This window comes from Pempheris klunzingeri, chromosome 16 (genome assembly GCF_042242105.1).
Source record: "Pempheris klunzingeri isolate RE-2024b chromosome 16, fPemKlu1.hap1, whole genome shotgun sequence".
Classification (NCBI taxonomy): domain Eukaryota; kingdom Metazoa; phylum Chordata; class Actinopteri; order Acropomatiformes; family Pempheridae; genus Pempheris; species Pempheris klunzingeri.
Window position 1 is genome coordinate 5,012,203 of NC_092027.1, and position 71,936 is coordinate 5,084,138.

Here is a 71,936-nt window from a genome sequence, read left to right on the forward strand (position 1 = left end):
TTCCATCAAAGCAGTTAGATAAGTTTTACGTCTTTAAGAAGTGTTACATGTGGCCTGCAGCAGATGTTTAACTCGCATCACGTCACAGCGTTTGCGTCTGGCTCAGAAAAGCCCTAAATGAATGTCGTGCTTTCTCACATAATGTCAAAGAGAATAACATCAGAGACATTCTTGTAGAATTATGCTGCACTTAAAGCAAGAAGAGACGAGGACAGAGACGGTGAGAAATATGATTCTCCACCGGTGAGTCAGCTTCTGTTTTCAAAGTTATTCACTCATTGCCTACAAAAATTGTCTTTGTTCCATTCAAAAGAGAAAAACAAAACAATTAACTACAATCTAAATCAATAATGCAACAAAGCCAATCATGCATATCCAATTCTAACAGCAGGCTTGCTTTATAAGCAACACAGTGAGGGATCAGAGAAGTAAACATTGTGTGGTTTCTGCAGCTCAGACTGAAAAACTCATGAAAGAGCTTTGAATAAGTGAGACAGGGTTAAAATGATTTAGCAGATAGATGATCAGTTACCGTGCTCACTGCAGCTGCAGAACAAACGACGAGGCTGGTGACTCTTCTGTGGAGTCGCCGATTCAGAGCTACGTCCTTTGTAATCAAACTGATGATGAGTTACATTACATATTTGCACATTTGTAGCCAAATATTTATCTGAGACTCAAATGAGAAAAGATAAAGACTGACTGGTTGAGAAGATCAGACACAAGTTATGATCCAGAGTAAATCCTATCTCATGACCAAAATGAAATAACATTTGTACAATGTGAACAAATCCTTTGTTTTCTATTCAGGGTTTACTTTAAGCCTCGGCAGCACCAGACAACCAACATGCAACACGTAAAACAAGCAACAGATCTGCCATCAAGTTTGTTATTTCATCCAACGCATAAAAAAACTTTCTCTCCAAGATTTGTTCCTTCCATCCTTCTTCTAAAAGAAATCATTTTCATAATAAAGAATTCTGTTATTTTTCAGTGAAATATCTAGTGGACAAAAACAAAGGATGGATAAAAACTCACTGGATGCCCCCCCCCCACACACACACACACACCGACACACACACACACACACACACACACACACACACACACACACACACACACACACACACACACACACACACACACACACACACACACACACACAGAACTAAAAACTCACTCTGAAACTATAAATAACCCCGCCACCGTCAGTGTGTCAGTGTTACCCAAGGATTGTGTGATCGACTGACATGTCCTTTCCACAAAGTCTAAAATGATGAAAACAGGAACACAAGCGAATATGTCGTCCTGCAGGTTCAGGCGGTGATGTAAGATGAGAGAGCATCAGTGGATCTGACTAACCTTCCTCTGAGCGATGATACAGGAAACACCAAAAACAAATCCTGGAAGGGAACATTGCATAACTGCAGCAGCATGAGCTCACGCCTGATGTGTTTGACCACAGCAACGGGACTCATTTTCTCCAGGAAATAATTCTTTATATATTTTTACTTTCTTGGGAAAATAAGTAAAAATATATAAATCGATAATATGTACAGTATTTATCAGCGAACCGATCAAATAGTGTAAAAATGAACCATTCTGCAAAAATATTTAGAGTATTTGCGTCCTCAGAATTTCTTTGTCTTCTTTTCTTTCTTACCCAAGAGCACAACCATGTATGAGTGGAAGACAATGACATATCTGTCATACCATCATACAGTCTCTTCTTTCTCACAGTCTCATCATGTTGTCTGACAATTCTTGCATTTTTTTGGTTTGAACAAGGGGACTGATTAAAGGCCCAACAGCTCTTCAGCAGTACTAAAGAAAAAGTCAGGACCTCCAATGACCAAAATAGGCATGACTTTATTTTTTTTTTTCCAAAACTGCTGCATAACAAACTAAAATCAATATGAAAACACACAATACAAAATAAAAATAACACTTCAGCATTGCTCACAATGAGAACAAACATCAGTTTGGATTTTAATTGTGGGTCTACAGAGAGTAAAAAAATGTCTAGACGGGAATCGTCTCATTCACAAGGTTGCGTGTTGAGCTAGAAAAGCTCTGATTCTCTGCAGGAGCTCTTTCTTCACACTGTCTGGTACGAGTGCTGCATGGGAGAGGAAAAAAAGTGTTGATATATCAGAACATACGCTGAGTGACTAGAAAAAGAGACACACCGTTTAAACTAAAATGTTTCAATTGTTGTCGCCACATTGATGTTGTGTTAATGGACAGGATTAAGGATTATGTGCAAAGTGGTTTTCGCCTGTCCGTATATACCTTCAGTATATTGTTATACAGGTACAGCCTCTGTATGTACAACAGAACTGAGTCAACACATGGACAACTAAAGCAGAACACTTTACATGAGATAACATCTATTGTAAAAACTATTTGTTGTGCATGTTTACAGAGTTCAGCAGCGTTCATAGCAGCAAAGCTCTTACTGACAGACACTGGCATGCCGTGGACAATTTCTCCGTCTTTGTTGTAATTGTACATTTTGCTGCAGCACTTTGTGGTTGATGTGATGAACTTTTATCTCCTGTTTAGAAGCCAGATGTTAACTAGATTAAATGTGGAACCATTTGCAGTTCACATCTGAGAAAAGAAACGATTGTTTTCAAATTAAGAATTTGACCTCTGCAATAAAAGAAAAAAAACAACGAATGGTAAAATAGAAGTGTCACTTTTAATGCTCTGAAAACCTTTAGTTCTGCCACATTTCCCCCCACTTATTAGATTTAACAATCCTCTAAGTCTGTCACAGTGTCACATACAGTAAATACTCCACATCACGTTTAGATGACATAATGAAAAATTCTCTGTTTATCAAATATTCTATGTGAGTATGGTATTTAGAACCTTTTATTTAGCCTTTTCTTAACATTTCATTTTGCATAAAGTCAATATTCATAATGTCTATAGTATTCTAATAAGTCTAGTATAGTATTTTAATCCCAGTGTCTCTGCATGGGATCTAAAGGGCTCATCACATCTCATGTTTTAGATGTCTTGAGCACTGTTTAACCCACATGTCCCCACATTCAGTCCGAATCACATCTGGTATCTTTAGAGACGGGAAGTTCAAGTTCTGCAGGTTTATCCAAAGTTTGACTGAGCAGCCAGAGATTTTACTGACTGACACGCAGATTTTATACACCCAGCCTGATCAAGTTAAGCACGGTAACAGCGACTTGATTGTTATTTCTGTACTTCTTCCACCCCCCGCTGCTGCTGCTGCTGTGTTTGCATATGTGGAACAGTACCTCTGCCTTTTGGTGTGACTTCTGTGACCAGGTCCTCCACTGTGACATGCTCCAGGCCCTTTTCTTTGATCACATCTGGACAAAATGTTATAGGCGTCAGAGACCCTGTTTCATGGAAGCACCGTGTGTACACACACACACACACACACACACACACAGACACATATACACACTACACACACACACACACACACACACACACATATACACACTACACACACACTATACCTTTGCAGTGTGCCTTCAGCTGATCCTTCCATCCACACTCCACCAGCTTTGCCCTGAGCAGCTCTTTCAACCTGCGACCCCACATGTAGTTGCCATTATTCACACGTCTGCTGCCTCTTCACCATTCATGACAAAAAAGAATAACTGAGGAGAGAAGCCTGCTTACCGCTCCCGTTCCCCCATTTCTATCAGCTTCTGGTTTATTGCAGCCCTCATCTGCGAGTCTTTGCTCATGATCTGTCCCACATTAACGAAGAACAGCGGCGGTGTCAGTTTGGACCCAACGATATCAGGGGGGTGAATAAAAATGTTGTATTTTGCTAAGCTATCAGGTATACGTTACCTTTTGTCGAGATGGATCAGCTGGGGCACATACAGTCCTTTGGCACAACCGTACCGTGTAAACAAACGGTGAAAGCTTATTGGTTCCGCTTCGGCGGCAGTTAATTTACCACAAACTGCTACGTCCTCGCTATAAACCTGATCGGATGGCTCATTTCATCTTCACATGTGTGTTAGAAAAACTGAATAAAAACACTGATTAAACCACACGAAACAATTGAAGAGATAACACACAGAACTCAACCTCCCATGAGCGCCAACTGGAGCCAGGTCCGCGGTAAAATGGCTCCGTGTGCGCCAAATCAGGAAACGTGTGTGTTTCTTGCTAGCTGACTTCTTCATCATCTCGCTTCACCGACTGTCACCAACTCGAGGATAAGACAGTCATCTTTAAAAGACATGGCTGCGTCAAATTATTCCCTGAAAGTCAACAGGGACCTGCTGGACCCCAGTTTTGAAAGTTACAGGCTTTCTCTGGACGCCATACCGACGTACAACATTGAGCTGGATGCTGGTGAGAGAAACTAACTTACAGTGCAGTTAGCTGCAGGAGTGCTAGCCTGTAAGAAAACACAAGTGACAGGCTGAGTTACTTGAATTTACGGGATGCTATTGACTGAAAACATCCTTTGTTTATGTCAAGCAAAAGCACAGAAGATGCTCTGGTTGTAGTTAATGTAGCACTTATATTTAGGGGGGTTCTGAGGATCCCTGAGGAAATGAGGAGTAGTTTGATATAATTTAAGTTTTATTCACTGCAGATTATCGGAATGACTGATTTTACTCATGCAAAGAAATGCACAACACATAAACATAATTTCGGCCTGCTAAATGCACACTTAGCTACTGAGTTCTTTATTTAAGCTGTATAACATAATTTCACAGTGAAGCTGTCGTTGGCCATGAAAAGCTTCCTCCAACTATGCCCAAACAATATGTATATAAAGAGGAGAAACATGCAGGTAAAAGAATTTAAGACAAAGGATAGAACATTTTGCAACACGTAAAATACAGTAATACACTCTAATATATGAGATGAAATCTATAGAACATAAAACACTGTAGTAAGAAGGTTGTGCAGTGCTGTATGTGCACAATGAGAGCTGGTAAGTTTAGGATGCAAATGTAGAATTTATTTTCTCCACAGTGGAGCTCACACCTTCAGCATAATGCAATACAAATACAGCCTCTAAATGTACCACAGAATTGAGTCAACACATAAACAACTGAAGCAGAAGTCAACATTTTACATAAGATAGTATCTTTTCTTATCTATTTGTCGTGCATGTTTACAGAGCTGAGCAGTGTTCACGGCAGTGCAGCTCTTACTGAAGGACATCGGCACGGCATTAAGCACTTTTTAATTAATGCACTCAACTCTTATTGGGTAAAAATCTTGCCCAATCTCATGTTCAGAAACCAGGTACAAACTAGCTAAATGTGGAACCGGTTGTTATATCTATGCTATTATGCTATAAAAACATGAAAAACAATATGGAAAAATTATCTTTGGCATTAGTAAAAGAAATCAAGACAAAAAAATGAACATGAAAAGCAACAGAATGAGGCATTAGGAGATTAGGCCTTAGATATTTTAATGGCATGTGGCAGGAGGGCCTTGCTGCACACAATAGTGGTGAATTTTGTGTTGCAAAACACACACAAGGAAAATAGCAAAGTGAGCAAATCTCAGTCAAACTTAAGTTAGATAAAAGTAGAGAGGACCTGAAAGTTGAGGTACAAGTAGACAGTGCTGGTAGGTTTTTCCTTCTATTTTAGCATTTGAGTCCTAATACAATGTAAGTATAAACAGGTTGAATGTGTCTGTCATGCTTTTAATTTAGCTTTTAAAGCCTTTTATCTGTTGCTAATCAGACATATTAAGTGACATCTAAAAATGTCAGTCCTACATCAGCCACCTAGAAGATGGAGACAGATACCAGTTGGATGTTGATGTGGAGGTTTGTCTGTTTAATGTAGTTATAGGAAGCTTTGTAAAGCTGAAGTAACTGTTGTCAAGTGCCGTCTCATTTTCATGTCATATTCTAACGTTTAGATTTTTCATCTCTCCTGCAGCTGTGGAGGAAGTTAAGTTAAAGGATACTCAGTACACCCTGGAACATGTGCGTGCTTTCGGCATGTACAATTACCTCCACTTGGACCCTTGGTATGAAGACAGTGTTTTGTTTGTGGACTGCAAAGGAAGGGTTCTCAGCCTCACCGTCACCCTGGTAAGATTTTAAATCCTCCTGGTTCTACTTGAAAGGTGCATGTTTGTATTGTTTTAAAATCTTGGCCTGTTTGTATGTATTGTTATCTAGTTATCAACATTAAAACCAATATCTATTAGGCATATTCCTGCATGCTAAGTCTTGCTGTTAGTCTGTGGGCTTTAATGCATCTGACACACCAGCAGGTGGTGACTAGACACTTGTGTAATGGCAGCATCGGCATCACAATGCGTTTCTGGCAGGTAATGTCAAAAGGAAACTATACTTGCAAAAATTATTAATTAATGGCTCATAGTGATTTCTCTGACCTTCTGTTCTTCTGCTAAAAATGCTAAATGGGAGTGAAAATCTCAGTATTTGGGGAAAAATACAACTTTGTCTTCCATCTTTTGTCCATCGTGTGAGTCAGCACAGACAGTAAAGTTTTGGATGAGCTCCTCTGTCTGTGGTGATGACGTTTTAGTCTCATCCAGGTTCGTTACCTCGCACCACGATGCCTAGAAAAGTAGCAAAATCAGCCCAGTGACCTTCTCAGATGACACGTCTTTTATGTGTAAGATATCATTGAACATGATTGGAGATAATTGGTACCTCATCTGTGGTTTTTAAGTCTAATCTGGCCTGAATGATAATCAGCAGTCTATGACCCTGTGAGAGTATCTGTGCCGTTCAGCGGCATCATTAAATGTCTCTTTATGAAAATGTGTAGCTCAAATTGTAATTACAATCTTCACATGATAATTGTCGTCGCTGGCAAACCTTTTGCTTACATTGGCAGGGTAGTGTCACTCTGCACATTGTACATAGGTGGTTCACACTCTGTTCAGGCCATTAATGGCACAGATGCTGGAGAAAATGATCTCAACAGTGCATCATACATCAGGTGGCGATATGATTCGCAGTGTCACGCTCCATGGCAACAACAGGGCAGCTGCTGCACAGTCCTTTTGAAACTCTGTTACTTCACCCAGTGAATAATTGATGCTCATGTGGCGGCATATCTGTCTATTACTAATAAGGCTCTAAGAGTGGTGAATCACATGTGAAGCCAAGTCACATGGGCGGCCACATGACAGCTGGTAGCTTTGACTCTCCTCGATGAGAACATGTTTCCTGTGATTCAGGTTTTACGTTTAAGCAGCATTTTAACATAAAGAGCTCTATAGAAGTAATGTTTCTTTGGGTGTTTCCGTATTAGATGTTGATTGTGTAACTTTCTTATGGGATCAGAGGTCCCCCTTTAATAAGAGAGCAGCGACCTTTCATTTCCTGTGTGGTTCAAAGCCCTCTCTTATTAAGTGTTGCTGTGAGTCATGAGTGGACCGGTTTAACAGTGTTATTTCCTCAGGTAGCCATTTTTTTCTTTATTTTTCACCATTTTATCAACTAAATAAGTGGTTTTAATTGACTTATCAAGAAAACAATTGTTAGTTTTCTCCCTATCCACCCACACAGTCAAATTTACTCTCTATGAAGATGAGTGAATCAAACATGTGTCTTGTATTGATGTAATACTAGTAATGATGATGAGAAGAAGAAGATTATGCAGCTCAAAGTGCTTCACAAAAAATATTTAAAAGAAGACACAATAATCAAAATGTACCAATAAACCAGATCAATAAAACAATAATAAACATAAAAACAATTTATTTAGTTGAACAATTTAAAAAAAGATTAGATTCATTAAAAGCAGGATCAGACAATGATGTTAAAAGAGGTCAAATTAATTAAGAGCAAGATCATTAGGATGATTCTTGAACTGTTTCTTAAAACTATGAAATAATAAAATAACAAATGTTGGTGTTTTAAAAAGGTCAAATTAATTAAAAGCAAGATCATAAATCTTGAGCTGCTTCTGAAAGCTTTCAACAGAAGTCTCCTGCCTGGTTGCTGGAGGGAGTTTGCTCTAACTTCGTCGTGCAGAAACAGATTCATCCTGTTTTCTGGACGCAGCACTGACTGATGCGTCGGTTGTGTTGTGAATCCAGGACACCGCTCTTGGGAAGCCGAGGGAGGTCTACCGTTTAACTGCTGACTCCAGCCAGAGTGAGGATCGTCTTTGTGCGTCCCTCAGCCTCACCTCAGCGACCTGGGCAGCTCTCTCTGACGGCGCCGGCCGACTCTTCCTTCTCCGCACCGGTAAGAGGGGAGACGGCACCCACATGAAGTGGGAGGTACGTATAACAGCTGGATTTACTGCTGTAGGTAACTCAAACACTTTTCCCAAACTATTCTGTGTGTTTTCCATAATTAAGACATAATTAAGAGTGTTTCAGTTGCAATGTGATCTGGTAGACAATGTGAAGGTAAAAGGGCATTAATTAATCAACAACCCTTTATAGACCTCTATTGGGGAAATGGAAATGGAGGAGCAGCAACACTCTACTTACAAGTCTCCACTAATAAGTCTAAGTTTAAAATGAGTCTAAAACTGATGTGAACAGTGTCACATAACAGGAGAGCAGCGAAGCAGAGATCCTACTTACTGAATCACACAGTGTTCAAGACGAGAGCAACTAAGCTAAACAAGTAAACACACATTTAACTTCTGCATAAACATTTTAACCTCTATGTACTATGTAAATATATCAAGTTGAATAAAAGTAAAGCTGTAAAAACTATGACAGTAGTGCAATGATGGTGGAGTAAATATAGGATGACAAATGACAGCTTCCCCTGTACACATAAGGAAGATAGATGTGACAGAATATGGATGTATACTTTATATACAGAGTGTTTGGATTTGTGTTTAACAGCAATGGTCTGTTAAACAAAAAATGTTTTCTAGATTGCAAACAATACCACAGTGTAACAGGTTTATTGCCACTATGTCAGATCTAATTGTTCTATAGTGTGAGTAGAAGATGTTCTTGTGTCTGGTTGTTTTTGGCACACAGTGATCTGTGTGGCGCCTGTGCCTGTATGTTGAAGAGGTAAATGTCACCGTGTCCCTCTGTAAATACAGTGCAGCTGTGTTGTCTGCTTTTTTGGCTTGACATCACAATTTCTTAGTATTTGTAACAGACACTTCGTGTAATGTCAGTCACTTTCTCATTGCTGTGTTCACCAGGATGGGGGGAGACAAGTGATGTTTTGAATGTCTGGAAAGTGAGTGTCCAAAGCCAGATATCTCAGCCACTGGTGATATAATCATTGAGTCACTAAATAACGCCGTCACAGAGGCAGAATTACTGGTCATTAGAAAAGGTGCTTAACTGTTACAGTGCCCAGTGAGCTTGTTCATGCCAGCACATGTTTACTGGTGGCAAACAAATGTTTGATATTTGCCTCATTTCTAAAAACATTCATTCTTCTTTACAATCCAATCAAAAACATTTAAAAATGAGCCCTACTGTCACACTAGCTGACGTGCTTGTTCATTATGATGGATGCAGGCACTGTCATGTGAGTTGTGTGAGCTGCTGCCATGAATACTGACCAAATCTGCAGCTGAAAGTAGTGCAAGTAACCAAAGTGCTATTTGCTCTTTAGCGACTAACGTTTGGCAAAAGTGACCAGTTGGTTTAGGAAATGAGGAGTCTGAACATTGTTGGTTTTAGTCCAAATATAGAATATTGGCAGCCTGGCATTTACTGTAGATGCAAGAACACACAGTAGTTGATCTACTGCATGTAAAATTTAAAGGACTGTATGCGCAGCTTATTTGACAGTAAACATATTTGAGGGTATCAGACTGAAGCAAACCAAGCAACCAAAGGTAATGTTTACAAATCTAGTGTGTATACAGTATTTAAAATGGCCCTCATTATTCTGCATAGAACCGTATCAAACCTTTCGAGCTGTTGTGCAAATTCAGGCTTTAAAACCAGATTCTTTGTCTAAAAGGCTTAGCCGGCCTTTGGGAATTGGCTTGTAGTAGTGAGGGATGGAGTCTTTGTGCACTTTATCCTGTTAACAGACGTGCGATTAGGATTAGCTCCAAGTTAGAGTTCACTGTCTGAACAGCACAGTTCAACAATGGAGTCTGTAATGAAGATTCAAGCCGTCGAGTCGGCAACTTCCAATGTTCTAATTTTAAGTTTGAGCACTCGGGATCCCGGCCAAGCCATACGGCGTCCTTCACTTTGGTTTGTGTTGTGAAGACACAGCTAATAAACTGACTCATAAACCCGTTACTGCGTCTCAGCACCACATTATCTTTATCAAGCAGACAATAGTAGACACTGATTTAGAAATACTAGTTTAAATAAGCATTTTATTGATGAAATAAAGACACATCTCCTTTCTAAAGCCCAGTATAGACCCTTTAAATCCCTTTGATGCCAACAGGTAATGCTGTGGCCTTTTATTAAAACATCTTTTACAGCTACATTAGCATTCATACAGCCCGTAATCTTTTTGACCATTAACTTTTTAGATTTTCTAAATGTAAAAGAATAACGCAAGCATAAATCCTCATTTTATATTACAGATACACTGACGCCTCCTTTAAACTCATCACAAAACTTTTTATATGCTACAGTGCGATTTATTACTCATTAAAGTCTAATAGATTATAGCCTTATGGAAATCAGAGGTGATCTTCAGGCTGTGCATCACATGAAACCTGAATAGTTTCGTTTGTTGGGGAAATATATTCTCGTATGCGTAGCTTGTTCGTCATATTTAGAGACAAACGTCAAGCCAGAATAACCCCAGTTTGACACCCACTGTTGAAAAGTCCCTTTAGAAAGACACTGGACACATCTGTGCTCATTTAGTTAAAGCAGCTTTCAATTAGAGTGTCTGCCGTGTAAAAGCAAATCTCTTTCTACATTTTGGCAGCATCTTTGCTCCCCATGACTCATTTCTGTTGCATTTTGGATGTTCTCTTAATTAGGAACCTTATTATCCACAATGTGTAACAATGTCTGGTGCGTCACCACACAGCATAAATTTAAAACATCACCAGACAGGACTTTAACCCTTTAATGATAAAGTGTATCATATTTGATACATACACCTCTGCATCATCAGTGTGATATTTTTGTATCTTATCTGTGTTTTATATGTTTTGTTTGTTTAAGATAAACAAACTGTGAGCAATAAATTGCACAAAAATGCCAGATGTAGCAAAAAAGATACAAATTAAACTCTTCATATTTGAATGTTATTTCTCACACCATTGCATCTTAGACTTTGCTTTAATTTTGCTTTTATATTTACTATTCTCTGTTAATGAGTTTAAGGTTCTGTAGTGCTCCTACAAGTGGCCACTCAGATCCTAAACTTGTACGACATTGATGGAGGGGGTCTTATTATTGTATTTGCTGATTCTTTGCCTGTAGCCACTGTTCAGTGAAGACATGGCGGAGCCTTTCACCATCCTCCACAGCGTCTCACATGTCCAGGAGGGAGCCCACACCATCGAGGCCCTGCTGCTCCGAATCCAGAAAGATCCGCAGGAAACCAAAGGAAGCGGATACTCAGTGTCTCTTGAGTGGATCACAGTCGCCAACACTGCAGGACATGGTGGGTGGTGGTGCACTGACCTATTGTAATTCTGGTAATTGAGCATGACAAGTGTGCCATACATAGTTAGGCCTGAAGGCTTTCATTTCATTTTTTTGTTCATTTTTATAGTATTGATCCCAGCAGGCGACAAAAAGCCTTGTTAATTAAACCCTATCAGGAAGTTAAGTCATAATCTGCCATAAATGTGGCTTAATTATTATGTTCCTGATGAGATTAATGTACTCTGAAGGAAACATTGGCAAGAGGCATTTTCATTATAGTTCTTGGCACTTGCTGAGAAAGAAACACGATTCAAAGGGTGGACAGACACAAAACACAGATGCAGCTTTTGGAGAGTCCTTTCCTCATTTAGTTGGATTTAAACATGCAGCCCTTCGATATCTGTGATCTTTAGAATAATCTTTTGTTAGTTAATAATAATAATCAGCTTTGCAAGGTCTTCACTTTTATTCTAGTTCTATGGTATTATCAGCCAACACCATTTGAATTTCACTCGAAACGAGAATTTGAGTCTCCAAAATGCATTTTGTTGTACAGTACGTTTTAACGCAGGGTATCACTAGGATCTATATTCTTAATTTGCCCATACAGAGTATTCTTAAAAGGGCTATTTAATCAATATTTGCATTCATGAGCAACAAAAAAAGCTTTTATCTGTGATCTTATCAAAGGCCTCTCCCACAGCGTTGCACTGAGCTGACGGAGTTCTCTGTGAATGTTTGTTTGAAGCATTATGTCCATGAAGTAGGTTTAAGCCTGAACTTGTGCTGCTCTGTCACTGTGTCCACTGGTCCGATCTGAGCAGCTGTCAAATTTGTCTCAACGGCAATATCAAAGGAGTCCTGCTCTAGGAGAGCTTGTCATGGAAAACAGTATTACTAGAAATGTGTCATTCACCATTTAAGTGCAGAAGATGCACTTAATGCCTCCATTTGGAAGGTTTTTTTTATTTTGTAGTTTTTTCCATATCCATATTTTGTTTTGTTGAATTTCAGACGAGCAGAAGAAATAGGAGCAACACAAAATCATTTGAAGCTGACAAACTCTAACAACAACAAATTGTGCTATTTATGTTATGTTTTTTAGGGACAGTATAACATCAGTCCATGATAAATAACATTTGGTGCACTTTGTCTATCTGTGGTTTATAAAAATTAAATGATGAGATTCAGCATAGCATCAATTTTAAGATACTAAAGCTAAAGACATGTCAAATACTACTAAGATAAATAGCTGATTTATTAGTAAATGGTGGTGATCTTTTTTCATATTTGATTGATCATTTTAGTAATTGTCAGGTACAAATAAACATTTGCTGGTTTCAGCTTCTTAAAATGTAACAGCCTTTAACTTGACTACCTGTGGAATTTGGATAAAACAAGTCATTCAAAGACATATTTAAACCAAAAGACGAATTAAAAGTAGTTATTAATGCTAAAACTTGGGAGATATTGTAATAATAATGGATGAGATGGTGGTTAGAAAGCACCATTTGGTTGACAAATGAACATTGAATACAGCATTTATTTAAACAATAGCTATAGCTAAAAAAAATGCACCTTACACATGTTGATGTCATCAGTGATAGACAAAAAAATGTAATCCAGCAATAACAACAAGAAAAGAAAACAGGAAACAGCCCCCTCACTCTCGCAGAAGCTTGCACACCAGTGACATTTTGTTTAAGAGCTGATGGATTAAAAGACTGGATCTTCCTCCAGGGAGATAAAACCTCTGTCCTGATGGAGCCCACTTGAACTCAATCTGTAGTGGGAGTCCTGTCAGTTAACCTGAGCGTTCCACATAGCTCCTACATGAAACATGTTGATGTTGTGATTCCTTGTGGTCTCTGTCGGAGTTTAATGGAAGATGAAATTGCTTTACACTCTTGTCACCGTACCCCACCGTATGGTTTCCACACACAGGTCAGGAGAAGAAGTATGAGGTGAAGAAGAGGAGGGTCCTCAGGGGGAAGTCAGTGCCTCATTACGCAGCAGTGGAGCCGCAGGGGAAGGGGTTGATGGTGGCCTCGGAGAAGCCGTTTGTCTTCACACATGTGGACGGTCGTCCTGTGGAGCAGCCTGACCCAGAGCCCATGGAGGTGGAGAAGACAGGTGGGTCAGACGTGCTGCTGAGAAATTACCGCAGTTAAGGATCCCTCTACTTTACATCACAACTCTAGTAGGTAGGCTTAAAAACATTGTTTAGACATGCCACTATGTGATGTTAGAAACCAAAGTGGAGGGTAAACGGCAATGTCGAACCATGATCTGCAAACAGAGGGTAAAAGTTCCCTAAAAACACTGAAGCTGAGCAGAACTTCTTTTTGGCAGATTGGGTGAGAGGATCTTTACAATAAGTTTAAATTATATTAAATTTTAATTGTAAAGAGGAAAAAACATTCTCTTATCCATCTCATAACGCAGCTGCATCTGCCTGTTTTCAGTATATTCACCTCTTCCGCTCATTACCTTTTTAAGACGCTCAAGCTGACAAGTCGGATTGTAGTCATAGGAACGCCTGAGTGAGCGGCAGAGTGTCCCCGATCAGACTGGGGTCTGGCAGATCTGGTAGTCTGTGTCTGAGTACGTGGATATTTTCCAGGCCATTTATTACTGCTCATTCTCTTGTCACATCTTGTGTCTGTGACATCTCCACAGCACAATCGTTCTTTCCTCACCAGCAGTAGATTAAAGTGTCTGTTTAGTGTAGACAGTGAAAGAGAGAGAATTGGGGATGTATATTTAGGTCTGCAATTGATAATTATCATTGATTTATCTACTTGTTAGATACTTGATACATTGATGACTTAAAATTGATGATTTTGTTTAAAAATGACAAAAAATAATGATAATTACCTGGTATTTACACCCAAAGGTGTGAAAAGAAGCACAATCACACATTTTAGAGACTGAGACAAAAAAAGTTTGGTATGTATGCATGCTTGTTAAATGACTTGTTAAACAATATCAAAATGCCGGTAATGTGTTTCCAGTCAATTAAAGATAAAGTTCGGCAATTTGGGAAGTACGTTTATTTGCATGTCTGTGTAATTAGATATGAAGTCGGAACAGTGGAATAACTATCCTGGCTCTGTCCGAAGGTTAAAAAACCTTCTAAGGCCACTAACCATTGTATTTTATCTTGTATAAAAACACAGAAAGTCAGTGCATCCGACCAAGAAATTGTCTGGCACAATTTAGTGTAATGTTTTTTTACATGTTTGGTTTTTGTAGATTAAGTGAATGAGATATTTAAGTATATACAAACAAGGACTTTGTTACCTTTTGAAATAACTCTAACTCCCTTGGAAATAACACGAACAAGCAAGTTCCCCAAAATGTTGAACTATTCCTTTTAACTGACTAAATCTTTCAGCTTTAATTATGACTTTTTTCAGACTTAGATTCTTTACTTTTGTGTTTCCTGTTCAGTGACTATAACCATATCGTTAGGGTGCTTTTCATCACAGCAGAACTTTTCTTAAATTCACAAAACATTGTGTGTCTGAACTGAACGTGAAGCCGGTTTTTACTTTCAACCTCCAAACACGCAGACCAACAGCCACCCTCATTTACAAAAGACATAAATATCCTCAAGTGACCCAGACTGGGCAAGGTGTGTGTGTGTGTTTATGTGTGTGTTGATAGTGCAGAGGCAGAATAATGGCAGCTTTTTAGCCAATCCTTTTAGCAGCGCTCTGCCTTATTCCTTTTGGAGAGAAGTGGTGGATTAGATGCCAAGAGGAGGCATCTTCAAAAAGGCTTGTAAGTTATGAGACAGGAAATGGAAATGGGACAGGAGAGATGGCGCTGACTTAATGTAAACTTAAACTTATCAAGAGGAGGTGCAGATATGCTTATAGTTTATATAGTTTATAGTGTAAAGATAGAGAAAGCATTCAAATGAATGTTTGGGAAAGTCTTTTTAGCTAATCACAGAAGTGACTATGGATCATTTATGTAAATGAATAGTTTTGAAATTTGCTGTGAATTCAGGTTTGGTATCGTGTGTGTCTGAGGAGCAGTTTGGCCAACAGAAGTTCAAATAGAGAGGAGCGAGAGATGAACATTGGAGAGGTAAGGAGAGGATTGGAAAATGAAATGAAAGATTTGGCAGCTCATCTCTCTCCTTCTCATTAGTTTCTTTGTTGATTCAGTCGACAACAAAAGGTGATAATGAACATGTCTCAGTTCCTCACATCCCTGCCAGATATGGAGCAAGTCCAGCGGTTTGGAGCATCATAATTGGACCAATCTCAGCGCTCGGGCTTTGCCAGTAATCACAGTGTTGTAAATGACATTTCTTTCCATAGGAGTTCTGTTTATGAGAGAGTTGTCTGTGTATGGCTCAGATGATTCAGCTTGATGTAGCTTTTCTCTTCTGTTTTATCTAAACATCCTTCATATAGGTCTTCTCTTGCTTCTTTTATAGTTATAATGCCCGCCCTATGATGAGAAAATACATTAATGCACCTCCCGTTGAAGGACTACTGATTGATACCAAAAAATAATAAGAATCATCCTTTACGTATGGATGTAAATGCTCCATTACAACTACAAGTCCTGCATTAAAAATCTCATCAAAGTGCAAGTACAGAAGTATTGTCAGCTGAAAGTGACTAAAATATAATTACGTATTACACATTATTAAATTAAATGTTTAAGAAACATATTCCTGTTGTAGCTGCTCGAGGTGGAGCTGCTTTAATCATGTTATATACTGTTAAGTAGTTTAGTCCAGTGGTTCCCAGCGGAGGTCGGGCCTCCAGCTGACGGTCATGAGATGATTAATGGGAGAGGAAAGAAACATCTCTGTAATGTTTGCTTTTAATATCATTTTATCTCTATGAGCCTTAAATAAAACCTTTCTGAAACAATTTTAGGAGTTAAATGGGGAAACTAAGTATTAAAAGATTCTTTGCAAGAAATCACAGGTTTGATATCTTTGACAATGTATTGTACTTTATAAGCATATGTTTAAATGTAAAATCTTGATCTGTAAAGTAACTATTAACTCTAGCTGTCAGATAAATTCAGACAATATTTCCCTTTGATATTTAGTAACTGTACTAGAGTTGAAGTATAAAGCAGCAGCAAATGGAATCTGAAATATTTGGGTAAATAGGCTTTTGTTTCTTTCCTTCTGTGGTAATATTATTAGTTTTAAACTGTGTGTGAGGGAGGTGAATACAGTCGGCCTCTGTGATCTCTCCTGTCCAGCAGTTAACTGTTGTACATTTTAAAATTGGAATTTCCCAGCTCTTCCTTAGAAAATACTAATCAGTATTTTCACTGAAGTTTGAATTCTCATCCATGTTTCTGAGCAGGTGAAATAAAAAGGACATTTGAGTGATGAGGTCGCCATATTTTGCTGCTTTTTCAATGCCTGGCAGCTACATTACAGGAGGGAGGAAACCGTTCACCTGCGGCAAGAGCTCAGAAACTGAGGAAAAACTGTAGCCTGAAAGAAAATAATGTATGAATTTCCTTCAGATCAGCAACGGATGAAAAGGACTTTGTTGTTGAAAGAAGGATTCAGAGGGACTTTGTATTCGAACCATTCATCAGGGAACAACCTCTGGCTCATTCTTGAAAATGTGATTCAAGCACAAGGCTGCAAAATTGTTTCACTTCAGATTTGTGATGGGATTGTTGCTCCATTTATGATTATGTGCTTGGCAGCCAAAGTCATTTCGACAAGCATCGGTGGACTGTGAGAGAAAAGTTAAAGGAGGACACGACGCCTGCTGTTCATACATTTTCCAGCAGGGCTTTTAACAAACATGGCCCACTGACTTCCGCTTCACTCGGGGTGTACATCTGTGTCACCACCACCACCGCCAGCAGCCAACTCTCTCTGTGACGGCTCACTCTGTGTTTCATTATAGCGTAACCACACAGTATAGGTGTTGTCATTGACCACTAAAAAACCTGGTTTGATAGCAGATCACAATGTGCTCACAGGCCAGTCGAGGTGCTGAGTCAGAGGCAGCAGAAAGTTGGCTTCTTAACAATGTGGGCAATGGTGAGAACAGATTTGTTCCTTGGTAAGAAGGAGTGAAAATGCAGCTGTCATGTTTGTGAAAAAGGTCTTTAAAGGAAGTGGTTGTGTGCCAGTGCCTGAACTAATTCAGTGCTGCCTTTTCAAACACTCATAACTGTAACCTATTATACTGTAGATGCTTTTTGTATCACTTTTAGAATTAGAAAACACTCAAAGAAAGCACACTTTCTCCAGTGCAGCACAACTCTGTATTCTTTTGGTTATTTGAGTTTTAAACCAGCATCTGGATCTGAATTGAATACTTAAAACTAGAAGTGATAAATGGTCATGGGATATATGTGCCAAGTAAAAGCAGCAGCTCATAACTGAAAGCCGTATTTACCACAGCAATGTTGAGCAATCTTTTAGAAAAATGGTGAATCAGCTCCTGGCTTGGATCCTCACTAAAAGCAGCTAGCTGACGTGTTCATTGGCCGATGGTCTAACAGTGCACTAAATTTGATTGAGGTCTGTTAACAGGTTTTTCAGATATCATTCTCACCAGCAGATAAAGAGGACTGGGCCTCTCAGATCCATCCTCAGTGGAGGTAATACATGGCAGCAATTTGGTGTCACAAAGTCAAAGATAATAGTTCATAAGTGTACAGAGATGAGAGGAGAAAGGAGAGAAGTAACAGAAAGAAGAGTCTCTGGTGAGTCTTGGTGCTTATGAGCTTAACATAAACATACACAGACATGGTTGCTGTGTCCTTGGCTAGTGGGCTTCCAGCTAACGTCTGCACCGTTGGTACATTGGCTGTGGGGTGAATAGACATGCCGTTTATTCGGTCCGGCGGTCAAACTCTCTTTACTTTCTGTCTGAACACAGCTCATGTTGCCAGGCCGCTGTCAAGCAAATCTGATCAAGCTACATCCACACAGTCCCAATGAGTTAAAGTGTTAATAAATGATACGTGAGGAGATTTTTTTGAAACATTTAATAGCCGTGAATATTAAATGTTTTAAAGAAATATAAAAGATTTGAGGGGCTTTAATGCCAGAAGATTGTTTATGAAAAGGGCAAAAACGTTTGTTGCTTCTTCTTAAGATTAAAATCCATGTGTACCCAAGGGTTCATACTACAGTGTGAAAATGCTCAGTATACAGAAGACATAATATTGTCACTTATATTTATAGTGATGTACAGTAGAGGTTCAACTAATTCAAGTCTTTAGTGGAAACATAGAGAACAACTAATATGTGGCGCAACTTTGACAGATTGGCTAAACAAATAAATATACTAAATGGATTTTTATTTTAACCCTATTTAACATTTGGACTGTAAAGAGTTCTTTGTGTGCAGAGAAACTCGGTCTGAAAATAAATCAAATCACCAAGCAGCTCAACAAAATTTGCTAAACGTTTAAGGGTCTGACTGGATATTTTTGCACAACACTGCAGGTTAAAATGTCAAATTGTGCAAGAGAATTGACTTAATAGTTTCAGTGTGAGCTAGGTCCTCATAGTCCCCCTTGTGATATGATAATTCATTTATTTTAATGGTCTCCCATCTGCAGTGTCGCTGAATATTCAACAGTCATTCCCTTCAATTCCTGCACTGTATTAGATGTTTTATGTATGACTCAGTAACAGCTGGCGCAGGACTGTCATTAACTTTAGCACCATATATTTCTCTCCGATTGGAATTCAGATCCCATTTACTTCTGGCAGCAGACAGTGGAGGACATCACCGTGTGTGTGCGCATGCCTGAGGGTGTCACCAAAGAGGAGGTGCAGTTCAGGCTGACCGCGGACAACATCAGAATTGGAGTTCGGGGTTTCCCTCCTTTATTGGAAGGCCAGCTGTATGCACCTGTAGACACCGAGGGCAGCGCCTGGATCATCACAAATGTCAAGAGGTTTGCATCCTAGAATGTGCAAAGCTGTTGTGTTTGGCTTGTTCTTTGATTGCAGTTAGTTCATGATCACTTTCACTCACACACCTCCTATCAAAACCTTCTCACATACTCTGTAGAGCCTGCACCCTGTGAATCTCAGAAGAGAGAATTATTGAAGCGTCTGTAAAAATGTATGGAACATTGACTATGTGCAGTATCCATGAACTATTCCAGGGACTTAAAGAGACCTGAGACCTGTTATGGATTAAATCACCTTAAATCAGACCTTAAATCAGATTAGTTTACTTCCCATCATCACGTGTTGGAAATTTATTAGAAATGAATACATTACAGTTTTTAATCTTTTTAGAATACTCAAGAAAAATGTTAGTTGTAGTGGGGAATATTCTTCCTCTGTTGCGTGATATCGAGTACACGGTCAAGAAAATCAGGTCTTTATGAAATGGAAAATGTTTTGACAGGGTGCAATACAGCCATTAGTATGGTTGTTTTCTTAATTGCCCAGAAAATTATTCAGCTCTCTTTAGTGGTTAATATATTCAGAACAACACTGAATCACACAGTGTGTGGCTTGGATTGTTTTTTTAAACTGAGCACCAGCATTTTGGCACCTTATTTCATATCGCTGTGACCCTGGTTGCAGTGTCCTCGTAGGATCTCTCAAGGCAAATTGGTCCCTGGCAATGAGCCAGACGCAGAGCGATTCAAGAAGCCTCATGCATTAAATCAACACCACTGAAAAGAGTAACCCTGCCCGGAATAGGGAGACTCCCTGGGAGCGCAGCTTTCAGGCGAGCATCAGAGAAATGGGGAAGGCAAGGCCTCGCTCGGGCTGTTTTCAGCAGGGGAGGAGAACTGTTGACCTTGACTGGGATTTAGCTGGACAGTAAAGTGTTGCTTGTGTTGCCAAAAGCAGACAGGACAGGAAATGGAGAGGATGGGGTCCTAAGCATAAAGTGCGAGAGCTGGCATGGCTCTCGTGTCTTAACAACAGCAGTCCACAGAGCTGTGAATGATACAGCCTCTTATTAAACACCCCCTGATGATCTTGATTTTGCTCCGCTCCTCGCTGCAGTGGTGTACAGGTGTACTCCAGGAGTTGTAACATCGCTTTTAGGTGTGGTTACAGTTTACTGTTTAACTTCTTTTATTGTCCTGGGACTCACTATAACCAGGGTGCATCCCCCCCTTCTTTGCTGCTTGTAATATTTCACCATGCATTAGTTAAACAAAAATGGAAATTGAAGTGCAATGCAATTTCCTCACAAAAAGGACCCATCTGACGATTCCTTTAGGGCACAGCCTTTCCCACCTGCATGGGCAGCAGTCATAGAGGTATTTAAAAAGCTCCAGGGGTGGATGGGATTTGCCCCGTGATTGTTGGAATGTCTCAACTGACCAGCTTCTTGAGGGTCGGATGAAGATCAGGGACAATGCCTGTCACCAGGTTCACTCCACTTACTGCAATAATTGCAGAACTAGAACTGGAACTGATTAAAGTAGAGATGTTGGTGGTCGTGAAACAGTGGAGCTGCTGTTGTTCTACTCTTCAAATTACTTCCACTGTGATTCAGTGTGGCAAAAAAAAAAAAAAAATAGAAAAGGCAGAGGGGGCTGAGTACTTTTCAAGCAATCGTCAATGTGAGTTGAGTCATATCCCAGTTTAAGACCTTTCGTCTTTGTCTCTATTAGCTCTCCATGTCTGCTTCCTGTTTCTTCAATGCAAGCCCTCCACTGCTCCATTCACTATGAAAACATGTTACATAGCCTGTTTGTTATATTATGTTCTCTGATAATCCTTGGTTCATTTAAAAACTTTTGTGTGTGTGTGTGTTGTGTGTGGGAGACTGTGGCTGCGTCTGTCTGGCTGTGTCTTGTGCACAGAAAGAAAAATCTAAAAATGGTATGGATGAGGAACTGTGAGGTGGACACCTTTTTATTCTGCAATATTTATTTATTTATTTATTTATTTATTTATGTAGGCTTATCCCAGCATATCTAGCAAGAAATGTTACTGTCATGTGGCGCTTGGTGGGTGAACCTTTTTCCTCATCTCCATATCTACTGTATGCATCTAGATGCCCTTTTAAGCTGCGGATATCTCAGAGAATCACAGCTTGTGTTTTTCCCATAGATACACAAAGGACCTGGTAGCCAAACAAAATATAAAGTAGAGTGTTTGATTTGTTCCCTTGAAGAGCATTTTTGATGGAAATCCAGCTGGGCAGAGTGTATGTCTGTGTGACTGCATCCGGGTGGCCTTTTACAATGTAAATACCTAGAAAAAAACACTCCTATTGTTTGTGCTGAGCATGTTTTTCCATACCAATAGGTTAAGCTCTTTATAGACAGGCAGCTGAGCACCATCTTGCTGTCCTCTGTGCGGAACTGAATTAAGAAGCTGCCCTCTGCGTCCCTTTCATATCTTCTCATTGTTGCCCAAATACAGACATGTTTTATAACATCCAGCTGAATGATACTGGCTTCTGAAAGCCCACGTTCAAATCCTTAGACTGAAGCTGCAACACGTATGCAACCTGTCATGGTGGTTTTTCCCTGGAATAATTAGCAGTTAAATTTGTCTATAGTCAGATATTAAACCTTCATGAAAAACAGAAAAAGACATTAAATGAAAAAGAATGTATAGCCTGTTACAGTTTGGATCAGGACACCAGCTGATTGTGAAATCCTGATGCCAGTGAGCATCTTGATTAAACCTGTCATCACTCCTCACTCTTTTATTTGAAACGCAGAAAAGTTGAATGTAGCACGCATCTAATCTTCATTGTCCTTTTGAATTGTTCAACTCCGTTTTTCTGTCATTTCTGTCGACATCATTGCAAATTGCAGATTTTTTTTAAAGCTTAAATAGATGTTTGAATGAAAGAATGAATTGTTAAAACTCAGCTTTTGGCTAATTGGCTGAGTACACACACCAGCTGTACACCAAAGATCACTTGTGAGGCGAAGAAACTCTGCTCTGTATCACCACTGTACGATACTGTACATATCAGGGCAATTTTAGGCGAATCACCCTCTTAACCGTTATTTGATTTTCTTTAACTGTTACTTTTATGAATATCACATCGAGTTAAAACTTTTTATCTTCATAATTACATTAGTTAGTGTGACTTCTCCTCAGCACAGAGGAGGCTCGCACAGCACCTTGATTTACCAACACAAAATCTGACACACTGTCTCCCCGGGCGCTCCAGAGAGCATACAAACGGCCCCTTTGTTCATAGAAACTCTTAAGTACAATCTGAACACGAGAAGGACAGCCGCTCCCTCGCGTGTGTCTTTGTTCCGGTCCCGCCGCCTGCTGCATGATGACAAGAGATTGTGATTAGACGATGAGCGCCAGCTGTGACAATCAACTCACCTGGTGCTGCTCTCCAGAGCCATCCCCACACCGCCTGCCAACCACACCCCCCTCCACACAGTGCTTTCAGAAAGGCGAAAAGGGAAGCAGGGAGGGTACAATATGTATATGTTATAGACCAGGGAGGAAAAGTTATGAAATTATTTCAAAAGTGACACAATAAATCTGCCTAAACTTTGTGTCCAAAATTTCAGATCGCATCTTTCTAATATTTCACATGAATACAGTGATACAATTAATAAAACTGCATATTGTGCTCTTTCAGCATTCAGCCCTGTTCAGTGGATCAAAATGCAGTGGAGAGTACATGATGCGTTCAATACCAGAAAACATGATAACACAACAGCATGCAGTCGTATGTTATGCTGTCCTCACTAATGCAAAGCTATGTCTGAATATACTGCATAAAATAGCTCTGGGCAAAATGCACATATACAAGCATATAAGAAAGAAAATGTAATTCTAATTTTATTCCAATTCATATTTTTCTTCCATGAATGCTGATCTGCATTGCCGTATATTTGTGAAACAGTGACAGCTGATGATTAGACTCACATGTCCTTGTATTGAATTCGCTGTGGACCCTTCAGTGAAACAGTAACAGTATGTGGTCTCTATAGACAAACCTACAAACTAAGCCTGTGCAGTATTGGCAGATATGGATTTTGCAGTTGTGTCGTATACCACAACTTTAGTCTAAACATCAGTATAAAGATGTTTTGTATAGGGGAGAAATCCAGCTGAGCACACAGTCACATTTCAGGCTTCTCTTCTTTTTTTTTTTAACTTTATCCCTTGATTTATTCTGCTACTCAACTTCACACACCTCTCACTTGCTTCTGAGGAACATAATTTGCGTAAAAGCCATTTCGGCCACAGTCCCGTCAGCCTGGGTAACACCACAAGTTCTCCTCTCACCTTTCTCGTCAAAACTGCATTTCAGCCCTCTAGACTGCTCCTGATTGGATGTTTACTGGTTGATTGCATCATTCTCATTCTAAGTACACTGTTCACTCTGTAGTTCATAAAAATCAGACTCTCAGGCAATTCCTGTCACTGTGGAACCAGAGCTTGTGGCTTTTGGCTGCTTGAAGCATCTTGTAGAAGAGTAATTATGCCCACATCACGTAGGTGCAAGGCTATTTGAAAACGGCATCGGTGAAAGAAGGGGAGCAAAGATGAAGGTCCTAAGCCTTCTTTTATTGAGGCAGCTTTCCAAGTGTGACATTTAAGAAATCGGTTAGTGAGCATCTGTCATTTACATATATATGAGAGTCACAGATTATCTGCATTTGGCATGATAAGGGACATATCATAACACATGTGTCATACATAACACGAGTGTGTGTGTGTGTGTGTGTGTGTGTCCACAGCCTGGAGGTGACCCTGCAGAAACGCAGTGAGGGGCCAATGTGGCCGGAGCTGGTGATGGGTGACAGGAGAGGGGAGTACGTGGTGAGCGACGAACAAGCCGCCCTCATCCACGAGAGGCTGACACACCTCACCTCAGAGGACCTGGTAGGCTCACTCTTTCTGTTATACTGACACAACGTTACGTCACATTATCATGATACTGTCAATTTTATAGACAAGCAGTTGGGAAATCGTCCAGTGACAGAAATACCCAACAAATCAAGGTACTGCATCATTCTAAAACAACCTGTTATCACCTTAAAACAGTCCTGCTAACAATAGATATCTTAGTATTGTAGCTGAGGCAAAATCTCAGGTATTTCTCACAGTACATATCGTCATAGCGGCCAGCCCCTCACTCTTTTCTCGTTTCTCGGGAGGTTTTCTCATGAGGTCCTTTTTGCTTTTAGCATCCTGCCTCCGCTGAGGCCTCTTTTCTCTGTTGTTGCCCACCTCTGCTGCTCTGACCCCTCTCTTGCTGACGTCTTTGAGACATTCTCACACTCGGGCCTCCGGAGTCACTCTCAGCCTCGTCTTCAGCAGCATTTTTAGTCGCTCCCTCTCTCGGCCTAACCCTTCATTAGTATCATCTGGCCCCACTTGAGGCTCTTAGTGCAAATCAAGCCTTTTACATGCTAATAAATGCAAAGTGTAACCATAGCCTCCGTCTTGTTTTCCTGCTCTTCCTTTTTACCCAGAATGGAAACCCTGATAGGGACAAGCCGCCTTGTAACTCTCAGGAGCTGGAGGACTGTGATGGGTTCCCAGAGGACAGCTTCAGCCTCACACACTTTGACGGCGAATCGCTCAAGCCCACTCAGGTGGTGAGTAACACCTCTCTCCTTCACCAGTAAACACTTTGATTTTCCTTTCCTTCAAGCCTGAGCCCTCGTAGTTAACATTTTCAGTCATTTCTGTCAGCTCCTTCATCCCTCATTCCCCTCAAGTACACTGTTGGCTGCCCGGCTCACTGCCTTTTACGAGAGCATGCTTTTATTCAGCCCTGCCTCCAGTGACTAACCCATCACTGGTCTGGCCCTTTAACAAGCCACTTGCCCAGAGAGCTCCACAGAGGCCCAGTAATGAAGGAACAGGCACACCCACTTCATTTCTATCACCTCTCCTCTTGACTTGAATGAAAGACGAAGCTGAAGCATCATAGCTGACATCTATATATAAATGCTCACTCTGAGAATATATTTATCAGCGTCCTGGGGTTTGGTTGGTTTCCAGTTTTGGTCCGATCCAGTGTACAAGCTAGCTTTAACTGTATTGATTTTTTTTTTTTTTTTTTTGTGGAGCATTTTATTTGTTTTGGCAAATTAAAAAGTATCCTAAGAAGTAGCCTCTAAATGTATTATATTACTAAAAAGCAAAATTATGCGATTGACACTGCTCAGGCTTTAAATTGAGCCACTTTAGTCAAAGTACTGATCTTTATTTTTTACATCTGTTGTGTGTACACAACATCTAAAGTCCGGTCTGCTAACAACGGAGGATTTCACCGGGCAACACCTGAACACTAATAAACATGCATACAACCAGAGAGGTGGAGCTCTGTACAAGTCAAGTCGATATTATGATATCAAACTTTGTTGAGTTTTTCTGATTGGGGTGCAGCTACACTCTCATTAATGGGCTCTCATAATGTTACAGTGGGGAGCGGCTGAGTCATGTGCAACACCTAATGGTAAAATCCAGTTTTGCTGCTTCAGTCTGATTTTAGGCTGACTATCAAAGCAGTTTGAACATTTTCTCAATCTTACAGAGTGCAGCATGTCACTTGGCAGGGTTGTCGAGTGGTCAGAGCGACTATACTGTCATTGTACAGTCAGAGGCTGTCATGCATCAAAGTGGAGTCAAGTTTCCTTTTTGATGTCCAGATTCTTGTTTTTCTCCCTCCATTTCTCCATTTCTCCACACACACTGTGTCCAAGTCTTTCTTTTATTGTGTGGATCATTGCTGAGTCACATATCGATTCTTTGCTTTGTACGGGGGAAGGCGTGGACTTGTTGACTTGTGTCCAAAGATATGATATCAATACAGTCTATGACTCCATCTGACAAAAAAAGGCTCTGCATCAATGGAGGCCTTTATTCTTTATCAGTTTGTTGAAAACTTCCTAATATATTCTGATCAAAGACTCAACCCGTCTGTCTCAGCAGGAGGCGTTAGCTTTTTATGCAAAAGGTCACAGTGGATTTATGAACTCATTGCTGGCATTTAGTGTTTACAGTTTATATACTCCAACCAACAATAATTATTATCTTCAGTCTATGTTGTCAACATAAGTCTACAGCCACGTTAGCAGCTCTTTCAGCATTAACTTATGCACAGAGGTGCTTTGAGCTAAAATGTTAACGTCAGCATGGTCATGGCATACCATCCAGTAGTTGTTGAGACATTTCAGTCAAAACCACAGATGTCAGCCTCATGGTAGTATTAGATTAAAAGTCGAGGGATCACCAAAGTCAGTAGGACGCATCCTCTGGACACCGTGGATATCTTTACCAAAAATTCATGACAAGCCAATCAGCCGTTGCTGAGATATTTCTGTCTGGACCGAAGTGGTGGACCAAGTGTCACAAAACATCTGAGGGGAAAAACACATTTTTAGATATTGTCTAGTTTGAGTTAAGAATGGCTTTTAAGGTAGCATGCCTTGTGCTGTCCATTATTAAACAGGGGTTGCAAGGTAAAGTGCAAAATGCTTGCGTAATGCTTATTTTGCCTGGTGAGTTGAGTAAGACACATTCATTTTTTCAGCAGTGGCCTTCAAGAAGCTCTTGTGTGGCAGAGGTTTAAAAAAAAAATGCAATTGTTGAGCAAGATGGAGCCCTGTCACCTGTTGTGAGGAAAAACCAGCAGCTGCCGTAAACATCCCTCTCTCGGCATCTTTCCTTGAACTGTTCCACAGAGAAAAACACACGTCACGTGTTTCTTTGAAAGAAAAGAAGGTCTATTTTAGTTTTAGTAGGCTCACGGTTAGAAAGACGTGGATTTATTAACAGGCCCTTAGAGTTAAGATTATGTTTTTCTATTATGTTTCTGTTAACATACAAATATGACGTAAGTGTTTCCAGGAGCAACTGTAACAACCTTCCCTCTGTATTTTTGGAAACGTAGAACAATGAGCATAAGTGAATGTTCTTCTTCTACTATACTGTATATCGCAGTTTGCAAAAGCTCCATTTACCTGTGGTCATTGGTGGATGTCCATCACTGATGCTCCTCTCTCAGTTTCTCTGTTTCAGTTGCACAAAATAACTTCAAGTGTTGATGGTGAAGAATTATCAGTCAAAAATAATCCCTTTCACTGCGTAATGAAAGGCTAATGATGAGTATTGGATATAAGGTGCACCGGGCTTTGATGAACGGCTCGATGTGAATGCAAGCCCTTTAATGTTTCTTCCTCCATTTAAATAGCAAATAATGTAGCCAGGCAAGCTGCTGTTAAGTAAGGGGGGTTGTAGTCGTAGCTGTACCATCAGTCTTTTGAAGGACAGTGTGGTCTGTTTGTTCTGTGTGTGTGTGTGTGTGTGTGTGTGTGTGTGTGTGTATGTGACACTGGCCTGTATTTATCTGTAACTCATCCAGGAAGCATTACGTTTCTATTCTTCCCTTCCCACCCTCATTGTATCCGCCTCAATGCTTCAGCCGCTTGCCTACCCACTAGGACATATGCTGACCTTTTTTCTAAAACCTTTCAGCTTAAAATTGTAGCACCTCCTATTAATTTGGCACCTTTGCCAGTGTGCCTCTCTTTGCTTGCGATCCCAGTTGAAAGGATGAAGAATGGTTTTTATGTGTGGTCCCCAGAGGGAGGCTGTGAGTCATATCCACTGGACATATCTGTAATACCTTTTACAATGGAGTGTATCTGTGCGTCTCTTAACTGTGTTTACTGCAGGCTTTGGCTATAAAGGGTTTCTTGAAGATTAAGGAAAGTTTGAAACATACAAAGATTCTTTCGATTGTAGATAACGTCACAGAAAATCTAATAGCCATCGTTTTAATAGTTGTGATATTGTATGTGTATAGTCTTTAAATAGTCCAGATAATATCTCAACAACTATGACTACAACTATTACAATGTTTGAATTACAATACTTTTTTTTTTTTAGTACATGAAGATGAAAACGTAGCGTGAAGCTCGTCTCTTTCACAGTGTTGTGTCACCATCTAACAATAGCAGAGAGCAGTGAAGTTTTAGTGTGAAATACAGTGATACCAGATTAAAAATAATCTGCTGTCCTCCCCTTGGACTCAAGAGAGTGACATTAGTGAAATGTGCTTGGCACAATGAGGGAAAGTGATTTTACTATCTTATATTCATGGTCATATCCCGGACTGAGTGATATCAAAGGTCATCATGTGTCTTTTTACAGTCAAACAAAACACTCGGGTGGATTTGGAAGACAAAGTCCAGCTTCTCCGTCAGCTGTGAGTCTGAATAAACAGAGATTTGTCCTCTCGCTGTTAAGGCAGCCTTACAGGAACATGACGGAAGTGATGATGATGGAGAGTTGGCATTTCAGCTGTTATTACAGGCATCTGGCCTCTCTGTACAGATGCATTAGCTTTTGCTTTTGTAATACCAACCTCTCACTTCCTGTCCTCCATCTACAAAGCCAATAAACCCTTTGATGAAAAGAAAAAAGGATTCACTAAAAAGCTTTTTATCAGACTGAGAGCAGGCATAAGTCATTTATCCGGAGCACTAGCCCGTACAGAGTCCAATGCTCGTACTTTATATTGTGAAAATTAACCAAGTAACCAATATAACAAGACGCTATACTTTTTCTTGGCATAAAAATTCTCAACACAAGATTCAAGTTGTTGTTTCTGAAGCTTTCAACCACACCTCTGGGCTTCCTCAGCAAATAGAGTTGAAAGCTTTGAAAAAAAAGATTTATAAAACTCATTTTATTATGTTGCTGCAAACGTTGCGCCTGGTTCAGCTGCTTGGTTCATTACCAGATTGGTTCTGTTTCAAATGTAGAGGACATTGTTTTTTCACCCAGGCCAAGCTGGTCAAGAGAATTAAACCAGTCTCACCACACAGCACAATGTCTAAACTAAAATAATGAAGTAAAACATCAGTCTGATTATTGAGCCAACATCTTTTGACACTGACTCAGTTAACCTTGTACTACATATTGTAACATTTTAGTAGTTTTAATATTGTATATATTTTTAATAGATTTAACAATCTTGCCGACTGCAGGAGAATATTTTGTCTCCTGACAGACACCTGAGAAGATTTTTGGTGTGTCCAGCTCATCCACAGCCTTTAATAAAAATCCTCTCTGCTTATCTTTCACGTTTCCTATCGCTCTCTATGTTTGAACGGCGTATCTCGGTTTTGCAGGTAACATAGGAGTGCGCAGAAATTTAGATTCTGGATTCAAGAGGTTAATCCGATGCTTTGTTCTGCTGCTGGGAGGTAAATCCTCCTCATTCATTGATGGGTTTGTAAAAAGGCTAAAGCAGAGTAGAAATGTCCGCTGTGGTTATCTCGTCAGGTTGGTTCCGATTTACTTTTTATAGAGGTTTTGATTCTTCTGATGGGTCGGGTTTTTGAGGTAAGACCTGAACCCTGTGCCGCACATATCCAACCTTTTTTCGAGGCTATTGGAAAAAGTGTGCTGTAAATGTGACCATTACCAAGCCACAGAATAAGAAGAGCTTGACTTGGAGAAGGAAAACAAAATAATCTGCAGGTGTGTTTGATAATCTTGTTTTCTCTTTATGAGCGATGCAATTCTTAATAAAAGTGGCAGAGAATTGAGTTTGCTGCCAAAGAGAATTAGTTTCCGGTTCCCAAATATCTTTGCAGAGCAAGAACGGTAATAACTGAGTATATACTCGTGCCCACTGGCAGCCAGAGTCTGTGAGGAAGAGCTGAGAGCGTTGTTACGTCTCAGGTGGAAGATATTGACAGAGAGGTAACCTGATTTTCTCAAAATGTGAAAGCTTATCCATAAGATTGTGTCTTTTGTTTACAATGGGGGCTGAATGTGTCAAGTGATTAAGCCACATTTCTGTATTCGTGCCTTCTTCTTTCTTTCAGTGCATCAGAAGCAAGACTCCTTTTAAAACTTGATTAATCCCAGACATCACCAGACCACATGGAGTTAAAAAGACCAAGATTTATAACATCTAAGCTCAGGTTCCCCTCTTATTTACACTGTGAACTGTTTTCATTGAAATTGCTTTCCACCACGAATGCACCTAATGATTACTTTCAGTATTGACTGATTGTTTTCCCAATCCACAGAATGTCAGCAGAGCCCAAGGTGATGTGTCACAACGTCTCGTTCTGTCCGACCATCAATCCAAAACCCAGAGATATTCAGTTTACTACCAGCGAGGAGAATATTCTAATAGAGAATATTCAGATTTGAGAAGTTGCCACTGAACTTTAGATAAAAAGTACTCGAGCAGTGAATCAATAATCGGAAAAGATACTGAAATAGTCTGTAAACTAATCTCCTGTAGGTCTGTGGATTCCCCTGAGGAACATTTTCTCCTGAAAGGCATGGTGCTGTTGAGTTTTTCATATGTATTTCATCAAATGAAACATAATTCACCTCCATTTCATTGTTGTGGTGACAGATAAGATAAGATATTCCTTCATTAGTCCCATGGAAGGGAAATTCACAGCGAGTAAGCAAAAGTAAAAACGCAGAACTTCAGTAAAACAATAAATGATAAACAGTGGACAAAAATTAAAAATTAGATCTCAGCATCTTGGCATTTAAAACTGTGTTCAGAAACCATTATCATATTCAATTCAATCTGGTTTTGTCTTTTTCTTTCAGGTGAACTGACCCTCAGAGGTCTCCCACATCTAGAACGTACAATGAAAAAAGTTCAATTACATTTTTTTGAATGAGGGAAAATAGAAAATAATGATGAAACTGTTTTTACATGATTTTTACATCCGCTGATTTCTCTGATTCATTAGCAGACGAAGAACAAATCATTGAAATGATTTAAACCTGCAATATTAAATTTAATTCAATGTACTTGAAAAAAGCCGTAGTCCTCTAATTGGATGACTGAGGCAGCTCTTATATACAGTGGGGCAAAAAAGTATTTAGTCAGCCACCAATTGTGCAAGTTCTCCCACTTAAAAAGATGAGAGAGGCCTGTAATTTTCATCATAGGTACACTTCATCTATGAGAGACAGAATGAGAAAAAAAAAATCCAGAAAATCACATTGTCTGATTTTTAAAGAATTTATTTGAAAATTATAGTGGAAAATAAGTATTTGGTCAATAACAAAAGTTCATCTCAATACTTTGTTATATACCCTTTGTTGGCAATGACAGGGGTCAAACGTTTTCTGTAAGTCTTCACAAGGTTTTCACACACTGTTGCTGGTATTTTGGCCCATTCCTCCATGCAGATCTCCTCTAGAGCAGTGATGTTTTGGGGCTGTCGCTGGGCAACACAGACTTTCAACTCCCTCCAAAGATTTTCTATGGGGTTGAGATCTGGAGACTGGCTAGGCCACTCCAGGACCTTGAAATGCTTCTTACGAAGCCACTCCTTCGTTGCCCAGGCGGTGTGTTTGGGATCATTGTCATGCTGAAAGACCCAGCCACATTTCATCTTCAATGCCCTTGCTGATGGAAGGAGGTTTTCACTCAAAATCTCACGATACATGGCCCCATTCATTCTTTCCTTTACACAGATCAGTCGTCCTGGTCCCTTTGCCGAAAAACAGACCCAAAGCATGATGTTTCCACCCCCATGCTTCACAGTAGGTATGGTGTTCTTTGGATGCAACTCAGCATTCTTTCTCCTCCAAAGTTTTTACCAAAAAGTTCTATTTTGGTTTCATCTGACCATATGACATTCTCCCAATCCTCTTCTGGATCATCCAAATGCTCTCTAGCAAACTTCAGACGGGCCTGGACATGTACTGGCTTAAGCAGGGGGACACGTCTGGCACTGCAGGATTTGAGTCCCTGGCGGCGTAGTGTGTTACTGATGGTAGCCTTTGTTACTTTGGTCCCAGCTCTCTGCAGGTCATTCACTAGGTCCCCCCGTGTGGTTCTGGGACTTTTGCTCACCGTTCTTGTGATCATTTTGACCCCACGGGGTGAGATCTTGCGTGGAGCCCCAGATCAAGGGAGATTATCAGTGGTCTTGTATGTCTTCCATTTTCTAATAATTGCTCCCACAGTTGATTTCTTCACACCAAGCTGCTTACCTATTGCAGATTCAGTCTTCCCAGCCTGGTGCAGGTCTACAAGTTTGTTTCTGGTGTCCTTTGACAGCTCTTTGGTCTTGGCCATAGTGGAGTTTGGAGTGTGACTGTTTGAGGTTGTGGACAGGTGTCTTTTATACTGATAACCAGTTCAAACAGGTGCCATTAATACAGGTAACGAGTGGAGGACAGAGGAGCCTCTTAAAGAAGAAGTTACAGGTCTGTGAGAGCCAGAAATCTTGCTTGTTTGTAGGTGACCAAATACTTATTTTACAGAGGAATTTACCAATGAATTCATTAAAAATCCAACAATGTGATTTCCTGGATTCTTTCCCCCCATTCTGTCTCTCATAGATGAAGTGTACCTATGATGAAAATTACAGGCCTCTCTCATCTTTTTAAGTGGGAGAACTTGCACAATTGGTGGCTGACTAAATATTTTTTTGCCCCACTGTATATGGAAGAGTTGTGATGCCATCCATGTACCTGATGAAGGTCAGGCAGACAGAAATGTTGTGATCTATTAAATATTTCAGCGCTAAGTGAGACACTGTTTTCATGTTTTTATTGTTCACAAATCATGACCCGGGCAGTCAGTTGTCATTTAACTTTGCGCACACACCAAGGCTCTGCTAAAGCCTGAGTGAACATCTGCTGCATAATCAAAGTCAAACAGAAGTGGCAAGAAAATGAGTTTTAGAGTGGAGGAGTGATGGCTTGCTAAAAGGCTTGTCATTCTGTGCAACCATCAACCTTCTCCATATGGGCTGGTGGATGCTGAATTTTCAATGCCTGTCAAGTGTGAGCTGAGATGGGGAGGACAGCGCTGCTTGACAGCCTCTGAGACGTGTGCAGTTGGATTCGCGGGATGTGGGTTGACTCCTATTGAGGCATCGGTGTGAATGTTCAGATGTCAAGGAGCGATTATGTCACAGCAGTGGTCATTTTCCTTTCCAAAACAAACGGGGACAGCCTAGAATAGATCCACAGCACACACATGCAATTACGTCAAGCAGATTCATCAGAGTGGAGTGAATGGAGGGTAAATACATGGACCTCTATGGCTGTTGTCACAAAAAACATTCAGAGCAGTCTTTTTCTGAAAGAAGGGAAAGAAAAGAAGGATGTCTATGATAGTTGGGTTAATAAACCATAGATTTTTGAGGTTTACTTTTTGGTACGTGTGCAATCATAAGTCAGTCAGCCTGATAAACTCTGGGTAAGATACAAGAATGAAGGGTTCATGTATTGGATTATATCTGCTTTATATAATGGAGGAGGAGCAAAGAAATCACCTCCACTATAACTAGAAAGTCAAAGGTTTAAAGGTTCTGTATTATTTAAAAAGCACTTTTTAATGTATTTTCAACAAAAATACTTGTTGTGTCTACAGACAGTCAGTCTGAGTAAAGACCGTCTCCTCTCTGTTTCTCCTGCTTCATCTTTCAGTAAATGTGCGTGAAAACGTGCTGTTTCAAGATTTATGATTTATGATGTCATGAGGGGATCATGTGACCTCCTCCAGCCCTTCAGCAGGCCGACTGACTCCACCTCGCTGTCCACCATTGTTTTTTCCTCACTAACGCCAGCTTCTATAACACGAAGATACAAGTACTACAATGAGCAGAATATGGGACCTTTAATCTTCACAGTAGTTCAAGTGTCCATTACAGCCTCTGTCCTTGGTGCTGACCCCCATCCTGCTCTCAGGCCACAGATGGATAATATGCTGTAAAAGAGGGCGACAGGATCCAAACACAAACTAATTCACACCCACACCTTTCCTCTCCTCTTTCCTCCCTCCAGGTGAATCTGGGCAGCCATCAGTACCTGTTCACAGTTGACGTGAATCCCTCTGAAATGCCATGCCTCTGCCTCAGACACGATGTGGACGCTCTGGTCTGGCAGCCTCGTCCTGACCAACCCAGTAACATGTGGGAGCACATTGCCACATTCAACGCCTTGGGTAAGATCTTCAACTGCAAACACCTGTTCTGATGCTTCCAACCAGGCGCATAAATCAGTATAATCTCTGTTTGCAGCAGTATATCTAAAAAAAAAAACACAGAAATATACAGTAGCTTGTAGAATTTGACATTACATGCGATTCATTGGTGACGTCAAGGAGCTGCAAACAGAAAAATCCCCCCAAAAAGTGAGGACAGCAGTGGTGTGATTCAGCTGTGAGCCATGTTATGTTGTATCGCTTTGGTAAGGTCCTTCTTTGTGCATCGATGCTGACAGCAAACGCGCTTTTCAGTATAACAAACTATCGATGTGCCCAAAAATCTAACAAATATGTTGAATGCGTCTCTTATTTCTTACTGTCTAACAGCTGCTGAGGCTTTAAAAAAAACTCATTGTTTAAATCTTTGTTTGTATCCATTTGGAGTCATTTTCTGGAGTCTGACTTGAGATACAACCATTGACAGCAATGTTTGAGTACAAAGTAGCTACAGTCTACTATGGGAGCACTTTTTATTGAAATGCTGTGGATGTCTGTGCAGCGAGAAAGAAAATGTGACAGAACGTCATTTGCAGTGTTGGTCGGACAGCCAGTATGAGGACATGCTGATTTAGACATCACTGTTCAGCGGCCCAGTGGGTCCCTTTGAATGTATGTGAAATATTCCTTTAGTTACAGCATGAGGGAGTAGTTAGTGAGCAGCCTTCTCAGCAGAAGCCTACCTTCATTTCCATTTTTGATAAATCATGGCAACTTGAGTTGAATTATTCATTCTCACAGGTATTAGCTTTGTTTACATCAGCTGTCATGCTGCCGCTGTGCCTCAGGAGATGGATGACAGAATACTTTAAATTGCTGCAATAAAACTGCAATCAATGACCAGAGGGAGTTACTGACACTGCTCGTAACCTACACAGACACAAAAAGAAATGTATGTAGAGCATCTGAATCCAGGATCATTAACAGATTTGTCTTCTGCTCGCGATATAAAGAGGTCTGGATAATAAAACTGCAGAGATAACTGGATTATATTGTGCCTCTTAGCTTAGTCACTGACTGATGTGTGGTGACTGTTGTCTTAATTTAACTCCATATCTCAAATGAAATACTCAGGCTATCAGCCAGCATACTGATTTCTAGTGTCGCTTTCAATCGCTGTCTTCATTTCATTTATCTTCTCATCGTTCTCCCCTCAACATCGGCATCTGCAGCAAGACTTATTTAAATTTTCCACTTTGACATGTTTGACATCGTCGTTTATCTTCCTTTTTTTTTTTTAACAGCTCAGAGTTTTAGCAATCTGCCCATCTCTGATTCCAATGCATCATCCAATTTGAAGGTGCAGATGGATCCCGGTGATATTTTCAGAAATGATCTCAGAGAGTAAAATGAGGCTCAGAGGAAAATGGGCTGCATATGAGTGAGTGTCTATTAAATCAGCATTTAGCGTTTATCGGCTCATTCAAAGTTTTTTTATTCTCATATACAAAACATACACTCATACACAAAAATGTTGAAACAAACATTCATTTCATGGATATGAAGCTCAAATGATGAATTTCATAGAGAAAAGCAGTTTTTGAGAGACATGAAATTATATAACACACTAATGGTCTAGACTCTAGACGTATAGCAGTGGCAGCACGCTAAGCAACATATCCCAGATGTCTGCTTCCCCAGCAACATTTTCTAGCTCCTCATGGGGGATCCCATGGCATTCCCAAGCCCAGACTCCATCAAGTTCTACCCAGGGGTCTCCTTACGGTTGGACGTGCATGGAAAATCTCCAAGGGGAGGCCTCGCCCAGGAGGCATCCTAATCAGAAGCGTACTTTTGTAAAACTAACCTTATTAGTCTTGATGGCATAGTTGAGAAAAATGTCCTTCCCCTTTGTTATTGAGACGCTCGTGGGACCTCTGAGGACGCAGGAAGTGGGTAATCCAATGTTAAGACTGATATAATGTGTTTTTCAGCAGCAGTGGAGACCTTGGTCCAACAAAGGCTCTTTTCACAAACATCAGGTCTTTTGTCTTCTCTTGTCTTTGTGATATGCAGCGACCACAGACCTTGTGTTTTAGTTGTGTGTGTGTGTTGTTCAGTGATGGCAAATGATTAAAGTTTAAGGTATTTTCAAAAACCTCTCTGCTGCTCCACCGGAAGAATGGAGCACGAAAACTGAAAAGCTATGTCTGTGCTGCAGCTTTTAATGTGAGTTGAAACTAAACTAACCATCATTGTTTGATTATCCAGAACCCAAGGTGACTGCCATCGAACGGCTGGTTTTGTTGTCTCAGTCAGAAACCGCAAAATGTTTTACTTACACTGACATAAAACAGAAAAAAGATCTAAATCCTCTCATTTAAAAACTGTAACCAGCAAATGTCATTTTAGCTGCTTAAACGTCTTAAAAGACTGATCCATCATCAGCATTGTTGCTGATTAAATTCCAGTTTCAAATGAATCATCATCTGGTTTTTTTTAGCACTAATCTTTTACTTTAGTGAGGCATTACATCCATAGAGCCCCTTTCAGTATTTGTGAATATCAAACACGTATATCTCTAGTGGCTCCTCCTTCTAATAACTGAATTAACTGGCTCATTAATCACATCTTTTCCTTCTGTATTTAAATCCCCTGAATTCATGAATCTGTAAGCACTGATGAAAGTGTGAGAGATTTGAAATATCTGATGTTTTTCTACAGCTGAGCGTTTATTCCCTGTGCAATAAAGCTGTAAGAACTTTTTTATTTCAGCTTTGTGACCGTTTTTGTGAAGGCTAGCTGAGTAGCTTTTAAATGCTTCAAACCTTCTCCCCTGTGCACTAAAAGAAAATATTCTGTTACACCTTCTATTCTTCTGTTTTAAGTATTTAAAGCTTCCATTGTCTTCGTAGGCTACGTCCAGGCATCCAAACGGGATAAAAAGTTTGCAACCTGCGCTCCAAACTTCTCCTACGCCTCACTGTGCGAGTGTCTCCGCCGCTCATTCATCTACCGACAGCCGACACCGGTGGAAACCGTCCTCTTCAACAGGAAGCAGGGCCGTCAGGTAGGACAGGTTGCCAAGCAACAGGTGGCCAGCCTGGACTCCGATAAACCGATCCTGGGCTTCAGAGCAACCAATGAGAGACTGTTCATCCTGACCTCCGGTAACCTCTTTGTTCTAAAGGTCAATAATAATTGAATTTGGGACTCTGGTAGTTTTAGGTTTTCAGCTCAGCAACCCTCCAAGAGAGCGATCATTCCAAACTGAGGATGTGTTTTAAGATACAACTTCCTTATGTGTTAATTTGTGCTTCATCTGTCACCTCTGATGAGTCTTCTGTGTCATGAAATGTCTATAAGATCAACAAGTAAGGAACCGTGGTCTGGAGGATAAATTACAATAATAAACGTTCACTCGAGCTGAACATTTCCAGGATCATAAAGAAGATGAATGTAAATGATAAAATAACCATATCACATGTTTGTGTGCTTTAATTCAACAAGCTGTTGTTGTGAGATGAGTCACATTTGATGATACTGGATGTTTCATAGATGCACATTTCATAAATGTAGTTCCCTATTGAGGCATTACAGACATTTATAATCCCATGAATTCCAATTCATAAATAGAACTGTATACATCCTGGCTGTGTTACACTCAGGGCTGTTGGTAGTATTTTGTCAGATGGTCAGTGGGGGGTGGGGGAGGGTGCTGAGGAAATCCCTCTCCTTGGCTTATTTTACTCGTTACTGTAGAAGTATGAAAGAAGCGAACCAACCAATTTCCATAAATTTCCATGAACATGTTTCACACATCAGACGGGCTCCTGTTGCATTAGCTGCAATCTTGGACGGAATCTCAAGAGGCTTAAAAATTCAATCATGTCTGCTACCAATGTTTTTTTTTTTCTCTTTGTGGAGGTGATGAGGATTTAAATGGAAGCGCTGCTCTTCTTGTACAAGCAGGCAGGATTGCATTTTTATAGATACTGTTGACTGTTTTTTTTTTTCTTCTGAGCTATTAAATCACAGTTACATGTGCTACCTAGAAACCCGGGACAGATAATGGAAGAACATTCACAATTCAAACTTTTGAACATTTCCTCCAGCATTAAACGCTGCAGTGTGCATTACCTGTGAATCCTCTTTCTTTCTTTTTTATTTTACATATTTGTGCCAAAGCCAATATCCTGCCAGTGAACCAACATTTCCACCTTCCTTGTTCAGAGGTGACATTTTACCATTTCATGAAACCCTGAAGAAGCACACTCATCCAATCGAACGGCTAAATCCGAAAAGAGTCAAGAGAGTCACTAATGGACTGTTTTTTTTTTAAAGAAAAGGCTCATTTCCTTTAATATTTTCTATGATTATAACAGAAGAAAAAGGTGAGAGAGACATAAGCAGGGGAGATTTGGCGATGAAGGTTTCTGCAGGATTAGATCCAAAAAGCCAAGAGATTTAAACACAACAACACCTCTGCCTCCTGCCAGGAATAGATTCATATCAGTGACTTTTCATTTGACGGCCGAAGGCAACAACAAACAGAAGGCAGCCAGTCCGTGTTTGCTGTCTGGTAAAACCTGCAGATACTTAGAAGTTATCGGACAACTGCTCTAACCAATTTATTGATCAAGCTTGAAATTGCCACTGTCGTGCAAACTGGAACCATTGAGGAACAGTGTGTGGGTGTGGGTGCAGTCAAAGGCAGTTTGGCTTTACAACTCAATAGTCTTCATCAGGAAGGGCAATTTTGTGAAGTCTATCTGCAGTCTGTGCCCTCAGCTCCTCTGAGTCGTGCCACTTTCTGAGGCGATTTGTTTTCCCCCGCTCAGCCACACTATAGGCTGTGGGTTATCACCCCTTTCTCTTTTCCCTGTGATTGTTTTTCTCAGGAAAATCCAGTTTTACTCTCAGTTTTATTTAATTACTGGTGTGCAATTGAATTAGACTGCACCACTTGTTTTTATTAGCTGGACCAGCGTCCCTAGATTACTTGAAGGCAGCCTGTCGGAGCCACTAACGTCTCTAAGGACGGTTTCTGTCTTTACTCATATACAAATAAAAAAAACATGTTGTCAAGCAGTCTCACCTCAGAGAATTGGATAATGAAAGATAGTTGCTGCTCGCCGTCTGCATTTCCCAAACCGCCATATTGCTGCGTTCAGGTAAACACAACATGTCTTTAAAAGTTGTCTTTTTGAAAGAGCATTTTCAAGATTGACAGCTTTTTTTTTTTTTTTTTTTACTTTAATCAGTCCCTCAGAATGAGTTTCCACAGCTGCAGGGTCAGAGAACTTGATCTCGCTCTAAATTGAAATCAAGATTCCTCACAGAGCAGCGATCTGCAGCTGGCTCATATTTCACCTCCAGTGTTTGTACAATCAGTTCTACAGATACACAGTTTTATCAACACTAGATATACTGGGACATTGGGACTAATGCGTGAATCATAATCAAACAACAAAAACTGTACTGTAGTATCAAGTGTGGTAAGTTCACTTATATAGCGCCAACAAGGGAGATTCAAAGTAGCTTACATAAGAGATATAAAGTCAAGATATCACAGAAAAAAAATATATTAATATTACGATCTAATTAATATTAACTATTTATTTAGTTAGTACAGATTTATTTAGATCAGTACTGGACCATTCACTCACCCTTTATTTATATCTCGAGGAATCATGGAGGGCATGGCCTCATTTATAGTGATGTCAAGAGTACATTTGACAGAAACAACAGAACCGACAACAGATCAGACGACAGCAGAAGATGGTTTAAAAACGGGTAGTAGTTTATAGTCATGGTTTTAAACTGACTTATAGGTACAGTTGTGTTTTACTAAAAGCTTTAATTTGTGTCCAAGTATGCAGCATAAAAACTAAAAGCATTTTCCCAAAGTTGGTGTTCGGATGTGTGACTTAGAGCATCAGACAAACACTTCGACCAATGTAATCATGACTAGAGGACCAGTGTGATGATGGCAGGTTGGCTTTAAGGGTTTTATAAGTCAGTAGTTATTCAGGAGAGAGAAGGCAGATCTGTGATTCCTATCAGAAACCAGAATATTGTGGCATGTAAACATCTTTTATCTTATCCAGGATCGTCAGCACGTGCGTGTGCGTCTTTAACCGAAGTTATGAAGAAGTCCGTCACTAAAGGAATAAATATGATGAAAAACAATAAGGTTATGATCTACATGCCGACATGACGGTATAGTCGTTGTCTTTTTTTCATAACTGGTGAAAAGATAAGGACGCCAAATATGGCAAAGTGATGAATGCAACAGAGTCCAGGCTGCTAGAAACCAAAGTGAGTTCAGGGTCAGGAGCAGAGCTACAAAACAGACAGTACAGATGTGGATCATTTGACAATCATGTGTACAGAACGCTGAACAACCACGTTTCTCTGTGCTCCATATTAACATAATATTCTGATATTAGTGTTCGAGCTAACAGTCTCAGGTGGCATAAATACATGAAGTCACAGTTAATACAGTATATTGATGATGATTTTTTTTCTTGTTGCTCAGGTAGGTGTTTTATTCTTCTTACAGTATACATTAGGCTTAAGTTCACCATTAAGTGTATAAGAGTGTTATCTTAACATTATGGAGAACTGAGAGGACTTGAAAAACAATTGGTTTGTGATTAAAGCTCCGCTCCTCCTGATGAGAGTGCCTTTTTTTTCCTGCCGCTGTAATTGGCACCTTTTTGAAGTGATTAAACGATTAAAGCAAACAAACCCACATAATTCTGCAGCAGGAGAGCTGTGCAGGTAAATCATTATAGAGTTGATTGCACATTCTTGAGTAATGAATGGAGCTCCACCCCGATGGGATCAGTAGATGCAGGAAAAATAATTGCATGTTATGGATTTCATATCTTCAGTCGGTGGATGTTGCCACGCCATGAAAGAGACATTGACAGGACTTAAAGCAGTTTTCATTGACTGATTTATGTTGCCTATGTTTTCAAATTATATAGATTTTACAACAAATTACAGAAAATGTACAACATGTCATTGTTACACTTCCGGGTTTTGCCTGATTAAAACGAGACAACAAACAAGCTCACTTCCCAAAAATGGCAGAGTTGAGTGGGTTTGTCACTACAAGTAATCACCTTGCACATAGTCTTTGATCCACTGTTAATATAAAAATATTGATTAGGGCTTTAAAGGATAAGGGTGGATGATGGTACACATGTTTTCAACAAATCTCATGAAAAGACCATCTTGGCATTAGTCTGCCTCTCAAAAAAAAAAGGCTGGTGAGTGTTACTTAGCGAAGTAAATGACTATTTTCACCCTTGGATTAAAACCCATTGAGGGCTGCGGTGAGTATTAATGGTAACGGGACGTTTTCTGTGTGAAGGATGACGTCCATGTGACACAGCGCGACAGTGTGGCTCATTGATGAGTTACGCATCAGTGTCACAGCCCAGAATATATCAGGCTTTGGATACACAGACTGGAGACTAGGATACTGGACAGTAGAATCAATTCATTGTGTGTGTCGGCCTTTTTATAGAGTTTGTAGACAACAATAAAAACGTAGATATACATGAAATGATATGTGCTTCTCTGGGGCTGATGAGGGCTTCACAGCACAGTGGCTGCATGTAAAACACCGACGGAGAAGTGACTTCTATGTGAGCAGCCACTCATCACGGTGCCTTTTCTTCCTCCACGTGTAATTATTCCTAAAAGCTGAGGCTGCTCCCTTGTTGCAGGAGAGCTGTAATTACACCACCCCTTGTCTTTGTTGCTGTCTCTGTCCGGAGCGTCGTAACGAACATTACATTCCCATTATCGCAGAACAACCTCTTTTTATTGTGCTGAAACACATTTATTTCAGAGCTAATGAGCCAGAACGGTTCTTATCTCTACCTCTCTTCATCTACCTGATTAATGCTCCTCTCTGTGCTCATCCTCCCTCATTTTCTCTTTTTTCTGATTGTATTCTGCCCTATTGTGCTGTATTTCTCTCTCGATGTCTCTCTCAGCTTTGCTGTCACCTCATCAGTTCCTCCTTTGCACTTTTTACTGTTTTGACACTTGATTAAGCTAAATTCAGGCTATTTAATATTATAGCAATGATGCGCTGTTATTTAACTTCCTGAAGGGCACTAATGTGATTCATCTAATTCAAAGCCTGCATCCCGCAGACTGTCTGCTAATTATAGCCTGTCATACAAGGATATCATTTCAACTGTTTATCTACAGTATTTTTATTATATTGCTGGAGATGGATAATTCATCCAGTGTTTCTGCTCTGCAACTGCCAAAAATCACTTGTCAGTCAACAGCATTGGTGGCACAGCTTTGTCTTTTATAATTTGTCTTTGTCTTTTATAAGTTTGAGCTTCTCTAAGAATTTCTCTTACCACTTATTTTTATTTTTTCTACTTTAGGGTTTAGGGTTCAGCCTCAGCATCCATCTCTGTTCAATGTTTGTAGTAAATATAAATGAGTTACTTTTACATTTTACCAGCCAATAACTCAGATCAGAAAGTTAAAAATAAAACTAAATACTTGTTAGAGTTGAACCACCTGTCATATGATGTGTTTTTGTCTTATTCAAGGAGTGAACACTAGTTGAACACAGTTGAAAAGTGTCACTAGTGGTGCCTTCGCTATTCTGGTGACTGATGATTAAGTGACTGTTTTTTTTCTTGTTTGTGTGTGAAATAGATTGTCATCTGTGTTTTCCTTCACCCCCCCCCCCCCCCTTCCCCGTATGACCAGCTGAGCTGAGAGGCCTTTTAGTCAGATTCAAGGTGAAGTTAGAAAAGCCAATCCAAACATCCATCTTACTGTATGTCTGCTTAAGCTTTTAAAGTGCAGCCAGTGTCTGTGTGGAGTGATGCTAAAGAAATATCTAAAACCTTGATACATGAACCTGAAACAATCTGCATGGCTAGATACCACTAAGGGTGAATAATGATATGTCATTTTTCTTATAGTTAGGGTGAACTGACCTTTGATAGAGCCAACGTGGACTAAATATAGTTATTCTTTAACCAAGTGAACTGAATTACAAGCTAACAGAAGCGTGCCCTGTGTCTGTGAAGGTGTAAAACAGGTCTGATCAGCTCGGATCGGGGAAGTGGCTGAAGGTAAATGTCTCTATGGACCATCTGTCTTCAATCTAAGGTGTTTTACAGCCATTCTCACCTCTGAGTCCAGAGCCGACGGCGGGCCAGCAGCCAGCATCGGCACACGGGGGGGGGGCTCACTTCAAAACATTATTTACACTCCACAGAAATAAGAAGTGGACCCTTTTGAAATTCCACTCACACAGGTTAGCGGTAGCAGTGGCGGTAAATTAGCAATTAAGTGGAACTGCTCTCAAGCTGAGTTTCTATTAGGTGACGCTCAGTAGATATGATAACATGATTTACAGTTATTGGTAACAAATGCAGTGTTCGCAGTGTTTTCACATATTCTCCTAAGGGAAATCTCATGAAGGAGCTACTTGAATACAAATTAGCGTTATTGTTATGTGTAATATACAGTGATGGATGGTTTACATACTAAACATCATCCAGTTTCCAGTCTATCTGGTTTCAAACTTACTGTTTACCTGAAAGTGATTTATTGTCTGTAAGGAACATATAGTATAAATCCATAAAAAGTAATCACGTCTCATAGTCAACCCATCCACAGTATTCACATTAAAGCAGTATAATTCATTCTTTCTCTCAGTTGTTTAATGCTGGACAGGTAGTCCCGTAGAGCTGAGGGGACCTGCAGAGTGGTGATGGGGTCAGTCACTTTCACATTTGTTTCATTGAATGTGAAAGTCATTAAATATGTTGTCGGTATAGAAACATAGATGAGTGCACCTTTAAAGCAAGACTGTGTAACTTTGGATCTGTTGGATCTCCTTCCTCCAGTTCTTTAACTAAAGCTCAGTCCTGCGTGGAGTGGGTGGTTTGTGTGGAGATATAATGAGCAGGAAGAAAAGTTAATAGACTGAATAAACTGGTGACATGAGCATCCGAGATATTTTAGAGAAAAGAAAAAAAAAGGTTGACATTTCCAACTGTGTGTCTCTGTCCTCAAAAAGGAGGGTGAAAATAAAAAGAGTACAAATCATCTGCTCTAATTCCAGACACAACTTTATTCAGAGCATAAAGAAAAAATGTACAAATTAGCAATGTCTAGATATCCATCAAACATACTCACACGATCACATTATTCTAAGGCAGCAGCTTCACAGCAGCACATCACAAAATAATATTTATAATGTTTTAATGGGCGATAATGAAGAGTGGCATTAAAATACACAGATAGCTTCAGTTTCCCATCTGTCCAACAGAAGAGTTACTATAAATAACAATCACTTTGAATACACAGGGAACAGACATAAGTGCATCAATCTACTGATATCAAGGCATGTACAGTATTGTCACAGTCATTAAACAGAAACCACGGCTGTTTGACTTTTTCCACATGCAGTAGTGAAGGAAACCCTCTCTCTCCAACAACTGTTTCAGAGCTTCATTGTGCTCTGCTGCTGATGCTGCCCAATTATATTCTCCTGTTTGGTCAGAAAACCCATAAATAGTCACTGATCTGGCAGAAAAACGCCACGCAACATCATTAACATCACACGTCCATCCAGCCATGGTCGTGACTCTCTGGTGGCTTTCACAATTAAAAAGCGAGACGAGCAAAGCGGTGGTTTGTTAAATCCACAGTTCACATGATACAATACACAGAGCAAGACATTCAGTTCACGTAGCTTCAACTTTAACAATGATGCTTTGATGGAACTTACAGTACTGCGGCTGAAATATATCAACATATTTTATATGTTACACACGAATCTCAGTAACACTATGTAGTCACACTGTAAAACACTGAGGTTTACAACCACTGCTGCTGCTCAAACTAAAATTAAAATTTATTTTTTGTCTAATAAGGCATATTTTACAAAGAGTTTGTAAGTTGTATCTAAGGCTCTGTTACATATGTGTTAACCATCTAATAACATTTATAACTGTAGGCTCACCGCACGCATCAGATGGTTTGTTAGGCAACCATCTGCGACATAGTTTTTAAAGGCGCAGGCACGCACCACCTGTTTGCCCACAAGCACTTAACTTGGAGCCTGCCAAGATGGATATGTGCGTGATGGTGATCTAGCCAATCCAGCTGCCTTGCAAGGTAAATAGGACTTTTAAAAAACAAAGAAAGTCATCGATAAAAGGTCAAGAGGCATTAATTGATGCATATATTGATTATAACGATTTGAGAGGTAATTTAACAGCAGTGAAAGTCCTGTTTGCGCTTTAACGTCTCTCGTCACCTTGCTTGTGATGTAGACGTGTACTCCAGGGTGTGTCAGTGCGCTGTGACATCACTGGTGGGCGTGGTCACAGGTGCAACTTTAAACTAGAGCAGGAAGTGAAGCACTGACTTTCAGCCAAGGATGAAACTACTCTTTAAAGGTTTCTTTCACTGCAGTAGACCATCAAGTTGTGAGTATTACACTGTTAGTGGAGGTGTTTTGGTGGAGATTCTCTGCAGCCCTTTACTCTATTCAATGCTTTGTCTTCAAGGTCATGTTCATTTTCTGTTTGGAGGAAGGGTTGTTTTGCACTAAGCAATCAGCAGTGACTCGTTTTAGTTCCCAGGAGCAGTTAACTTAATGTGTGTCCTGTTTATCAAAGAAAAATATTAGTTTCATCTATTATAATATATATTTTATTACATCTGTAAGGTGACTTCCAACAACATAATTCATCTATATCATCCACACCTACAGTGCCATTCTTGTTTTGAGTTCTAGTGTTCACACAGGAAAATCAATCCCATTCTTAAACCCATCTATGAAGCTGTGGCTGTTTTTCTAAGCTGATATCAATGAGATTTAACTACAAACAATAATTTAAGATTACATGCATGCATTGTTTCCTGTTCCTCTGTTGTATGCAGGTAGAAATTTGAATGATGGACTCTATAAACTACTACTATATATAGACAGGTAATTACTCAATGCAAATACATTGAATGGCGACTGCTAAAAAATGCTATAAATAGTATTGAGGAGTTGGATTTCATGAAAATCTTAAAGAGCATTCCTTCAGTTAGCCACATAAAAAGACAAATGAGGTTATGTTGGAGCACACAGCAGCCAAAGAGCTGCTCTTTATTACTAATAAAGCATTATGAAATCATATCTTGCCTATAAATAAAGCCGTTAGTGACAGTTTATAAGCCCATTGTAAATGACGCCGTTTTAGAAACAGGATGATGCTGTGGGAACTATGATAACACATAATAAACTTCAGTATGGCACTTTTTTAAATTCAAGTTACGGTGTTTCTCCTCTCTGTCAGTGACACTGGTCATATGGAGGTGAAAAACTCACCATACTACCAAGGTATTAAGACTTATTGTAGCAAACTCACAGATCTCTATTTTGCCCCTTTTGGCGTCACCTGTGGCGATAAGTGATGATTTGTAGGTGTGTTGTAGGATCAACACAGATCCAAACAGCATCCTCAGTGACCGTTTTGACTGTTTCATCATTTATAGTCATCGATCTTTTCTTTGTTTGTTCACCCATAGTAACCATTTTCTCGCAGAGAGCAGAGAAAACAGCCGCTGCTTCCACCTACCCTCTCTGGCGGAGCAACCACGGCTACGTGATGGGCACCGCGTGTGATTTCTCAGGGAATGTCGACTTGACATCCAGTTTGTAAAAACAAAGGATCCTGCAAAAGCAAAGGCTTTCATCAGCGGACCATAAGCTCAGCCATACAGCTGCTGATAGATAATAACTTAACAGACATTTATTTAAATAAAAAACTAATCGAGATTATAAGTTTAACCCCGGCCTCCAGAACACACAGCACAGTGTGCCTTGCTTGGAGGCCGTACATGTGTCCTTCACAATAAAAATAGGGCCTGTTTTGTCCGTGAAGGTTCAGGTATGACTCACCCTTTAATGGACTGCCTGCCCTGAAAACATCAGGGGGGCAGGATGGCATACAACTCTTAAAGCTGCTCAGGGTGAAAGTCTCATAGTGTGAAAATAACCCTTTTCCCAGGCTGAATCTCAGAGTCCGTCTGAAGCGGAGAAAATTGAACTACTGTGAATTTTAGTGTTTATAGTAAACAGCATCAGCACTGGATTCCACACGTGTGACTTGTTGTCGTTACTCTTTTGGCTCCCGTCACCTCTTTGGTATCCTTTGGTATTAAAGCACATCTGATCGGCTGTCTTGGTAAACAAGAATATGTCAAGGGCACCACTCACCCTCAGGTTGCAGGATTTCTGGGTACTGGAGTTCACATTATGTCCTAGACAGTTACCTCTTGCTGCCTTTTGAGCCGTCAGTGTGCCACGCTGCCCTGTGCAGCTTTACTGATCGGAAATGAATCCGTGCTGCTCTCGATCGTGCCACAGCACCAGCTATTTGAAGTGGGGATGGTGTTTTTGATCACATTCATGTTTTGTTAACTCAAACGCATGTTATGTGGGCTGGTCCAAGATAACAGCCATGTGATCAGAGAGTGGTTATCTGTCGATGTTTGCTGCTCTGTAATGTCCAGGATTGTTCTTGGCGAAGTTGGCGTGTTTGTCATTACGCATCAGCTGTAATCTGTGTTTACATCTCTGGCTACAGCAGACTGGCTTCGAAAAGGTCAGCAGGCACTCAAGATTCCCACTTAACAGACTCCATTAAGCAACATTTGCAAATGTAAATCCTCCATTGACTCTCAGAATCGTCTATATGGCTTCAAACAAACCTCAAGCGTCACTGAAATTCACCTTCCCATACACACAGGGGTCTGAGAACATCATTTTCTGGTCAGACATCAGTTCGTCTGTGACAGTGAGATCCTCCAGCTCTGTTGTGAAGTGATCTGTGCTCTCCACCATCGACGTGTCCTTGACTGCGCTGTAGGTGAGGGCCACGCTGTAGGTGTTGGGTTTGTCAGAGCCTTTCCTCCCACAGAGGCAAATCTTGCGGAAAGCGGCGCGAAACTTCTGCGACATGGCGTTGTAGATGACCGGGTTGATGGCGCTGTTGAGGTAGATGCAGATCCGGCAGAAAAGCAGGAACCAGCTGTCCAGGTAGGCCTGGTCCAGGCAGGAGTTGACCACCACCAGAGTGCGGTACGGCATCCAGAGCGTGGCGAACAGGATCACCACCACCGCCAGCATCTTGGTCACCTGTAGAGGGCCACAGAGAGAAATGTGAGAGCTGCAGATGCTGCAAGAAAGCGTCCAACCAATACTGTTGAGCTGCTAAAAGGTAAATTAGAATAACAGATATGCAGCTGCACATTTAACATATTCAGTTCTTTCTCTTTATGATTTTGAGTTCATGGACATCCAAGAAATGTCATTTTTTTCCCATTTGTAACAGTTATTAAAAAATCTATTCGCCTGAACTAGAAAAAAGAGATCAAATATTTATGGAAAACAATTCAGTCAGTTAAAGGAATGAATTAATCAGCAGCAATTAAGCAGCAATTAAGCAGAAATTAATCATTAAGTTAGTCATTTTCAAAAATTGGCTCGTTGTAGCTTCTTAAATGTGAACATTTTCTATTTTTATATAGTTTTTTATGGACAAACAGTTAATTGATTAAGGAAGATAATAATCGCCAGATAAATCTTTAACGAAAATCATCATAAGTTTCAGCATTCATGCATATATTTGTTCATTTATTCATTCATTCTTAAGTTTTTCTGTAATGTGGACAAATCACCCCCTAAATCCTGTTAAACATGTTTTTTTTCCTTCCCAGAAATTAAAGCTTTCTAACAACGTTTTTCCTGGAAGATAAGTATGAAGAGGATTTTATGTTAATGTGGCGAATGTGTAATGAGGTGCAATGCAACAGCTGTTCATCTCAAGCCATTTAGTACTGTCCTGTATCAGCAACCTTCAAACATTAAACATGCCTTCTGCACAGTTGTTTTAATACAAATTACATTTTTTCAATCATTTTCTTCATTTTAGAAGCATTTTTGTTGAATTGCTGTGTTTTACTCGTCTTTTTTTAATCTATAAAATATGGTATTTTCTTATTAAAAAATTTTCAGATGCTTTACTTAAAGCTGATGAGGCAATACACATTATGATACAAACAACAGTCGTGTGAAAGTATGCAAAGTAAAGTCTTCTACCTGTGACTAGTGATGCGTAAAACAGCATTTTACTGTTGTAGTTGGAGGAAGTGGAGCTAATGTCGTGTGTTTTATTTACCATTATTTTATAATAATGCATCATGTATTTTAATTTAAGTTGTGTATGTAAAGTCTTAACGTGCACTAACTAGTAGCACTGCTGCAGCTGTTAAACATCCTCTCCCACCCACCTGTCTGCGGGAGGTCGCGGTGGAGCTGGAGTGACGGGAGTTTTTGCAGCTGGTTCTCTTGTTAACGGTGTGATTGTTCTGTCCGTTCTTCTTCTTCTCTTTGGGGTCTGAGGGCAGCGGGTTGAGGAAGAGGATCCTCGCGATGAGTCCGTACAAGACCGCAGAGAGCAGCAGCGGCAGCACGAAAAAGATGCCGAAGTCAAAGAAGTAAATGGGTAAATAAAACTTCCTGGAGACTCTGTAGCCGCAGGTGATGATGGTGATGTTGTCGTACACCAGCTCCTGGATGTCTGACAGGTAGAACCACATGACACAGTAAAGAGAGGTGAAAGCCCAAACGAACAAAATGATCTTTTTTGCTCTGGACAGGGTGCACAGAAACTGGGCTTTAATCGGGTGGCAGATGGCGATGTATCTCTCTATGGTGAACGCTGTTATGGAGCAAGAGGAGGCGTTGATCCCGAGATACTGAAAGTAGGTGATGCTGAGGCACCCGTAGTGGCCAAACACCCAAGATCCAAAGATGCTGTCCGTGATGGACGGCAAACCCGCCGCTGTCAGCACCATCAGATCAGCCACAGCCAGACTCACCAGGTAGCAGTTGGTTGGAGTCCGCATGTGTTTGGTGGTGAGCACCACCAGGATCACCATAACGTTGCCAACGATTCCTAAAGCGCAAATCAGGAAAAGCAGTAAACTACTTATCACTTTGTACTGGACACTGTAGTCCGTCCAAACCCCCAGAGTGTGGTTCATCTCTGGAGCTATGGTTAAGTTTTCCATCTGGTGGTTTTGGCTCAATTATCAGAGGAAAAAACTGGACTTTGCGGCGGGTGTGTTGCTTCCTGACGCGCCAAACAGGTTTTTACGCGCGACAGAAGAAAGAGATAAATCAACTCTGCGGATGCCGAAAAAGTTTAGATCGATCTCAGAAAGCTCAAAATGGCACCCGGTCGAGAGCTGCACATTAAACCATCACAATGTGACAAAGAGCTGCTCGGACTCTGGTGTGATTCCGCCGTCGTGTCGTGCGTAAAAAGCGATGCGTCGCCGTGTTCTGGTCTGAACAAACTGTGTCTCTCAGACAGATGGCGGTTTGGTTTTGAGCTTCGCTCTTGGCACCAGCCCCGTTTACGCATGCGAGGGGATTAGCCCATCATTACATTTTCCACAGCAGACCTCCCCCATCAGCAAAAGCTGCTCAAGCGCCAAAATGTAACAACATATTTGTGCCTTTCTGTTATTCTGATAGTGTTATTCGATCACTCCCAGAGGGCTGCTGAGATCAATGTGACTGCTGTCTAGAAAGATGTTTTAAATGCGCAGGCGTGCTTGAAGGTGCCTCTTATTCTGTCACTGTCCTTCTTCAAATCAATTTGACCCTTAAATCAGAATTCAGACAGTAAGATCTGTGTGTTTTTGCAGGGCAGTCCCACCTCTGCGGACCAGCTCAGCTCAACAGGCTGCCACTCTGATAAAGTAGGCTGCATTATGGAGCTGCAGTCTCTGTAAGATGGAGCTCCTCAACATTTTCATGCTTTTAGCTGAAGTTCTTGGCAGTTTCTCATTTGTAATCTAAATTAAAAGTGGATATTTATTGGAAGATGATGGAGTAGAATGCACAAACAAAGATTGGCATCATCTGAGATGCTGACTAGTCTGAGCACAGTATCCATATCACAGCTCTTAATGGTTTTTTTTTTATTCCACTTGCACTGAAGATCGTGGCCTTATTAGTCACTGTTTTAGAATTGCTGAGGTCATGAGTTGAAGTTCACCAAGACTCACAACATTCAGGAATTTTGACACTAAAAAGAAAAGTCCATATGATGTGAGTAGTTTCCTAGAAAATATGACATCCTGCCGGAGAAATGCTGAATCATTATTATCGAAGTTGATCATTACCGACTTTAAGACGTAGGTAGCCTCAAAAGAGGGCTGGAATCAGCTTTTAAAATATCAACCATTTGTAAGTTATTGACCTCTTCATGTCCAAAGTGTCTCCTATGGAAACTCTCAGTCTTATATGCTGTTACACCTTCTGTCCACTTTTCACCATCAGATCTGACACCCGTCTTTATAATATTTGCAGGGTTGAAGAGCGATCATGAAGATTTATTGACAAATATGCAACAGAGATATATATCTGTTAAAGTCTGTGGTGGTTAACGCCCATCAAAATGGCACGTATATATAAAATATGGCATAGAGAGGGAGAGAGAGAGAGAGAGAGAGAGACAGCGACAGCTTTAAACTTTGACAGCTATGAGATGATTGGCTCATGAGGGTCAGGCGGAGGATTTTGACAGACTACCTGTTTGAACTTTTGCTGAGCTTCATTTTTACTGTAATAACTTCCTCACACACTCACAGCAACATAGTGTCAGTACCAGCTGCAGCCAAAATGTGAGCCTATAGTTCACACTTTCAGACACTGTACTGACATTTTTGATTAATTAATGTGCAAATTAGAGTTTTAGCACGTCACTGTCAACACCGCCTGCTAAGCTGTACAATTAGTCAACTTATTTCACGCTGTGCTTCACTGTTTATTAAGCTGATACAGTATATTTTAAAACATGAGGTCTTGAAGCTGGAAAATAAACCAATTCATTAAAGTAAAGCCAACATGAAAAGCACAAAAAGACAGATATGCAGTGACCTGTATTAACCGCCGTGCTGTCCAACAACATGGGATTCTGCCGTTGCCTGTTCTCTGCATAACACTGTGGAGGTGGGAAACTCTCCTCCACACCAACTGCGCACATTCTCCAGGACCTGAGCTGAGAATGGCGATGATCACGCCAACACTCACTTTATTCTCGGGATTGTGCTGCGAGCTCTGAAGTTGCCAACCGTCCATCCGAGCAACAGGTGGACGGGGACGACAGGGAATTACATAATAGTGACACCCCTTGTATTGTCTCCCAAGAAGGAAGAGTCAGTTTTAGCTCAGCTTGTTGCATCCAGTTTTGTTCCTCTGCTAGCGGCTATAAATTATATATATATTTTTTTTTCTAATTTGATTCTGATTCAGAGTCTACTGTCCTTATTTTAGAGTGGAAGTCAATACTAATTGGAAAGTTAACTATGGATTTAAGAAGCCATATTTGTGCCAACTGGCTGAAAAATGTCACAAAATGAGACTTTCAGCCTTTTATCACTTGCTTACAATATATAGAGTGAAAAGCTTCTGTCTTGTCCTCAGAGCAGCTGTAACCAGGCTCTTTGTAAATGAGTTACACTGTTTACATATTCAATGTCAGACACTCATTATCATTGGATTACATATGCAGTTCAATAGTGCCGTCATATACAGTTCCTGTTTTAAAATCCTTTGCTTGATTGCATCATTCAAATCACGGCAGCAGTGGCAGAAAGAAGCAAAATCACATGATGACAATAAGTGAAAGAGTTTTACTGCCACCCAAAGGACATACCTGATCAGTACCGAACTGAGACTGAGGGGAACCTGAGAATACTTCTATTACCTCAGTCACTAAATGTATATTTTAACAACCTTTGTCCACTTATTTTGACAGAAAGCAGCATAGAGGCGACGAGAAATGAGATAATAAGCTAAATTACTCACCTGATTACCCACAAATGGGGTAAATGGGCATCAAGATGTGTCGTCGGCCAACAACAACAACAACAACAACAACAACAATGGTAATAATTAAATCATGTAATAAGCAGAATTTGTGCACTGAAAAATGCACCATATTTTATAAACCTTTGATATGTTTTTCAAAGTAAGAGCTCAGTTTGCAGATAATGTAGATGTTTAAGGTAACAGAAAATGTATTTACTCAAGTAACGTACAAGAATCTTAATATTGTGTCCAAGTACAGCTTTCCACCACTATGAAGCAATCAAACAATAATCTTAAAGGGATGTTCCAGTGAATTAGTGTTGCACTTCCATAATACTGTAGAAATTTTAAGAGACAGATGAAAAAAGATCTATGGCCAGACTCGATGCAGCAGAGCGATATATCAGTTTTTATGTTCAGTCACTTTGAGTCAAGCTCCCAAAAACCTTGATCCCACGTCTCCCAGAGTTCATACGACTTGGTCGTGTCTCATTAGAAGCTTTCTGCTTGGTCTCTCAAACTGACCTCCACAAGTTTGTTATACAGTTTGTTTTTAATAAGTCTGTCAAACAAAATAAGGCCACCAATATGTGAAGTTTTCTAACTAGGTTCAGGAACAAAGACCCAGTCCCTCCTCATCTCCGCACCATTTCTGTTTCTCCCCCCTTCAACTCAGTTTTCACATCCCTCCCACCCAAACCCACTCTCTCTCTCTCTCTCTCTCTCCCTCTCTCTCTCTCTCTCTCTCTCCCCTCTGAATTTAGGAACCACTGGGGATCTTATCTACCAGATGGTAAAGGAGACGGCTCCCCCACCCAAAGTCTCAACACCCCGATTCCTTCCCGTCTTCGTGTTGCCAGCCGACATGATTCATCTACATATTCTGTCCATCAGATCACAAACTGAATTCTTTCCCTTATTCTACCCTCATCCCTTCGTCCCATCGTCCCTTCACCCTCATCCCTCACCCTTCATCCCTCATCCCTCCCCCTGATCCTCCATCCATCCTACCTACTTCAACTCAGCTCTACTTCCTCACTATTTGATAAACCCTTCGAAATCGACGACTTTACTGGCGTGGCCTTTGTTAGTGAAAGCTGAAATAACCCAAATAACATCACTGTGACATCACCGGGGGTAATTCCTCAGGGTAGACGAAGCCCATCCAGAGACACAGAAGACACACAACTACTCCTCATAATCTTTAAAATTCTGCTCAGGGAAGTGCAGGAGAACTGATGGTGTATAACTTTGTTCCAGGCAGGTTTATATTTAGAAACAGAGGCGAAAAAAGCAGAGGAGACAAATCTGCATAAATGTAACAGATTAAGCTCTGCTTGGCTTCAACCTGAGGACAACAGTGTGGGAACACGTGTGACTCCAGAGCTGGAGGACTTGACGAGGTCTGGGCCCACAGACCATTACCTCTGACAACAACAGGAACAGTCAGCGCCCTCTTCTCTTCTGCTGCGGTTCACTAACATTCAGCATAACTACTGCTTAGGTCATAAAAACATAACAGGAGAGGAAAGATTATGATATCCTCTGCAGGTGCCTCATGAATATGGATGGACTGAGCCTGATGACATTTTGCACCATATATATGTGTGTGTGTGTGTATATATATATATATATATATATATATATATATACACTGTAAGTGTGTGTGTGTGTGTGTGTATATGTATATATATATATATATCAGTGCATCTGTATCTCTTACCAAAGAGCTATAAACCGTAAAATACGTCAATTCCTTTGAGTTATGCTGCTGTTGCTCACTGTGCACAGCAATTGAACACATAAGCTCGCTCCCATATTGTATATAAATCAAAAAATAAGTATTTATTGAAAAAAAGATTGCTTTTACATTCCCTCCAGACGTATACCACTATGCATGATAACTCTCCAGCAGCACAACAGTACTTTAAAAATGTAAAGTGACCCTTGGCTGTGATTTACTGAGTGGGTGGCAGGTCATTTTAAAGGAAATCAGTTCGAGTCAACTGAGACCCATATGGCTGTCAACGTCTCACACACACACACACTCACACACACTCACACACACTCACACACATACACACAACAGACCCATGACTCAAGGTTGGTCATAAACAAGATGCCTGCTGCTCCGACCCTGACCTCCTTCAATTAATGGTAAGCACGCTGTGGGGTCCAGTCCATAACCTCCACCGACAGAAAGCATCACTCCTGCTTGTAAGTCAGCTCTCTGTCTTCCTCACCGCCCACCACCTGTTCCACGCACACACACACACACACACACACACACACACACAGCAATGGTTGCTGCATAAACATCAGGGAAGCTGGTAACAACAGCAGGAGGGTGAGTCTGTTTGGGGCAGCTTCCAGGTGTGACTGTGTGGAGGTATGTGGGTGTGAAGGTGCATGTGTGACATGCTTTCTTCATAAAAATTCAAACTAAGATTTTAAAAGTGGAAAGTGCTCCCTTAAATGGGTTTCAAATTTGCATTTGGATGTGTTTATCATGACTCTTTTACTCTTTTATACTCACTGTTTCCACTATTACGTTTTTTATTGCATTCGTTGTTGTTTGTTGTTAGGACGTGATGTCGCAGGGATAGAGTGAAGGAAAGACGTGGCTGTGGACAGCTGGATTTGAGTATTTAGAAATGTTATTTTTCTTCAAATTGAAACAGGATTTGAAATGCTTTGACCTGTGAGGGTGGTAACAAATTGTTGCTGTTGTTAGTGGATTAGAATATATGTGGAGAACCTCAAGTGTCTGTCTGTCTGTAAATATTTTAGATTTCTGCAACACTTTACAGTCAGACATGCAGAATCGGACAATATAGGACTATTGATTGCAGGGGCACCTCTTATTGCTTCATCCAGCATAGATATCAAGTGCATTTTTATTATTATATTTCTTCTTATATTTTGTGAATATCTCTATTTTATATTTTGTATTTATGTTTCTTGATTATGCACCAATATAGTGAAGCTAAATCCTTGTGCTGTGAAAACTTACAGGGCAATAAAACTAATTCTGATTCTTATATTGTCATATTGAATGTATAAGTTATCATTTATAAAGTTCTCAAGACAGCACAGCACGTTGATCACAGTGTAAATACCTTTCAGCTTAAACCTTAGAGCTTACTCACAGGTTGTGGCTGATGTTAAAGTGTTGAGTGTGTCCGTTTTTCATATTTGACAAGGTTCACATTCATCATCATAACTCATTGTAAGCTGATACCAACACTTTTGAAACAGGATTTGTCTGATTCCTACAAAACTGCAAGCAAAGAAAAACTGAAGAAATATGATGCAGCAACTGTTTAGACAATCTGGCGCAAGAAACACACACACACACACACACACACACACACAATTTGGCCACGTTCCTCCTGTGGAAGCTGAAACAAAACTGCCTTCCTCAGACTGATTTTGATTGAGTGACTGCAGCTGAATGTTCAGTTAAGTTGCTCCCCAAAACACAGGAATGTGATCAGGAATGTGTCCAGTGATTGTTTGTTTGTGGACAGAGATGGAGATGGATTATGATCGACGTGGGGAGCAGAGGAAGGACCTCCAGGCTCCTCTTGTGCACTGTTGCCTGTGTTTTAACTGCTCTCCTTCTGTCAGAGCAATTGCTTGTTTGATATCTGTGGGGTTTTTTTTATGATCTTCCTGTTTGACTCTCATCCAGAATATCCTTTAATTTGTGCTGTGTGACACCAGAGAGGGAGAAATCTGACTATTCAGCTCAGCTTAGCATTGCAGTTTGACTCAGCTCTTAAGCATCCTGCCTCTGGTTGGTGACCACGGGGCACAAACCACCCAGCAGGCATATGTGTGTTTATGTGTGTTTGTGCTCCGTTCAATCAAAGACGTCCTCACTGAAAGGCGGTCTGACTTTTTCGCTGTGTCCCGGTCTAACCTTGAGCCAGCGTCTTTGTCTCTGCTGCTGCTGCTGCTGCCTTCCCATCAGCTATTCTTAGCATACTCATGCTCTTGCTTCACAGCCGATCCGTCAGGGTAAATGCCACACTTTGCCGGATGGCACAAATAAAACGGGCCCTCCGGTTGGGAGCCTCCCTGGAGGAAATGACATATCACTCCTGATCATAAACAACAGAGCAGTGGTGTTACTGGAGAAATGTCTCATGGGAACAGTGCGGTGGTTTGATGGGGAGGATATTTGCAGGCCCTCGTCTCATTACTTCTCTCAGCGCGGCGCTGCACTTAAAGTTGTGGTTAGACACATGAGTTTTCCCTTTTTGTGTTTATTGCCTGGGGGGTGTGGTTGCAGGGGGAGATTAGGCTAAAAACTCACATCCCTGAAGAGCACGTCACGACCAAACAAACTGTGCCGTCAGCGGCTGAGAGGCTCCAGCTGAATAACTGTGCTGCTTTGCTCACGGGCACTGACGGCAGTTCTTTTAAGTCAGGTAACTACAGCGGGCTGTATGAATATTAATGCATTGAGAATTGATTTCTGTTAATGCATAATTATTAAAGTATGATCAAACGTACATCTTATATGGGATTTGTCCTCAATCTCCAGCTGCAGTTTGACATGTGGACCATGTTGCGTGCCACATTTAACACTGGACTGAAGACAGCGGCAGCCTCAGGCCCCTCTGTGTGTGTGTGTGTGTGTGTGTGTGTGTGTGTGTGTGTGTGTGGGTCATGAAAGTACGCTTGACTCTCTCTGACATGGTACGGTCATGGTTATGCATAACAGACTGTCACAGACTGCTAGTGGCATTAATGCTGCAGCAGGTTTGTATTATTGGTCAGTATTTCACTAGTATTTCATTTCATCAGGAACACTTCAAGGCTCCCGTTTAGCATTTACAAGTAGTGTACAAACATTTGATAAGTCGGGGATAATGCTCGCCATACATTATCCTGCTTATCGCGCTGCTTTGTACCAGAAATAAATAATTTGCCATTAAAATATTGATTTGAAAATGATTTTATTGCTTCTGCTATCAGCAGAGTATACTTATTAATATAGTTTTTCATTATCTGTTTGTACAGCTGCCTCCACTTTAAATATTTGTTTGTGATAAATCATCTGTTTTTTTTAAAAATACTGCTTATGAATGCTAATTAGGACAAAAAGTAAATTATTGCAGAATATTACAACAGATTACGATCGGCAAATTATTATAGTGCCTCTTAGGATGATCTCACATGCTTTCTTATTGGATGCTTTTATCACTCAACAAAGATTAGATTTGACATGTACACCCTGATGCATTGTTTTCAGCTGGTCATTTGATCAATAGCTTGAATTAATATTTTTGAAATACATGCACACATTACATCTTTACTATTTCAACACTTCCAGTCAGCAGCATCTTCAGTAGATTCACTCTCTGTGTTGCACTACACTCTTGACGGTTTGCCCTAAAACACACAACTACAAAGTGCAGCACACACTGTACAAAGCTCAGCACTATAAGTCAGTCATTCTGTAAACAACGGATAAACTGTGGGCTGATGTACTGTATAGCAAACAAAGAGAAAAGCTTGGATTGTGTAAGACAAGCATTGCCTGGAGCAGCGTATCAATCCATTGTTATCGCCCACATCAGTACGACCACATCTCCTCCACTGTCTAGAGAGACGACATGCGTGCGTGGAGCTGTTGGTCGTCACCTTCAATCACCGGGCTGAAAAGGACTTTTCTATGAATCAGAGACTGTGGAAAAGGAGGTGAAGAAGTGTGAATCCTGGACTCTATCAACCAGCTGGAGAAAACTGCTCTGAGCAATTTCTCTGCTCACCTGGTCCAGCAGTGACAATAAAGGCAGCACTGTGGGGACTGGATGAGACTGCCACTGACCACAAGTATGTGGACGCAGGTAGCATTACATTTATGTGTGTGTTGACCATCTCATTCCAAACCATGGACATTCAGATGCTGCTATAACAGCCTCAGCTCAGCCTCTGAACACTAACATGTTATTGTGTGCTATAGAAAATGTCCCTAAACTGGAACTAAAATGCATCATATACTTCATCAACATGCTGATTATTCTTTTCAGTGTTTTCTCTCTATATGCCATATATATATTTTTCCCTGCGTTTGTCTGAAGAACAATTTGTGCACCAAACATTACATGGTGCCAAAGAATGTTCACGAGAGCATAATGTGGCGTTCAGACTATTTCTCCATCCTTGACCAAATCATAAAAGTCGCTGACAACCAAAAGCTTACATATATATATATATATGTGAACAGGGGTGTCTACATACTTTTGTCCATTGAGAGTATTTTCTGTAGTGACACTGAAATTTGTCAATAAGATTAATTTTTTCCTTTTTTGGTTTTCTTACTCAAGGTTTATTTGTGGTGCTCAAGCTTTGACTTGAAAATATGAAAAGCTATTAATCTTTTAGTGTTTGCACATGTGAGAGGTGGGTGAGACAGAGGTCATTTTTGAAAGTTCTCGCTGACGTGGAGAACTGTGTGGTCCTGTTAGAAAAAAGTGTGATTTCAAACACCAGACTGACTTCAAAGGCAAAATAGAAAATCATTAATTTACACAATCAAGCAATCGAACGCCCCACCAAGAGAAGGAAGCCAACGCCAGCACACGTTTTAAAGTGTCACATTTTATGGCCATTCCCAGCTTGTCTGTCTCTGCTGGATCCACAGCGGGACTATACGTCTACGCTGTGATGTGCAGCCGTGAAAAATATATGCTTTAAAGATGCCACACTCCTTTTTTCTCTGTCAGAAATGTTAAAGCCGCCCTGAGGCGTGTTGCCTTCACTGTCTTCTCCCCCTCCTGAAAGGGCCCCGGCCACTAAATGTACAGCGAGCACAGCGTACAGTATTGAATACCTACAGGCATCAGAGTGGTTGATCTTAGTAAACAGAAGAAATGACCTTGAATGGTGAAGCACTGAAGCGTCTTTTAATCATAACCGTTGGCAGCCTATAGCCTACATATGCTCCAGCGCTCTGCAGAGACAGAGGAGACCTCTCAGTGCAAGAAGGAGGATTTCCATAAGGGGTTCAGGGAGCCGAATATCCATATTTCTGCATATCATGGCTCTCATGTCGGGAAAAATTAAGTTTTTTGATGTATATCTTACCCCTCTGTTAAATTTTTGAATGCATGACGTGATGGTGAGGTGGATGTTTTTGTTAGTTCCTGAAAAGCTGTCAGTTTGGAGATATTAGCAATTCCCTCAGCGCTGACTGTATAGGATTTGACATGGTTTTGATTGAATATCAAAGTGGAGTTTTCTTCTGGCTGCATGGTGCTCCTTAGAAAATGGGCCAGTCAGGAAAATGAGTTGCAAAGGAGGAGAATCCCTTTTTCTGGACTTAAATGTGTTTCTTTGTCGCAGTAATAATGTTTGAATGGATATTATAGCAATAATAATGTTAATCCGTTCTCAGAAGATGCTCCGTTGATTAATGAGCCTGTTTTCTATTAAGATCCTTTCTTTTTGGAAATATAGCTTCTATTGAGACCTGTATTTATTTTTTTCTGGGAAATTGGAGGGATGTGGGCATAATTATTGCATGTTGTCTTTGAGTATTTTGTGAAATGTGAAATATCAGCTGATTAGCTTAGCTTAGCATTAAGACTTCAAACAGGGGAAACAGCTAGCTTGGCTCTGTCCAGTGGTAACAAACATCAACACCAGTTTTTATTACTGATTAAATTCACAATATGTTAATTAGAGAGTTTTAAACGTAGCCAGGTTAGCTGTTTCCAGTCTTCATGCTAAGCTAAGCTAACAAGCTGCTAGCTGTAACTAGCTTCACATTATTGTAGAGACATAAGAGTGGCATCACTCTTCTCGTCTATCTTTTGGCAAGAAAGTGAATAAGTGTATTTTCCAAAATGTTGAATTGAATTGAAAGACAAGATTTTGTATTTGTCACCAGAATGTTTTTTTTTTTTTGGCGGGGTTTGGCCCGTTGTTCCACTGGTGTGTTATTCCGAAACACCGGCAGTCTGAAAAATGTCCAGTATCTCAGAAACAAATGCTCATTGCTCCAAAAATACACACTCTCCTTGGATTTGTCAGTTCAGTTTATGCCAGCCCTGCCCGTGGTGCTGAAGAGTTGGGAGGTTTGTGGTTGACAGGCTATCGCTCTGGCCTCACACCAAACAACATTTCACGCTATTTTACGGTCGCACACAAATTTTTACTGTCAGAATAAAATCATGACAGTTTTAACTCAGTTGCTGCTACATTGCTGTTTATTCGATGACAGGCTGTCGGACAAACTGTTTTCGAACTGTTGGAGTTTCAGAAAAATGGACGATGGAAGCAGCACCTTACAGGCACTGCGAGAGGGGCTTTGAAACTGCATTTAGACCTTGATGTCGTTAAATAAAATTTACAGAATATAGAATTGAACATTTCACTGAATAAATAAACAGATTAAAAAAACAGTACGGTGGGGAGGGTGGCGTTGGGTGTTTGTTGCCTTGACTTGCTGCCTCGGCTGCAGGGCTCCTGTTCTCCAGCTGACCCCTGAGCTCCCTGAGGAGGGTATATGCCTGAAAACATACTTTCTCTTAAGTAATCAATAAAGCATAAATCACATTACCGCACTCTCACAAAATCAGCTAATGCCTGTTTTTGCTTTAAAAGGGACTTCATTAGTGGTTAGTAAATGGTTTACTGGTAATTCATTGATCGGATATATGACGCAAACATTAGGAACATTTTTTGGTTTCCAGGTTGCGAAAAAACTCTGGTATTTTTCCTCCTACAGCAGAACACTCACTTTGTTTTTTTAGGACTTTAGTTCATTATTCATAAATCTTTTCAATGGACCTCTGACCTCTGACCTCTGACCTCCTGCAGAAGCACTGCAGGGCACCTGGAACAAAATCAATGTATTAACTATTTACTGACATTTCCAAGATTCAGAGATTTATCGTAAAAGCCCTTAGAGTTATTATGTTATTATTATATTGGCCACACTGGCAGCGTATGTGCTACACGTGCTCCGCCACACTGAACCCACCTGAAAAATATCAGCAACTATGAGATGGAGTGCCACAATATTTAGCACCTTGTTTCATGGTTCCCAGAGGATGAATCCTACAGACTTTGGTGATCCCTCTGGTGCCACCATGAGGTTGGCATTTGTTGTTTTGTGTGAACTTTGTCGTGGAACTTGGTTCAGACATCCACGCCCCCCCCCCCCCCCCCTTAGGATGAATTATAATAACTTTATTGATCGTCTGACTTTTCATCTGGCGCCATCATCAGGTCAGAAGTTTCATTTTGTCCAGAATTTAAATTTATTACAAATACCTACCGGATTAGTGGCATCCTCATCAGTCTCAGCTGCACTTTGTGTTTAGGTCTAAGCAGCAGATGTTAACGGTTAACGCTCTAAATGTGTTAAACATTATACCTGTTGATCATCAGCATATTGGGTTAGCACCACTAGGTCCAGTAAGCACAGAGCTGCTCACCTCTTCCAGGCTGAATGCAAATTACCCAATCACATTTGCTGGTGGCTTATTAGAAAGTGACTCTGTGTTAATGATGTTATTAACAAGTGTGGTTTATTACCCTGATAACTTATTTGCATTGAACTGCAGTATTAATGGTTTATCATAAAGTGAGAAAACCAGGACTTCACTATTAAATGGCTGGACAATAGATTTCTCATGTGTGGTCTATGAAGCATTTAATAACCATTAATCAAACCATTAGTTGCTGCTCATAACCCCTGTATGCAGGCTGTCATATGAGAAGGTGGAACCATAATTTGAAATATCTTTACTCACTTGCCCACAGTGCAGCCTGCCGCCTCCTGTCTCTCATCTGATTAGTGTGCATGTGCCGGGGAGCACTGAAGTTGGCTGGTAATAAGCTTTATGAGGCGGTCTGCCGGAGCTCAGTCCGTGGGAGGGGTCTGCCAAAGCTTTCCCTCTAATTGACCAGGGAGCAGACGCAGCCGGGGATGCGAGCAGCCACAGACGGGGACAGAGGTACTCAGCAAACCGCATTTTGTTCCGATTATTGAAACACATTAAGGCGGAATTAGATTTTATTAGTGTGTGTTTTACAACAGCGACGTGAGAGCTTGCAGAAGCCGGAAAAGGCAAAAGATAAAGAGTTGCAGAGCAGTATGGATGGTGTCACGGCACTGTATATTTTCAAGGGAATTCAGTCCAGACTTGCTTGGCTGTACTTTAAAATGCTTGCCGGTGCACCCAAGAGAGATGCGTGTAAAATTTGCTTGCGCAGATCCTCCACAGACATGAACTGGCTTGCAGCGACAAAGCATGCAACAAAAAAAGAAAAAAGAAAAAAGAAGTCAAAGTCATTTCAGGTAGTTTAAACATCTTTTTATTTCTGTCTTTGTTTGTGTGTTTTACCGTCAGAGGCGGACGCATGGGCTTGACCAAACGGGAAACCCAGCCCATGTTCAAATGGCTGATCTGGAACTGTTTCACTTTGCTCAGCCCGATCCCACAGACACCTCCCTGGTTCTGAATAAGCAAAGTGTCAACGACATCAGCTGTAAGGGCGGAAATCCACTTCAGCCCTGCGGGGGAGAGGCTTCAGCACCACGGACAGAGAGCCGGGGGGCTGCGCGGCCGGAGGAGGAAACAGAAACATCCTTCACCTGCAAGCACCGAGGTGATGAAGAGGAGGAGGAGGAGGATGTCCAGCTGATAGGGACAAGTCCACAAACCTGCACACTGAGCCAGAGCTCCTCAAGTGAACTCTACGAGGAGGAGGAGGAGGAGGAGGAAGAGGAGGTGGTGGTGGTGGAGGAGGAAGAGGACATCCCGGAACTTTACTTGCTGTCCGACGACGACCTCTCCTCTGACGGCTCAGGCAAGTCTGTGGATTACGGCTTCATCATCGCTGTGACCTGCCTGGTGACCGGCATCTCTTTGGTCGCCATATCCTACACTGTCCCCAGGGACGTCCGGGTGGACCCGGACAGCGTGTCCGCCCGGGAGATGGAGCGGCTGGAGAGGGAGAAAGCCAGGGTGGGGGCCCATCTGGACCGGTGTGTCATAGCGGGACTGTGCCTGCTCACCCTCGGGGGCGTGCTGCTCTCCACCCTGCTCATGATCTCCATGTGGAAAGGCGAGATGATGAGGAGGAAAGCCTTTGCCTATTCCAAACACGCGGCAAAGTTGTACGGCTCGATCAATCTGAGAGGAGGCTGCAGCCCGACTCGGGAATCCTGCTCACATTTGTCAGTGGCTGATGAGGATTTAGAAGTGCTCAGCTGAATTTATGGGCAGGACAAGCGGAAAAAGACTCAGAGGAGTGCTTAGGAAATCCTACCAGTGCTGCTCTATAATCGGGGATGTAGCTCGGGTTTAATGTCTTCTTTTTTTCAGCTGAGGCTACGTTTTTAGTTAAGACCTCTTTTAAAGGACAGGTTCCCATTTTCTCTTCCAAGTCTGTCTTGAAACAATACTCACGTTCCCTTATGGACACTGACAGAGACTTTGTTTGCTGAAATTGTTCCTTCTGTCCATCCTGAAAGTGGATCATGTGCATGATTGGGGACTAAATCAAAAAATCTTGCACTCTAAAATTCATCTAAAGCTGACGTGAGGGTTTAGTAGGTGGGTTTGCAGGAGACCAGATCAAAAACAGACACGGGGCTGCGTTGGTTGAGGGCTTGTTGCTTCAGATACAGAATACTGAAGTACGATCCAGCAGGTCCAGACCGAGGACCAGATGAGTTCAAAGGCTTATCAGGTGCCAGAACCTTTCACAGAAGTTTTTAATACTACTTTTTTAAAATAATAGACCTATATTACATCTCTGGAAAGTCATCACGGCTGTAATCATTTTATCTTTTATCGTGCAGATCACAAGGTAACAGTAGAAATGCAGTATTCACATTACAAAGCAATCTACAAGGACTGTGAGCTTACACATATCTGATTGGCCAACGCAGCACCTTGGCATGACCCTGCTTCAGCAGACTGGTATTATTCAAATGAATGGGAGGAAAAGGAGGCTGAGTTTTTTTTAAATGCAGGGCTAATGTTGGTCTGAATGCCTGAAATGTCTGAAAGCTTCATATTAACTTCAGATAAACTTTGAAAAGAATAGGAATGGATCTGATCTCAGCCAGTATCCACCAGAGGAGCAATTCCAGCAACCAATAGCTCATCTTTGTACACATAGTCTTGTATTAAGATTTGAACCGATACACTAATTAGACCATACGTGAGGATGAGCAGGACAAAATTATTAGAAAAAAATCATTTTGAACAGTAAATATGCTTTGTTTACATTGGTGATGGTGGTTTGCCTTATGACGATCTCTGACTCACCTTTTTGTTTACTACTGCTTCTAATGATGCTGCTATTTCAGCAAATTCCTGTTTACATGCCGGTGCAGACTTGTGTGTTGAAGGCCTGTGTGCACACAGTAGCTGCGAGGGAAATCAAACCTGAACCAGGAGTGGTGTCACTGTTACTGCCTTCATTTCTCCACCGCGGCAGAAACAGCACCTTTCCTGAATTGCAGCTAACGAAGCTCTGCAGATCCGGTTTGCAGAAACAACAACTGCATGAATCCGTGTTGGACTCCAAAGAAATTCTGTTTACTATAATTGTGGCTTGCTGAAGTGATGCTTGTATTAACTCGGATTTGTCGAAACACAAACAGTAATACCACAGGAGGTGTAATTAGATTTTGTGGTTGAGCACCGACGTCGGGGAGGCTCACTTTACCCCATATACACTTGGGGGTTTTGACTGCAGATGTTCCAAAGCGTACCCAGAGACACACAGAGAGAGAATAAACAAACCCCTGGGGAAAAGCTCTCCTGGTAATTGGTGTTACTTAATTGCTCGTGGGAGGCCTGTGAATCAGAGAAAAAAACTTTCTAACTACTGCCTCAATCAAGCTCGCTTCACCCACTTATCAAACACCAAACCGTTCCAGCTGAAGTATTGGTGTGAAATGTTAGGTTGCATTCGAGGGGGAGGAAGTAATGGATAGCCTGCTCTGACAGAAGATGCTGTGAATGAACAATTGAATCCCCTGCTTACGGTGTGCAGAAAGCTGTGCTGTGCAGCCTCTGTAATTGGAAGTGCTTACGGCCAGCGGGATCACATTATCCTCCACATGACCTTCGCTCACTCTCACCTCGTCAATGTAATTAAATAGGTGGAATCAGCCGACCTCTTAATGATATATTAAGTTGATTTTTAATGCTAATCTGTGCTTATTTAATATCTTGGAATATCAGTTTATATCTTGAGGAGGGGCGGCGGGGGGGGGTTTCCTTTGCTTGTTTGATGAATTATTTTGTAATGAAGTGTTGAGAATTCCCCACCTCCCTTCAGCCTGACTCATCTGCTTCAGCTGGTGATTTCTTACAGTTCCCAGATTTACTTTCTCGCCAGCCATCAGAGCACAGCTGTGAGCGTGTCGTATGTGGGATTGGAGAGGTTGGTATAGCATAGTAAAAACATGGAAGTCAGCCCTCTAAATCAAAAACCTGCAATGCACTCTTCGCCACTGAGGCTGCAGGGATCCCAGCCTCTGCAGCTCTGGTTCAATACAATAGATTTCTCCTAGTTGACTTTAATTCAAAATTATTCAGTCTTGAGAAAATGAGTCATAAATAAAATGCCACAGGACTGACAACAATTTATATAACCTAAACACTTTTGACAAACAAGGATAAAATCAGGTTGCACTATTAAAGCTTAAAAAATGTCTTAGTGAGTACAGACTGTAGGAAAGAAAAGAAATTAACAATTAACAGTGTAAACTTTCAGGGACATTGTCACTTTGTTTAATTAATATGTGCATATATGGAGAAATAAGAGCTGAGTGTTATTTATTCAGCTTAGACTGAGTAGGAAACATCTGAGCATGCTAATCTAACTGATGGTATTTGGTCATTAGCGTAACATCTTGTAAGTTGAGGTGTATTGTGGATTTCTTTCAGCGGGAAATGTAATCTAATTACTATTAAACAGCTTTTTGATTAAGTGTCCGATCAGATTTGTCAAACGTATTTCCTGTTTTTTTTTCTCTTGTATATGTGTAGACATACATTTGTCTGGTGCAACTTGTTTCAATGAAGTGATGCTACATTTTCACCTGGCTAGTAAACACTTACATTTTAACTGCAAAGAACTGGTGCATCCCACAGGACTGCAGTGGAGGTGGTTCGATCAGGTGTAGAATGAACAGTGGTGTTTTCCTGGTCATGTATGCAAACAATCACATGGGAAAAGGAGACTTTCTGCCCCACTTCAAACCAGAAACATTGGCTACACACAAATACAGACTTCTCTCGTGTGAAATAACCAGTATGGGTTTAACTTTAGCAGACAATAGCATGTTTATGTGGGGTCCCACTGGGGTAAAAAAGCTGAGGTGTGGAAGAGAAAAGTTAAAGCTGCCTGTTTCCTCCACAGGCACATTATTTAGTGATGTAAAGGGGCTGGGACACTGCAGCAGCTTTAATTGGTGTCTGTGATTGTTTTGCCAGGGGACTCCACCAGACACAAAATCAAACCTGTAACAAAAACACACACACACACACACACACACTCTCTCTCCCACACAAACTGTGAAAGCACTGAACAGATTCCCACGCACACACAAACACACCGTGTTCAGACTTGTGCACAAAATGTGTGTCCCTTGCAAAAACACACCCTGACAGACGGACACACACACTCAAACGCTCTCTCAGCTGGCACACACACACATTCATAGTCCCCCCCCCCCTCTCTCTTCCATGAATGGAGTTAGTCAGAGTAATCATTCAGGGCAGCTGGCAGCAGGAAATGGAATTGGATTGCTGCAGGGGTCACTCGGGGTCAAAAGCTGGGGTGTGGCTCTGGACACTGGAGACCAGGAAGAAGAAAAGCGTTTGCGGCGGAGCTTTACATCAGCGTCGGGCAGCCACTTATCATCAGCTGTCATAACCACTCATCACGCTGAGTGGCAGAGCGCCAACTGCACTGCACACAAATCACAAAACAGTTTTGCATACTTTGTTGAGCTGGTTTAATAAATTAGAACTAAGATTGTCTCTCCAGGTCTGAAATACCTCTCTTGAACTATTGCCTTAAGTTAATGACTTATTCAATAATGATTTCTCGTTACTCCGATTGTTGCATAGCAACGGCAGGCAGACTCAGTCACAGCTTGAAGGAAGAAGGAACCGAGCACAGCTTCATCTAAGAAGGGAGAAAAAAATGGAGTAGAGGAGAAGTAGAGGAACAAGTTGGGGAATAAAATCACCATCCACATCATTTATCAGATTTACTCATTCAGCTCAGAGGTTTTAAACCCTAAATCCTGTAAAAACTGGCATCTCCCCCTTCCAAGCTGTCTTCCAGGAGGTTTTCAGAGCTGAAAGCCATTGAGGCAGGTATACCTGTAGGGTGCAGCCTAACTTTGCCCTCCAGCGGGGAGGAGAAGAGTCAACCATCTGAAGGTATTCACTGATCGGTTTAAAATCTCAATCATCTTTGTGGAACTTGCTACAACCCTTTTCACTCAGTACAGCACTGAGAGGAGATGTAAACTGTGCTGTAGGTGCAGGAATTCACTGATCCTGCTTCAAATTCACATGTAGACCTATTAACTGCCTGTGTCTTCCTTTGTTTGTGGTGATTAAGTGAACCAGGTCGAGCAGCACCCACATACTTACATCCCCCTTTTTTTTTCTTCATCCTTTTGCCATCGTTGTCCTGGAAGAAATGCAGAAGGGACACCATAACCATAGAAACGGGGTCAGCCTGTTGCTACGGAGAAATGCGCGCATGGCACGGTGGCTCAGTGTAAGGGAGTTAAAGATGCTCTTCCTTTGATTTGCCACTCTTACGGCAGCCATGGGGTGTGTGGAAACTGACACATTCTCTCCATTATACCCGGTATGAGGAGGCTTTCTGAACTACACTCCTCCGTTGAGTGTCAGGTGCTGTCACCCGTTCGTGTGTCTCCTGTCAAACGTCGTCCTCTTCAGAAATGTAAGAAAAGACAGAAAATAGTTCCCCTGCAAACCTGCACTCTGTTTAGACCAAACATGAAGCTGGAGTGTGGATTGCTGAATAGACTCCTTGCAGTGCTATTTCACTGTGGCACTGCGTTTTCACCTACAGGTTTTTAATGCTTTTAGACATACTAGACCTTGGCCAGACCTCTTGAAGAGACAACACTGCCACTCTTCTTCTTCTTCACTCGCATAATTATTGTACTCTTTGTATTTTATTTTGTGTCATCGACCTCTCTGAGTGTGAGGCAGAAAAACAATAAAAGGCAGCAAAAAAGAAAAAGAGAGTTTCAAAGTAGTTTCTTCACACCACTCACTGAGGATATGGAGCCACCAGCAGAAGTCACAATCATTTCTGACTCATTTGCCGCCCTTGGATGTGTATATTGAGCTTGATCTCTCAGACAATGTTTTGTCAGGGTTTTCTGTATTTAATGTTGTAAAGCAAAACCACCAAACACCTCCCCTAAACTTTTTAGCAACCTGTTTACTTTTGTATCTTAAAGCAGAGCCGAGCGTCTGCTTTTGGTTCGTTACACTTCCACCAGTGATCCATACTGCCAAATACATGGTGTCCACCTCCAGTGTTTATCACACATCATGATTGTAGAAGGCTCCGTCCAACCAGAAATGACTGAAACACAAACAAATTCAAAACAAAAATACAAATGCAGAGCAGAATGCCTTTAAGTGTGCAAGAAAACATTTTCCAAACAAAACTTGTAGTTATTCACCGTGTTATTTTAATAGACATACAGTTAGAATCGAGCTATAATCAATTGGATTTCACCTTTACACCACAGTCATTTACAAAAAATGATCTTATCTCCTAATGACAACTGATCTATTTCCATAACTGCTGCAACTGCTGTTTCCAGGGTTAATAAAGAACTTTTACATTAAAATGCACATTTAGACATTAGGCCATTAGGTCATCCATTATAGAGAATTAAGCAACACGATTATTCCTGCAATACATACATATATATACTTATGTATACAGGATGGTGACTAATTCAACAATAATTCACTGACCTTTGGGGACACAACTTGAGATCGACGGACTATTCATGAGTGAGGAGGAATGTGCAATAAAAAGTATAGAATGTTTTGAACACTGTTGAAAATGAATGCTTAAACTGTGACGGAATAAGTGGGATGTTAATGATTAAACCAGGGCCAGTGCTTTTCTAAATTGTGACAGTGAGTTTCTAAATTGTCCAGGCATAGTTTAAGCTAGAAAAACACCGATCCATCAAACACAGATGCATCAAGATGGGACATGTGAGCATTCCCGAGCATCTCTCAGAGACAAAAATAATGTTTCCTCCTCGTCTGTAATTCCACTGAACAGATATTTCAGCACTTTGGGGGGTGGAGTGAAGAGAGGAAGGTAAATTAATCTCGCAGCAGGACAGTTTTGCTTACCTTGTCTCTGATTTATGCTGCAATTCATCCTGCGTGCCAGGTTTTCATATCCACACAGATAGCACCTGAACATAAAAGGTTTTCTACGGAATACTAATTCAATTAAAGTTGTTCTTTTAGGCTGAATCTGAATCTTTACGAGGGTTTGGCGTCACGCTCCTGGACTGACTCAGTGGAGGTTTTCTCAGAAACAGGCACAGACAAAAGCCTTGGACGGCTTTATTTGGAGTGAATCAATCGAGTGCAATCTTTCAGTATCAAACGCTACAGGACCGTTTTTGTAACATTGATTGTGTCTATTCTTTTTGTGCTGCTCTATCAGAATCAATATTTTTATATTTCTGACTGAGGAAAGCTACAATGTCTAGGCTGCGGCTTTTCTTGTCATCTGACGCAACTCTGCACAATACCTGGAAGTTTAAAAGTGGACTTTTTCTCCAGCGCTTTGATGTCTGCTTTCAAATGTGCATTATCAGGGAGGCCACATGATGTATTGAACTAAAACTAATTAACTACCGAAAGATATTGTCAGAATGAAGTTTGGAGCCAGGTTCAGAGAGAAAGGACCCAAATGCAGACACAGGCTGATCCTCCAAGAGTTTAATAGGGAAAAACCTTGCAGTCAAAATAAGCAGGCAGGTGCAGGTGAAAATCCATGAACAGGTCCAAAAACACACACACACACACACACACACACACACACACGTGTACACACACACACACACACAGGCACTGACTACAAGGACAAAAACCAGCCATACTTGTTAGCCTTCCCTTCATGAAGGATCATGACAGGAAAGCTAACAAGGGAAGTGAAGACAGGTGAATCAAACTGGGAACAGGTGCAGATAATCACAAGGGCAGGAAGTAAGGTGAGAGAAGACAAGACCACTAGAAAGTGAAAGAGGAAACAATGACTGGATGAGACCACTGAACATTACAATGGACCTGAGAACCAAACCAGCAACTCAAAGTCCTCAGAATAATAAGAAACACAAAGATGGAGGTAATTTGTGATCTTAGTTTTGAAGGATCCGTTTTCCCAAACTACAAACACTGATTCACACTTTGCCCAAGTGATACTGAGCTATGTAGGTGGCGGTGGATTTAGAGATCTTCAGAAAATGTTCT

The 71,936-nt window shown here is 40.9% G+C and overlaps 4 protein-coding genes across 4 annotated transcripts; 2 read left to right on the forward strand and 2 right to left on the reverse strand.

Annotated features, from left to right (window-relative positions):
* Positions 1–1,849: 1,849 nt before the first annotated feature.
* LOC139215689 (transcription and mRNA export factor ENY2-2-like) lies at positions 1,850–3,995 on the reverse strand. Its single transcript, XM_070846722.1, has 5 exons — positions 3,853–3,995; positions 3,676–3,746; positions 3,510–3,580; positions 3,282–3,356; positions 1,850–2,119 (listed from the first exon to the last, which is right to left on the reverse strand). Exons 2-5 carry the CDS (start codon positions 3,741–3,743, stop codon positions 2,043–2,045), a joined length of 291 nt encoding a protein of 96 aa, XP_070702823.1. The 5' UTR covers positions 3,744–3,746; positions 3,853–3,995; the 3' UTR covers positions 1,850–2,042.
* A 71-nt stretch (positions 3,996–4,066) lies between these two features.
* On the forward strand, positions 4,067–38,549 carry nudcd1 (NudC domain containing 1). The gene is made up of 10 exons (XM_070846445.1): positions 4,067–4,365; positions 5,928–6,082; positions 8,071–8,256; positions 11,371–11,554; positions 13,483–13,671; positions 19,254–19,461; positions 24,217–24,361; positions 24,955–25,080; positions 34,286–34,445; positions 37,340–38,549. The coding sequence occupies exons 1-10, from the start codon at positions 4,251–4,253 to the stop codon at positions 37,627–37,629; spliced, it is 1,758 nt and encodes a 585-aa protein (XP_070702546.1). The 5' UTR covers positions 4,067–4,250; the 3' UTR covers positions 37,630–38,549.
* A 9,652-nt stretch (positions 38,550–48,201) lies between these two features.
* On the reverse strand, positions 48,202–50,564 carry trhrb (thyrotropin-releasing hormone receptor b). Its single transcript, XM_070846715.1, has 2 exons — positions 49,782–50,564; positions 48,202–48,627 (listed from the first exon to the last, which is right to left on the reverse strand). The coding sequence occupies exons 1-2, from the start codon at positions 50,562–50,564 to the stop codon at positions 48,202–48,204; spliced, it is 1,209 nt and encodes a 402-aa protein (XP_070702816.1).
* Positions 50,565–63,800: 13,236 nt separating this feature from the next.
* Positions 63,801–64,619, forward strand: LOC139216042 (transmembrane protein 74). Its single transcript, XM_070847094.1, has one exon. It carries the CDS (start codon positions 63,801–63,803, stop codon positions 64,617–64,619), a length of 819 nt encoding a protein of 272 aa, XP_070703195.1.
* Positions 64,620–71,936: the final 7,317 nt, after the last annotated feature.

What these genes read in the sequence shown, in the direction of transcription:
- LOC139215689 (XM_070846722.1), bottom strand. Translation starts at nt 3,743, where the DNA reads ATGAGCAAAGACTCGCAGATGAGGGCTGCAATAAACCAGAAGCTGATA. An exon ending in GCTGAAGGCACACTGCAAAG is followed by an intron (nt 3,357 to 3,509) that starts GTATAGTGTGTG and finishes CATTTTGTCCAG; the next exon opens with ATGTGATCAAAGAAAAGGGC. An exon ending in AGTCACACCAAAAGGCAGAG is followed by an intron (nt 2,120 to 3,281) that starts GTACTGTTCCAC and finishes TCTCCCATGCAG; the next exon opens with CACTCGTACCAGACAGTGTG.
- nudcd1 (XM_070846445.1), top strand. Translation starts at nt 4,251, where the DNA reads ATGGCTGCGTCAAATTATTCCCTGAAAGTCAACAGGGACCTGCTGGAC. An exon ending in GCACCCACATGAAGTGGGAG is followed by an intron (nt 8,257 to 11,370) that starts GTACGTATAACA and finishes CTTTGCCTGTAG; the next exon opens with CCACTGTTCAGTGAAGACAT. An exon ending in CGCTCAAGCCCACTCAGGTG is followed by an intron (nt 25,081 to 34,285) that starts GTGAGTAACACC and finishes TCCTCCCTCCAG; the next exon opens with GTGAATCTGGGCAGCCATCA.
- trhrb (XM_070846715.1), bottom strand. Translation starts at nt 50,564, where the DNA reads ATGGAAAACTTAACCATAGCTCCAGAGATGAACCACACTCTGGGGGTT. An exon ending in CCGCGACCTCCCGCAGACAG is followed by an intron (nt 48,628 to 49,781) that starts GTGGGTGGGAGA and finishes GGCCCTCTACAG; the next exon opens with GTGACCAAGATGCTGGCGGT.
- LOC139216042 (XM_070847094.1), top strand. Translation starts at nt 63,801, where the DNA reads ATGGCTGATCTGGAACTGTTTCACTTTGCTCAGCCCGATCCCACAGAC.